Source organism: Canis lupus, chromosome 29 (genome assembly GCF_048164855.1).
Source record: "Canis lupus baileyi chromosome 29, mCanLup2.hap1, whole genome shotgun sequence".
NCBI classification, from domain to species: Eukaryota; Metazoa; Chordata; class Mammalia; order Carnivora; family Canidae; genus Canis; species Canis lupus.
In genome coordinates, this window is record NC_132866.1 from 38,800,391 (window position 1) to 38,871,805 (window position 71,415).

Consider the following 71,415-nt stretch of genomic DNA (forward strand, 5'->3'; position numbering starts at 1 on the left):
GCTGATTGTCTTTTGTGATTAATGGATGAATAGTTTAAATACTCACAAATACTGCAGACTGGCTATGAAGAGCACTAAACAATCTCTCAGTTGCCCTCAGAATGGGCTTTAAAGTCTGCAAGGAGAAAGTGCACAGATGAAAGTGGGGGGACAGGGGTCCCAACACATTGTCCAGAGCCAGGCTACTGGGGTCCTAGTCATCTGACTCACTAGCTGTGTGACCTGAGGCAGGTGCCTTAGCCTCTCTGAACCTCAGTTTCTTCATTTGTAGCTGGTGATAGGATAGCATGTGCTTCCTAGAGTAGGTGTGGGGATTATATAGTTAGAACAGAGCAGTGTTTAGAACAGCATCTCTGATATGTAAGGCAGGAAATCCAGACCCTCCTTCTGCAGGCTCAGACCCCCAGGATCTAAGAGCGACCTGAGAGGAGGTTTGGATCTTTGTGCTCCCCAGCAGCCACACACCAGATTGAGTCTGGAGCCTTTGGTTTCCTGAGTCTTCAGTTTCTGGGTAGTTGGGGCTCCGAGTACTGGTTCCTTTATCAGTTTTCCAAGTGAAAGTTCCCTGTTAGGCCTGTGAACCGTGCCCTTGCACCCCAGCGCATCTGGTTCAGCATTGACTCCATATTTGCCCAGCTCAGGGGTCTGTCTCATTCCCATCTTTGTGCAGGAGCTGTTTCTCTAATACAGATCCTTCCAGATTTGCATTGCTACCATCCCTCAGACTAAGAGCATAACCCCTGTTCAGAGGCTCCTGTGGCCCCTAGCCATCCCCACCTGGAGAAAGAAGTAAGCCAGAGCAACCTCTTGAGACAGTTCAAAGACTAAGAAAACTATGCCATTTAACTCCCCTGGACAGAGTTTTAAATACAGTGGCCCCTGGAGAATGTCAAATTCTCATTGGGCCAAAAGTGGAGAAATGATCCTGCCCACCCTACATGCATCATGCACGTGGCACATTTGAATGTGTTGAGATTCACAGTAACTTGACAGAGACCTGAGAGTTGAATGGCCCAGCAGGATGCATCCTGGTGGTCCTGGCACACGTGCCTGTCATTCCCACTGACACCACAAGGCTACTGCAACTTTTCTGAAAGATGAGCATATTCTTGTTCTGCTTTTTAAATCTTTTAATGGCTTTCGACTTTCTTTTCAACACACAATAACAAAAACCTCACTAGCAACAAAATGTAATAATTTCAATGGCTTGAAATTATTGAAACCTGCATGCCCAGTCCTGTGCTAAGAACTTTATTTATGCGGCCTTGGCTAATGTTATATGATATACATTAAGCAAGGTGGTATTTTCACTCCACTTTACAGAGGAGGGAACTGAGACCTGGGGACATAGGCACACGGCCAATAAGTGGTGGAGGCAAGATACAAACCCAATTCCTTCTCCATAACTGATTTTTCTGGATTGCCTGTTGTCATCAGCATCTCCTTGTCCCTACTGCATTGTCCTCTGCTTCTGGAGTCCCAGTATCACTGCTCCCCATCCCTTGGGTCCAGGCTAGGTCAGTCTGTGAGCACAGACGCAGGGATCTGGACTTCAGAAGTGGAGAGATAGTATGTTTCTTTGTCCTGCGGGGTGCAGTCACTGGCCTCTGGGTGCTGCAGGGGGGTGGCATCTGTGGATAGGCAGCTCTCAAGTATCCAGGCGTCCTCCTGGCAACATGTGCTTTGGCACTACAGGCCCTGTTGTCACTGGTAATGACTTCCCTTTGATTTCTGTTCTGGAAGTCCTGAGGAAGTCTTCCTGACCACCACTCCCCAGTCTCTCCCATGAGGGAAAAAGCCCCCAGTTGCCCATGTTCAATCTCTCTATACTCAGATGACCTAGCACGGTTCTGCTTCCCTACAAAACCCCGAGCAAAGCCCCTCAGTTATAGCTCACAGAGTCCGAGGCAGTACCAGCTGGAGAGACCATCCATACTCCTCCCCACACACCCTCTGCAGGAGATATCTTGCTCATACCAGTTACTCCCTGATGCCCAGCCCTTTCCACCTGCAGGCTGAGAGCTCATTTCTCCAGGAAGTTTTTCTTGACCCTAGGGTCCAGTTAGGTCTCCTCGCTTCAGGGTCGCTGCATCCTGAGCATTGAACATCCTGCTTGATGTCAAGCTCTGTGAATAAGCAATTATGTCTGTTTTGCACACCATTGTACCAGCACAGGGCCTAGATGTATATTATGCATTAATGAATCAATAAATGAAAAATGTTGAAAAGACTTTGAGATCGTGATGCCCCATATAGGGAAAGAGAATATATGCAGCTTAAAGCCCCTGAAATCTGCTAAAGAATGCATATTGGCATGGACTTTGAGCTGGGTGGGCTCCATGGGGTACAAAGGTGAGCCCACCAGGAGCCCGCATCCAGGAGGTATGAACATGTAGAGGAGTCTGGTGGTCTCTGCAGCTACATTTGTTAAAGTTTCTGGTGACTCTGCCTCCTTTGTCCCGCTAGGATCCGTATTTGTGCTTGGAGAAAGAGCAGTGCCAGGAAGGAGACCACTCCCAGATGTCAGGGCTCAGCGGATGGCTTATTTTAGTTCCAAAACTTTCAGCAAGAGCAACCAATTGATATCAGTTCCTTGAACAGTGTACTTAAAGACTGAGTTGACAGCATTAATATTTTTATGTGTTCCATCAAGGTCTTGGAAAGCAACCTTTTTTCTTTTCTTTTCTTTTCTTTTCTTTTTTTCTTTTCTATACGTGGTGTAACGGTCCCACTTGGTCGTGGCTGTGTGTGCGGAGTTGGGTAGCTAGAGTTCCACTGGACCGCCAAGCCCTATTGAAGCCATGACCAGGTTTTAGCCTGCGAAGATCTGCAAACATGCTTTAAAACCGTACACGATTTTGTATAAATGACAGTGCAGGGCGGCGGGAAAACAAGCTTGTGCGCACCAGGCAGGCATCATCTGCGGCTGGTTGGCCCCTTTGTCCAGGGCTCTTTACCTGCTACCCCCGGCGGTGTCTCTAGGGCTGCTTCTCGGCCCACCACGCAGGAAGCACAGCCGGGGGCCACGAAGCTGAAAGCTGAGAAATCACAGGAGTGGACACGAATGCGGCGACAGGCCAGGAGCCAAGAACAAGGATCAAGTGTAAGAAGCCACGGGCGCGGGGGGGGGGGAGCCCCCGGCTGACGGGAACACGCTGGACCTCTGCCGCCCCCTCGCGGACCTTCCGAGGAGGCCCTGAGGCTGGGCTCCTCGCAGACCCACCGGGGAGCTCGCGACTACGGTCCTGCGGAAGCTTTCTCATTTGTCGAGTGGAGGCGACACTAGTCCTTACCTCCTAGAAGACGTTCAGGAGGCTGGAACGGCCGGGATAGAGTAACCCGGGCTGGACCGCTCCTCCACCCGCCCCTGGAGGAAGCGCTGGCGGTGGGCGCGGGGGCGGGGGCGGCGGGGGCGGGCGCGGGGGGGCGGCGGCTGGCCGAGATGTGAGACAGCAGCTGTGAGCGCGGGGCGCCCCCGGAAGTGCAGGGATCCCCAGACTAGGCCGTGACCCCGACCGGGCCGGGAGGGGAGTGGGGACCAGGGGCCCGGGGCAAACGCCGAAGACCTGAGCAGACGGAGCGGCGAGGAGACCCCCGCGCGAGCCCAGCGCTCCCGTCGCCAGCGCGTGCACTAAAATGGGGACGACGCACAGAGAACTAGCGTGGCCCCCGCGTAAACATCTGACCCGAAATTCGTGGAGCTCCAGAGACCTCCAGAGCAAGGGCCCCGAGTACGTAGCGGAGAAGCGGGCGGCGCGTGGGCAGAAGCCGGGCCCCGGCGGCGCGTCCTCCCTCCGCGGGACCGAACCCTCGGCGAGCCCGAGCCGGGAGGTCCTAGGTGGAGTCTTGCCTCGGGGCAGGGAGCGATGACCCCCAGGGAGACACGGCTTCAGCCGCCCCTAGGAAACGTACACCGTGACCTGAGCGGGCCAAGCCGTCTCCAGGTAGCTTAACTACATCCCAGCCACCGTTGCGTCTCATTTGGGTAATTCAGGCCCTTTTCTGATTTCCCGGCTCCCATCCTCGCCTCCGCAGAACTGTCTGGAAACCAGAATATCCCTGTCACGTCAACTCTGACATCTCTCTTTTCTTTGCTCACAGCGCTGACCGGACTCCGAACACCACATCAAACAGTGCAATGGGCGTCCTGAGCTTATTCCTAATTTTGAAGAATATGAATCTAATGTTTCTCCATTAAATATTAGATTTTTATAGGATTTTGAATATATGACTTTTGCCAAGTTGAGAAAATTTTCTCCCATTCCTAGTTTGCTGTTTTTTAATCATGAAAGTTAAACTTTGTTAGATACTTTTCTACATTAATTTAAGTTGTCATGTGATTTTCTTTAGAAGTATTTTAATGTGGGGGTGCCTGGGTGGTGCAGTTGGTTAAGCGACCAGCTCTTGGCTTCGACTCAGGTTGTTATCTCAGGGCCAAGAGATGGAGCCCCATGAACAGCACCGCACGAAACTGTCAGAAAACTAGGTATAGAAGGAACTTCCTCAATCTGATAAAGGACCTCTATAAAAAATCTACTGTAAGTAGGAGTATACTGTAGCAGGAGTGTGCTTGGGATTGTCTCTCCCTATCCCTGCCCTTCCTACTTATGCTCTCTCTCTCTCTCAAATAAATAAATAAATAATAATAAAAAGAAGTCTTTTAATGTCGTGGACATTGTTTTACCAAGAGGTTTTACGATGACTTTCTGGATGATGAACCACTCTTGTAGGTTACACTCTACTTGATCATGATATATTTTTTAAAGTATTATTTCATTCAGTTAGCTAAGATTTGAGGTTTTTCTTCTACAGTAATAGATAAAATTGGAGTACTGTTTTCTTTACATTTATTGTTTTTATATGAATTTTGAATTAAAAATTACATTAGACTTATGAAACAGACCAGAAAACTTTCTCTTTTGCTATTGATAGAATCACTTATAAAAATTAGGAATTAACTATTCCTTGAAAGTTTTGTAAAACTCACCAAAAACCCACCGGGACCTGAGGCTTTAAAGATAGGAAGTCTTTTTTTTTTTTTTTTTTTTAAGATTTTGTTTATTTATTCATGAGAGACACATTGAGAGAGAGAGAGAGAGAGAGAGAGAGAGAGAGGCAGAGACACAGGCAGAGGGAGAAGCAGGCTCCGTGCAGGGAGCCCGATGTAGGACTCGATCCCAGGACTCCAGGATCACAGCCTAGGCCGAAGGCAGGCACTAAACCGCTGAGCCATCCAGGGATCCCGAAAGTCTTTAAATACCACTTCAATTTCCTTAATGATTATTGTTTTCCATAACTTCTCTCATTTCTTTATGAACTAATTTTGGACCTTATTTCTCTAAAACTTCATTCATTGCATTTGGTTTTATAAAGTTATTAGCACAAGGAGCACCTGGGGGCTCAGTGGTTGAGTGTCTGCCTTCAGATCAGGTCATGATCTGCCTATGTCTCTGCCTCTCTCTGTGTGTCTCTCATGAGTAAATAAGTAAAATCTTTTAAAAAATAGAATAAAAAGTTATTAACAAAATTAGATATATAGTGCATGTTTCAAGGAACAAAAAGGTTTAGCCTTTTCAGGCTATGCTAAGTTCACTTGCCAACCCTTGCAGAGGCCAGTTTTCTTCACAGGTGTAAACATCATTTTCTTTGATAATGTTCATACATATTTCTAGAATTATGTACAACTTATAATATCTCCAACAGATTGTGCAGCCTATGTCCTCCTTTGAAAGTCTATATTATTTTAATGGCAATTTCAAGAACGTATGGCTTGCCTGGGTTCTTTCTACAATAAAATATGGATGGACCCTTCACACCCTTCTTCCTTGCCTTGGCATTTCATGCCACCAAAGACTGTTACTATGTCTTCCATGTTCTTAAGATTTATCCCTACCCCTTCAGTGCCTAGTGCATTGCCCAAATAACTGATAACAGTTGGAAGTGTTATCTCTGCTACATTAGAGGATTAACCAGAGAGCAGTTGCCTAGAACTCCCAGTGACAGTAGTATCTCTCCAGGATACCCTCACTTTTAGAAGTAACCAGCTAAATAATAATAGCTATCAGTCACCAGATGCCTACTATCTGCTTGACATAAATTGGTGGTCTGGATATGCTAGAAGCTTTATTAAAGCCATTGAAGGAAAAAAATCTTACTAAGAAACTAAATGTTAGAAAGAAAATGTGGCTCACGTGTGACTTGCCTGAGGCCATCTAGTGAGTAAGTAACAGTAGGGACTCAAATTCAGATCCATTTGGTTCTAAACTGCTCACTGAGAACAGGAATTTTTTTCAATAAAGAAGCTTCCAAGGAATGACCCAAATCAAATGGTTTCTGCCAAATCAGGTAAACCTATAAAATTCTGAGCCCCTAGTTAATAATTTAATTCCAGGATAGCTATTAAGTTTCATGCTTATTGTAACTTTTGCCTAATAGAAGTAGCTATCCACAGTCTTGTACTGAGGAAAACTGTGCAGCTGATTTTGGGCTAAGAGAGAAAGATTGCAGAGAGTGGATTCTAATGCTGTTTGTATTAGTCAAAATTCTCTGGAGAAACAGAGCCAATGGGATGGATAGATTAAGAGAGAGAGAAAGAAGGAGAGGGAGAGAAAGGGCTGCCTGGAAGACTGGAAATTCCAGCAGGAGGTGATGCTGGGGTCTTGAGTTCCAGGGCAATTTAGAGGCAGAATTTCTTCCTCCCCAGCGGAACTCAGTCTTTTCTCTTATGCCCTTCAACTGATTGAAAGAGGCCCACCCATATTATGAAAGCTAATCTCTTTACCCAAGGTCTACAGATTTAAGTCTAAAAAATACCTTCACAACAACATCTAAACAGGTGTTTAACCAACCAACTCGATGCCATGGCCTAGCCAAGTTGACGCATAAAATTAACCATCACAGTCATAGACCAGGAAGACAATCTTCTGCACAACAGTGGATCTCAAGCTTTGGCATGTATGGGAATCCCTTGGAGGGCTTGTGAAAACACAGGTCTTGGAGTCCCATCCTCTGAGCTTCTGATTCAATAGAGTGGGGCTGTCTTTATAGCAAGTTGCCTTGATGCTGCTGATGCTGGCCCAGGGACCATGCTGAGAATCCCCATTGCATAATGTTGCTACTTTGTTTGAAGTGATGACATTGAAGTATCATGAACCATCATCACAGAAATGTAGATTTCTGATCTGTATTCTTTGTATAAATAACAATTATTTGAAGTTTTCCTAACATTAGTTTTCAGCAAGAAGGACTTTCTTAACCGCCAGAAAAATGTCCACCCAGCCCTGAGCCCCCCATACAATTATATTTTTAAAAATTACATGACTACTCACATACCTCTAATCAGTTAATCAACAATTTAATTAACTTAAATTTATTTAATTTATTCCAAAGCAGTGGAGACACATCTGTGCTGGTCAGCCTGGTCATGGCTGAAGTGCAGTGGAAGGACACCAAGACTCAGAACATTGGGTTGGTTAAGGTCATGGATCAGTTTGTAAAACTGATCCATGCCAGAGCTGTTGGTCCTTGCAGGTCTCTCCAGACCTAATTATCCTTCCACTCGGGTCTTACACATCTTCATTCAGTTCAGTACAGACACTCAGACAGTTACTGCTGTCGGAGGGGAAATGGGCGGCTCTGTAAGATAGGAGCTTCCCCATGAATGGGGAATACAAACAGGAGGATGCTTGGTGGGAACTTCATGGAGAGAATTCACAGAGAAGACTGGACATATCCTCCCCTCTCACACTGTAAAGTTCTATGAATCCCTGAATTCCAGCCCAAATTCCTGGGATGGAGTTTAAGAGAAACCCACCTTAAAGAAATACAAGAAGGTGCCATTGTTACTAGAATTATTATGGATACCCATTATAAAATATTAATCATACTCATGCACCTTATGTGCAGAAACCCAAAACCATGATGTTAAAGGGGTTTCAGAAAATAAAGTAAATAAATAAAGTAAGTAAATAAGTAAAGAAAGTAAATAAATTAAGTAAGTAAAGTAATATCTCTACACCTGCAGGAAAACTGTTTCAACTTGGATTAATCTGGAACTGAATGTAACATTTAATCCTGCCAAGGCTTGGCAGGGCCCCAGGCAAGGAATGCTTTGCATTCCATCTAGAAAAGCAGCTTGGGTGCTGAAGAACCAATAGTCTCAGTGGGGCCCCACCAGGGTGGCCAGACCACGGTGTTTGGTGTTTCTCGAAGTGGGCTCATGTAACACAAGTGAGATGAGGGTCAGCCAGTCAGAATCCCAAAGGCGGTTCCCTACCCCTGGCCTCAGCCTGGCCCTGCTCATCCCTCTGGATAATGGGTATCCATAAACATACACATTTCCCTCAGAAATGTTACCAGCTTGTGCAGCAAAACAAAACTACATTTATTCCAACCAGAAGCTGTACCATATACAGGGCTAAGGCTCAGTGCCTGTGTTCTAAGAAATAGTGGACATAGCCTCAAACTCGGAGCCAGAGGACCTGGGATGAAGACCAGGCTCCACCCTTCAAACACCTGTGATTTAGGCAAGTCCAATCACCCTCCTGAGCCTTCACTTCCTCATCAGTTAACCAGGGGTTATCAAGATGTAACCTATATTCTCACATTGTTCAATACTTACCTACAGGTCATGCAGTCCAAAGAAAGCTTCAGGTCCAGCTTGAATGGGTTTTATAGCATATGTCACAAAGATGGGAATATAGCATAAACTATTCATAACTTTTCCTCTCTGTCACCTTCAGTGGAAGCATGAGTAAAGGTGGGATCCTGAATCTTTTGTGACCTTCCGCCAGGGAACCAAGAGGATAACTGTAAAAAGGTGGGAAGTGGTAGTGAAACGGGAGCTGGCCAGAGCTTGGAGACCAGGAGAGGGAAAGTGGCCCATGACAGGGATGAGAGAGCAAGCGCTGGTGACAAGGACTGTAATGAAGCCTTATTCCTAAAGACAGCTGTGAGATCTTCTGCTGAGTGGCATGTTCCCCACAAGTTTCCAAAAGACTAAATTCAAGTCTTATGCTACTCTGCAGAGTTTTGGAATTAAAACTGCATTTCTTTTGATTCATCACAGTGCTGAAACTGCACCCTAAGGCCAGGCAGGCAGACTCAGATAGTTTTTGGTTGTGTGGACTTAAATGAAGAGTCAGTGCCAGAGTCATTTTGGGTGAAGGACATGGTTCCTAGATACACACATGTAAGTACAACGATCATAACGATGCTGACATTCCTATATATTCTATCATGTCCAAAATGTTTTCACATATTCCATACATTTTCATTCCATGTATTAGGCAAAGTAGAGACTTTATTCCCATGTAAGAGCTGAATGTTGAACACACAGGTCACTTTTCCTAAGCAGAGTGAGTCTAAGAACCTCATGTCTGATGAGAGCTGATAAGGGAGACTGAGTTGTCAGGTGACGGGAAAATGCTAAATCCTCCTGCCTATGTGAGAAAAGAATAAACTCTGATATCCGAGCTTGCATTGTGGTCATGTTTGTATGGTGACCTGCTCCCACATAGACATCAATGTGTGTTTCATCTTCATACATAGATACATACATACACATACTGCTCAGTTAAGTAAACACAGCCTCATCTGGCTAGAGAGAGTGGTTTTGTCTCTCATGAGTTCTGCTCTTCCAGCATGCAGTGAGGATCGGCAAAGGTGAATTAATGAGGATAATGGTGCTGAGAAGAATGGTGGGCTTCTCCTGTGTTCCTAGACTGTTAGATGACACCAAAAGCCTTTGTCAGATGAGCCGTGTCTTCACAATGACATGAATGGCTTGAGGGAGGGAAGGCGACCAGCATTGTCTCATTGCAGAAAACGAGAGCTTTTATCCAGCTTTAAGAGAAGGCCTGGCCCCAGCCTGGTCCTCAGCCATGTCCGGGCCTTCATAACTGGGCTCTGGCTAAATCTCCCTCCCCTCTCTCCAAGGAATGATGTTCCTGTCATTACCTGAAGGCACTGTTTTCTCTTCCAATACGCACATACTTATGGTTCACCCCCATTCCAGCCCCACATCAGCCCAATTTGTCTAGAAACTGCCCTCTGGTATCTTCATATGACTTGAGAAAACACAACAGCAGCAGCTGGTGGTTGGTTACAGTAAGGAGAGAGAGGGAAAGACTTACAGTGTGGGAGGATGGAAACCAGCAGCACCACTGCAGGGTGCAAGCCTCTAGAATGTAGAGGAACATCATGGTCCCAAGAATGGGCCAGGAAGGGGAGGATGGACTCAGTGGGCGACTGGCTGAGGCCCTGACCTGAAATGAAACCTCAGATTGCCCCTCTGGGAAAGGTGATGCCTCCCCACCAGGACGATGCCTGAAAAACACCCATTATTTGTGACCAGTCCTTGTCACTCCCTGAAAGTACGTGGATTGCGAAGCAAAAGCAAGAGAATCAACTGGGCGGATCTTCCTGCACACACTGGGCCAAACCATGTACAAAATGTGAGTATAAAATATAAACAACCACCATTGTGTCTGTGGAGATGCTGCCCAGTATGAGACGATGCTACTGGGTCAGGCAACTTCCACCTCCCCACGCCAGCAGGGTACTATTTCCTCTGCTCCCCACCATGTGCTCCACCACACCAGGGTGGCACAGGGTTCAAGGGCTTATGTCCAGCTCCGTGCACTGCAGCTCACAGTCATGTACAGAGTGGAAAGGCTTCTGTTCTGCATTGCCACCAGCAGTAAGCTTGTGACTGTGAGGGGGTCACTGCTCCTCACTCTGGAGGATCTCTAGCACTCCCGTGTGGCCAAGGGGGACTGCCGGTGGAGTGTCCCATCCCAGCAGTGGGAGTGACAATGATCTGGGTCACAGGTTGTTTCACTTCTACAATGAAAGACATATAGAAAGTTGGCATTTCCCAGGATCCTCCCAAGAGGAAGGAAAAACTAGCAATTATCTTATTAACCATAGTACTAGGCAAATCAGAGAATTCACTAAAGCCATACTGAAGCCTGAATTATCATTGGGGAGAGACCAGTATTCCATCTGACCACAGCACATCAAGCAACTGGATAATTTTCAAGTGTGTATGTGTGGGGCTGGACCAAGATCTAGAAACTACCTCAATGAAAACAAATCCATCTGAACTTGACATTTTCCACTGACTGAATGGCTGGTCTGCATTTGATCCACTGATTGATTCCTCTTTAGGAGACAAGCAGAGAATTCCATGTAACAAGGTCTCTTGTCTTTTAGAGTGGTTATAGAATTTCCAGATAGCATGCTGGAAGGCACGACAAATGGAGGCAGGCCTGGAAATGAGATAAAACAAGGGTGCTTGAAGGCCAAAATTAGATGCCACACAGCAAGGTTTGACTTAATAGCTGTGCCGGAAACAAAACAACCCCTTGTGACTGTGCTGGGTTGAGAAAACAGCCAGGTCACAGGACCCATTCCTGTAGGCCCTAGAGCAATCAACAGCTGGGAATGTGCTAGAAACCTGGGAGGGAGCAGTCTGGTGCCATTGAAAGGCCAGTGCAGAGGAGGTGGGGAAGGCCCCCCCAACCCTGCCCATGCTGCCCACCCAGCTGCAGATATGGGATGTCCAAGGTGGAGCCTGGGCACACCTGGGCTGGATGGGAAAGTCACCTTGATGCAGCAACACCTCTGTCCAGGGCAAATGACCCCTTGGCCAAGAAAGTCAAGTCCTTGACCACCCCCAGGCTCTCTGAGCCTCAGGTCCTGAATCCATATGCAGAGAGGCTGCATGGAGAACAGCACACATGACCTTGAAGCACAGAACTCTGTGCTCAGATCCCAGGGTCCCATTTTCTAGCTATGACATTGACCAAGGTCTCAATCTTTCCAAGTCGGATGTCCTCATCGGTGAGGGGGACAGTGACATCTACCTCACAGAGGACCCAGAACAACCTAGCACTCAATAGGCTCACCTACTTGCATCTTCTCCTATGGGTTGCCCTTAAATCTCCCAGCCTATCTCAGGGCCCCTGCCAGCCTGAGAACACTGAGGACAGGTCTGGGGCTCATTCCTCTGGCTCCTCTAGTCCCCAGTGTGGCTGAGGTTAAGTGTTCTTGGAGAACTTCTTCCTGTCTACACTGAGGCTTCAAATCCCCCACACAAAACCCCAGAGCCCACGCAACTCAAGATTGTTCCCCAGGAACCACCTCTCACCCTCTGCTTCAAATCTCTGACATCATTCTGGATTCTAACCACTTGTGAAATCTAATGTGGCCTCCTGCCCACCTTCCCCTCTTTCCTCCTTGTGTATGTATCTTCCTTTCTTCCTCCTTTGTCACTTCTCCACTCCCTGTCTCCCTGTCCCTCTTCCTTCCTCCCTCCCCATTGCCCCTTGCCTTGCTTCTCCATTGAGGACTGTTTGCATGGCCTTCCAAGCTTTGATTTTATTTGCCCCCCAAAGACACTGCCCATTGTCTCATCCCCTTACTCCCAAACTCTTCACTGAGGGCCCTGGGAAGTCATGCCTTCAGCAAGTTCTGCTCCCTTACCTCCTAGACACTGTCACACAGTTGGCAACTGTAGTGGACATTCTATTTCAAAAGTAAAGTGGGGGGATGCGGGTATATTCTCTCCAGTGAGACCCTCACATCTTGCCAGCTGTCCCTTCAATCCTGTGGGCAAATGAGGTCCCTTCTGTTTAGGACTGATCCCTGTTGCTTCCAATCAGAGAACTCTTACTGCATGAGCCAACAGAGGAAAAGGCACTCAGGACATCAGCTGCAGGGGAACCTTGTCTGAGCCTATTCCAGTTGCAGCAGTGAGAATGTTTACTGCCCAACCAGAGGCAAGAGCAGTGTGTGCACAGAGAAGGAGATGGATCACAGAGCTATTAAGAAGGCAAGAGTACTGGAATTAGATGTAGAGGAGGAGCCCACCACCAAGCTCTAGCTCAGGGAGTTAGGTGGAAGGTGAAGCACTTGCAAAGCTAGCAGGTAAGGGATGAGAGGTAATATGATCTGTTTCAGGCACAGAAGGACTGATCTACCTGTAGAACACTGAGGCAAGAAATCCCAGGAGCAGGGGCCTGTATGGTTCTGAAAACCACCCCAATAACAGATTATTTGCCAAGGATGTTGAGCAGATGTTGAGCCCAGATGCCTGGGCTTCCAGTGCAGAACAGGTAGTTAGTTGGTGGGGAACTTTGGTGCTGAGGCTGAACAAGGAGCCAGAGTGAGATGGCAGAAATCCCGGAGGAAAAGCCTGAAGGCCTGGCTTTGAGTCAGGATCCACCACCCTGTGGTCTCAAAGGCAAACTAATTACTGCCTCTGAACATCAGTCTGCCCATCTGTAGAATGCGGAGAAAACAGCCCTCCCATCCTCTCTCAGGGGGAATGAGGAAAGTGGGAGGGCTCTATGGGAATAGAGATGGTCCTGCAGGTTAAGTCAGGTCATGGGCAAGGACCAGCAACTTTAGATCAGGGCTCAGGCTGCAGAGAGGAAGAGGAGGAAGCTGAGGACCCTTAACATACACAGTGCTATCCTATCATTTCACTGAGCATGGCCTGCCTTGAGTAACATAGCACAGACTACTTCTTCTCTTCTCAACTAAATGCAAAAGCTCATCAGATATTTGCTCTAGCCTCCAAGTTCTTATGGAACCTCTGTTTTTCTCTCTAATTTTCAGATTTAAATGTAAGCCAAAGAAAGTCTGGTTAAAGACAGGTTTGCTCTGATCTCTGGGATTGGGAACTGGAAGAGCCCCGGACAGTAGCAAAGTCTCATTGACAGCCAGGGATGTTCCCTTCTGAGACTGGCTGCCTGAGGCTGAAAAACTTCTCTGTGTCTGGAGGACCATGCAGTTCCCCAGCCCACATGTGGCACAGGAGACTCTGTGGAAGATACTGCAACATGTGATGAAACAGAAGGCACCTGTTGATGAAGCTGCAGATGCTGTAGGTGAAAGGAAGGCATGATGGACTGCTGTCACCCTGAAACAGCGGTGTTCCTTGTGTGGCATCCACTTTTCAGAGCTATAGTAAAGCCTAGAGGAAATGGAGGCACATAATTCAGGACCAGCCTGAGCATCCCCCGCAAGGACAAGAGGGAAAGGACCTTGGTTGATCAGGGACCCGTCTTAGAGCAGCCAACACGTTCTAGAATACTGAGGCTGGAAAGACCCCAAATCATATCATTGCTTGGTCAACGATAAGTGAGACTGTCCAAACTGGAGTGAAGGCAGCATTTACAGAGCCTGTCCACATGCCAGAAACCCACGCACTTGACCTCTGACCTTAGAGAACTCGCCTCACTTTTCTGGGGCTCAGTTTACTTCTCTCCTATGGCTGGGTATTCAGAAAGCATTGGCAGAGTGCTGACACGTGGTAAGTGCTCAGTAGATGGTAGCTTTCATTTCCTGACATTACTATTCTATCTTTGTCCTTCTCTCTAGCAGCAAAAGCCCAAGGAGATGGGGTTCTCCTCCCCTTCTTTGCTGGTGACAAGCTAGACTTAACTAGTACTTTACCTCTTCAGGTTTAGCTTCTTGTCTACCAATGAGTGGTGAAAACAGATGATGTATAGGGCCCCTCTCTGCAAAAATTTACAGAACTATGAGCCCAACACTGTGTGGTTCTCTGCAATACATGCTTATGTATGTACCTGTGGAGTCTCAATGTGCCAGGAGTTCCCCTGGTACTTTCCTGGGCACATAACTGAAAGTGCTGTCTTAGCAGCTTGGCCTGATTACCTAGATATCCTGGTGATAAAGTCAGCTTCAGAGCCTAAACTGCAACAGACTCTGGGCTCAACAACTCAGTTTGAGAGACGAAGTCCTAGGCCTTCTGGGAAAACATCACTTCTGGAAAAACTAAAGCTAGAAAATAGTCTAAATAACATTAATGGATATTTTTGATGAAAGAAATCAAGAGTGTCCCTCCGTTCCTGTTATTAGTACTTTAAAATGCACAACATATTTTTAAAAATCACGAAGTGTCACCCCATTGCCATCTAGTCTTGCTTGTTGATGACATCTCCATTCCTATGAGAATATTCGTACAAGGCTTCTCCATATCATCTTCTTCAATTCACGGTTGGCAGCTTATATTGTCTATTTCTCCTCCTTGGCTCTGTGACAGACTCTGGAATTCAGCCCTCCCAAGAGCCAGTCCTGAGAAACCTGATAAATAGCATCTGGCTAATTCATGGAGATGTCTGCTTTTATCATGAGAATGTTTTTAACACAAGCATCGGTGCTTTTCACACAGCTGCACAAGGGCTCTCTCACCACTCTTCAGTCCTAACACTGGCAGGTCCCACCTTTTAAAGGACATCTTAGTATTATGTGCCCACAGAAAACAGAGAAACAGTCAGAGGAGTAACTAAGGGCCAACCTGTGGGGTTTTTCTCACGTAGCATACAACATTTCAAAACTGATTCTCAGATTCACCAACATCAGCTGGAGATCCAACATTTCAATTCAATTCTGACACTACCCAGAGCTAGTGTAGACCCCACAAGTTAAGAGATCAGTCCCACCACAGAGATCCCAGCTACAAATGGAGTCCCCAGGCAACCTGCACTTCTGCCCAGCCAACTATAAATACAGGGTTCCCACAATGCCCCTCAGGCTTGATAATTTGCTAGAATGATTCACATAACTCAGGAAAGCAACTCTAATTACAGTTACAGTTTTATTATAAAGGATACAAAGGAACAGCCAAGTGAAAGAGGTGCATAGGTAGAGTAAGGAATGTAGATGGGGTGTGCAGAACCTCCACCCCTTCTTTGGATGTGCTACTTCCCCTGCAGAAGCTCTGTTAGCCTCATTGTTCCAGAGTTTTTAATCCGAGTATTTTTTAATCAATTATTTCTTTATTTTTAAATTTATGATGGATTACATTATGGCCATTGGTGATTAAAGTCAATCTCCAGCCCCTCTCTTCTCTGGAGGTCAGGGGGTGGGGCTGAAAATTCTAATCCTCTAATCCCTCCCCACCCTGTTGGTTGCTCTGGCAACGAGCCCCCATCCTGAGGCTTTCTAGAGAACTGCCAAGATTCATCTCCTTTAGCTAAACTCAGGAAAGTTCAAAAGTAGGGACTCCTTATGAACAATAAAAGACACTCCTACCACTCAGGAAATTCCAAGTATTCTAGGAGTTCTGTGCCAGGAACCAGGGACAAAGATCAAATATCTAGTTTTTATTGTAAACCACACAGCCATAGCTGGAGGGGAATGCTAACTCTGCCTTGTATCACCTAGATTACTGGCCAACCATCAGCTTCCTGAGCTGTAAATATCCCATGAAATCCTCAAACCTACCTAACAAGTAGGCTGTGTGCATCTAGGACTGTGTAAAAGGAGCCAAACCAGTGCAGCAAACAAGTTAAAACTCTCCACAATGAGATACTATTTCACAAGCACTAGTGTTGCTAGAATCAGAATCAGCCAGAGCTGGCCTTCACATAAAAGTATAGGTTGGCACACCCACTAAGGAGACATGTTCGTTAGTTTCTATAAAGTTACACACATCTACGCTATGAATCAGCAATACCACTCATAGGTATTTACCACAAGAAATAAAAACCCATGTCTACAAAAAGAACTGCACTGCATGATAATTATAGGGTATTTACTACAAATCCAACATTATATCAGCCACTGGACCAAGGGGACTAGGGTATATTAAATATGATCTCTGCCTCCCAGGAGCTCCGAGTACAAAGGGTAGAGGGACATAGACATAAAAGCAACTCAAATTGCCCAGCTCCATGCTTTTCACCTTGCAAGGACTCACAAATACTAGTAGCCATGATGATGATGACAATGATGACATTATAGTGTGGTAAGGGCACCCATAGAGGTATGGATGAGGTTTTCTGGCAGCATAGAAAATGAATGACCAAAGTCTGTCAGGATGGTCGGGGAAGGGGTGTTCAAGGTGGTGAGGATACAGGGGACCAGAAAAAGGTCCCAGCCAACTGCAAAGGCCCTGTGAAGACTTCTAGGAGCTCAGAGTCTCTTATGGAGAACTGAAGGGATCGTCCAAGAACCCAGAATCCTGACCCAAGGATTAAGCCAGTTCACAAACGAGCTTGCGGCTGCACCACTGCTGTGAGCAGCCTTTAGGGAACACTATGTGGTTATTTTTTTCCCTCCTTGAAAGGGAATCCTTCCATTTCAGCTCCAGATCTGAAATGACGATCAGAAATGAAGGGTGACTGACAACAAGGAAAAATTCTTCTACAGTGATCTGTGCGATGCCAACTATAAATCTCACCAACCCCTTGGACTCCACATAATGAAAAACCACAGACTGATTTCTGGCATTCTGTCAGACTTTCTATCAGGGGCTTTCCGATGCCATCTGCACTTTGTTTTCCATAAGTGAAAAGGATGCATGGATTAAAGTTTGAATATTGAGTATGTGATGCCTTATAATTCAATTCCACAGATAGCTTTCTCGGTCCGGACATTCTGGGATGATCTGTCCCTTCAGGCTCTCAGACTCTGGAATATGCCTCTAGCACTTACTTCTGTCTGAATCCAAATCAGAGTATAGCTTACCAAGTGTGGACAAGCCCAGAGGAGGATAAGACCAACCAGGTAGAACTCGGTCATCAGAAACCAGGGAAGAATCCATGTACAAGCTGATAAGGCTCAACTCCCAAGCCAATAGTTCTTCATTACAGCCCCAGTCAAGGCAGAAACCAGCTGACTCACAGGCAGTTATGTGCTCGAGTTGACTTGTGTAGTCTTGTGGGAGCTAATGGTTAAATTTCCAGGTATTTAAAGAGCTCACTGTTAAAGCCACCATTTAAAATTAAACTTTGTTCAAGTAAATATATAGTGATATGTAAAAATATTCAAAACTCATCACATTCTAATTAATTTATTACATTTTACTCTCATCTCTGTTCTTGAAGTCATTAGCAGCCACTGGAGCTGCACCCAGGAGACACTGCATAACGGTGTCCTACCAGGTATCTCTTCCCAGCTCTGCATTCAATGGCATCACATTAGTAGCTTGAAACCAGCCATGGTGGGAGTATTTACACCACAGAAATTGGCAAATGCTACAAATAAGAGAGCCTTCTCTGCACGCCACCCCACCTCCATCCCACCACCAATAACTGTTGTTGAACATTAACCAGCCAGCTCGTTATAGTCCCTAAGCCTGGTGAGAACTGCGTATGTGTCATGCAGCAATTGCTGAGATTTTACTCTGGGGAATGATGTGATTCATTCTGTGTCTCTGAATGACCCCCTCTGGCTGTGGTGTTGCATCTGGAATGGCCAGAGGAGGTGCCAGAGGGACCAGAGACACTAGCAGCTGATGGCCAACACCAGAGGGTCAACAGGCAGGCCCCTGGGGCTGGCACAGCTGCAGGGATGTTAAGAAGCAAACTGGGAACCACAAGGCTTACACTGCACTGGGAAGGACTGAAGGGGAGCTGGGAGCAAAAGTTGGCACTGGATTTTTGGCTTTTTGTTTGTGTTTTAAATTACTATTGAACAGATCTCATACTCCTCAAAACCTCTCACTCAAGGGGAGGTGTGTGTATAGTCCAAAGGCCCTGGCTTTGGAGTCAGATAAGTCAGGGTTCATATTGGATTTGGCTTGTTTGTTTGTTTGTTTTAATTAGAGAGGGGAGGTAGGGTCTCCTACCTCTCTCTCAAAAGGGAGAGAGAGAGAGAATCCTAAGCTGACTTCACACCCAGGGTGGAGCTTGACACGGACCTCCATCTCATGACCCTCTGCAATCATGACCTGAGCCAAAACCAAGAGTCTGATGCTTAACCGACTAAGCCACCCAGGCACCCCAACTCTAGGGGTCTAAGCCTGAGTGATCCATAGATACTGATGTCATTGGCCAAGTTAGAAGTCTCAGAAGGAGGCTTCAACCAAGGATCAGGACTGAGAAACGATGAGTCCCTTTGAGCTGTTTTGAAGCGGAAACAATAGGTGCTGCCCTATGACCCTGACCTGAGGGTGTTGGCTAGGCAGAGATTGGAGGAAAGACTTCTGCGTCCTTGGCTAGAGATTAGTGCTGCCTCCCTTGCTCAGCAAGTTTTTGCTTCATTTTACAATCTGAGTGTGTCAGAGCTGGAAGGATGTTTGTGACCCTCAGACCCTGTCACTTCATCATACATATGAGATCATCATGGCCAGGGGTTTGAGGAAGGTAAGCAGGCCCCAAACCTGTCATTCCCAGATAGCCCCTGCAGCCCTGACATGCCCCAAACCCAGAGGAGGGACTGGGGTCTATTAGGGACTCTACCTGCCATTCAGTGGGGGGAAACCTGATTTACAGTCAACCTTGACAGGACGGCTCACTGTGCTGGAGACGGGGTGAGAACCAAGTAGCAACCGTGGCCCCAGGTTGCTCTGGGCAGGAAGAAAGCACTAGAGTGAACGAATGGGGAGAAGGCTGCTGCAAGGAGCTGAGGGCACACTGCAGAGGAGGTGAAAGCTGACCCTGCTGCGAGCATGCTGGAGCAGAGAGGGTGGGCTAGGGCAGCAAACCAGGAGGAATTCCAGCCGAGAAAATGGGGCGACCCCAGGGGGAAGCCCCGCAGCCATCAAGAGAGTGTTTGTGCTCAGAATGCAGCTCTGTGCAGGCCACTTATGCCACCTTGGAGCAGGAGAGGCCGTCACGATTATGGGGTCCCCACTCGCCCATCCAGGCAGCCTGAGATGACAGAAAACACAGGGAGCTGGAGCCAGAGGACTAGGCGCATCTTCTGTATCTGCTCCCTGCCAGCTTCACATTCAGCATCGAGGCCTTTTGTGTACCAAGTACTGTTCAGTACTGGGTGAGCAGTTCCTCATAGTCCCTGTCCGGGGGATGCACATCCCAGTGGAGGGAGAACGAACAGGAAGCAGACACACAAATGAGAATTCATGTGTGTGAGCTATGAAGAAACTACAGAGAATAATAGACCCTGAGCAAATTCCCTGGGCCCTGGGCCCTGGGTCCTATCTACTCATTTCTAAAGTGAGACTGAGGCGGCCGCTGACTTCCCCATCTGGTGAAGCGCAGATGGGACCTGCTGGTGTCTGCGGCAGGGCAGGGTGAACAAGCCGAATTCAACCACAGGTGCTTTTGTCCTCCTTTTTTCTTTTTCTTCTTCTTCTTCTTCTTTTTTCTTTTTTCTTTTCTTTTCTTTTTTTTTTTTTTTGTTAATTGTGAGAAAATAAACATGAATTTACTAGTTTAACCATTCTTAAGAGGCCTTAAGTACATTCACAATGTGATGAAACTATCACCACCATCTGCCGTCCCAGGACTTTTTCATCATCCTGAACAGAGCCTCTGCACCCATGAAACCTCAACTCCCCATTCCTCCTGCCTCCAGCCCCTGATAACCCTTGATTTACTTTCCTTCTCTATGAATGTGCCTTTTGTAGGTACCTCGCATAAATGGAAACACACAGTATGTGTCCTTTCATGTTGGACTCATTTCAATTAGCCTCACCTAGAAGTGGAATTACTGGATCATGTGATAATCTATGTTTAGCTTTTTGAGGGCCTGCCGGACTGTTTTCCAAAGTGCACTATTCTCCATCCCTGCCAGCAATGCATGAGGGTTCTCATTTCTCCACCAGATATTTTCCATTTTTCTAGTAACAGTCATCCTAACGGATGTGCTCTCTTGCTCTCTTTTACATAACGACAATGAGATATCATCTGATTGCATCCTGCATGTATGCCCATTACACATTCTCCATGGCTCTCTACATTATTTATTTATAGGACACATTTTTGTATAGGGTTGTATATCCCAATCTAGGTACTTTGTGCCCTATGGCCAATTTAAGGCATCATCAAAGGTAATCATAACAAATTTATAACCGTGTCTATGTTTCTTCCCATAGCAAGAATGGTGACGGGGACTGGCAGCCTGTCTAGAAAGCTTGTGATGGGTCCCAATCAGATCTAGGAAGTCTAGGAGTCAGTTCCAGCCCTTTTTCCTCCTTTCCTCCCCACAGCGCAAGCCGTGTACATGTCACAAACCAGTGTCTGGGAGGATGGCAGGACCAAGGGCAACATGAACAGCTTTCACACTCAGATTTATGGGCCAGTTTATGCTCAGTTTCAAAATGACCAGAACCAATGAGTGGATAAATACAAGGAAATAATAATACAAGGTCTGTAAAGTGTCCCTAGCCAGACTGACCTGGTTGCCCAAATCTGATCCTCCACGTTTCTTAACCTCTAACAGTAAATAACTCGTGTCCTGGAATGGAAGACATGGGAGTAATTTATATCTCCAAATCCAAATAAGTGGCAAACTGCGGTCAATTCTATGAATATAAATCTTGCTTTGTTCATATGCTGACTCTCCATGGTCTGAAAAAGAATAACGGGCAGGAAGGTGCTTTCCTCAGAATTCCAAATAGTCAGGTCTTGAACTGGAGCACTTTTAGGGTCTTCAGCAAGGGTCAGGCAGAGATTGGAGGAAAGATGTCTGTGTTCTTGGCTAGAGATCATCCCCCCTCCTTAACAAGTTTTCACCTCATTTTATACTCTGAGGGTGTCAGAGTTGGAAGAATGTTTGTGACCTTCAGACCCTGTCACCTCATCATACAGATGAAATCATCATGTCCAGGGTTGATGTGAGGTAAGCAGGCCCCAAGCCTGTCACTCCCAACCAGCCCTCAGGCCTGGCATGTCCCCTGAGCTCTATTAAGAGCAGTATCTGCCATGCTGTCCTAGGCTGAGAACCCGCAGAGAGAGTGTAGGGGGGCAAATAACTCTTGACTCTGGGCATGAGTTGGATTCTTTTCAGAAAGTAGCAGCAGTTCTATCTCACTCTGCAGTCTCAGAGTGGGGAAGGCCACTCCGCCAGCTGTGACTAACACCCCACAACTAAGTGATTTAAAACACAACCACTTATTATCTTATAACTCTGTGGGTTGCAGCTTGAGCTGGGCTCAAATACATGATTTTCTCTTCTGTTGTTGGGGCGGCTGGGGGCTGGCTAGTCTGAGATGGCCTCAACTAGAACAACTCATCTTAGCTCCGGTCCTCCAGCAGACTGGCCGGGGCATGCTTCAACAGCAGATGGGTGCTCTAGCCCTGGATGAATTCAGAGAAAGAGAGAACATGGAAGTATGTAAGACCCTGAGGTCCAGAGCTGGCCCACCTTCATTTCCACCATGTTCCGTTGGCCATAGCAAGACACAGGGCAGCCCAGATCTGGGAAGAAGAGAAGCTACTGCAAAGGCACATTGCAAAAAGCCTGGATATAAGGAAGGAGTCCAGGACTGTGGCCATTCTTATACTCTGCCACCAGCCCCATGACTTGGTACAGATGATTCAGAACCACTTGCCTTTGAGAAACTTGAGAGTTTGAACAAAGAGAATTTCAGTGGGGATTAGTGTGGAATGAACACCAAAGGGCTTCTTCTGAGTGTTTGGGCTATTTAAATCCCCCACCCCCTTACTCAATTCTATGGAGACAATGGTCCTCCAACTGGACAGAATGCATCATCTACTGGCTTAGTCGTTAGAAGCTGGTACAGGTTATCTACTTTGGAGAAATGTGACAAATCTTGAGTGTTATGGACTGACATCTTACCAAAAACAGCTGCAAGTGACAAAGGCCCAGAGAGATAGTAACTTGCCTAGGGTCACACAGCTAGTAAGTAGCTAAACCCTGAACTGCCTGCCAGCCTTGCTTATCAAGCATACTACATGATAACCTCAGTGCCTGTAGCTGTAGGAAAATGGTCCACTGACTGGGAAAGCTATAGAATGAACCGCTCCAGAGAGAAAGTCTCTGGGAGACTCCCAGCAACCGGTCAGGAAGAAAGGAGCACTGGGAACTGGGTGTCTAGCCCCTGCCACCTCACCTCCTTCCCCAGACAGAGACTTGGAAAGTATGTGTGGCTTCTGTGTTGTCTTATCTGCAATCCCTGAGGAGTAGCCAGTTTTTCTGTTCTATTGTCAGGTTTCTCTGTATGTTATATAGAACTGCCAGAACAGAAAAGCAGAGAAGAGAAAATGAGAAACAATTTTTGCAATCCATCAAAATATAAGTTACTAGATCTTCACCTTAAAAAAAAAAAAAGAGTTTTGACTAAAACCAATCTCAGATTATATGGGTCACCTTGGGACACCTCTCAGGTCTTGTGTGGGGCCCACCCCTTTCTTCTAATACAGATTTCCTTGCTAGACATGAGGAAGAGCCAATCTAATAAAGGACAAACAGACCTTGACTGAGTGCTGCCATGTGCCAAAGCTGGGCCAGGTGCTGCAGATCTTGAAAGTAAATGGTGAGGACCCTACCCAACAAATGGGTGGTTGGTGAGAGGCACACACACCACCAAGAGATAGCACTGCTCTCATTAGACCTGGGCTTTCATTCTGGCTGAACCCTACTGGAACCCCCTGGGGAATTCTAACACAAACAGTGCTCCAGCTGGCCTCCCCAAAGACTGGTCTAGGGCACGGAGTGTCCTGCTTTTCATTCGTTTGTTTCCCAGTTGATTTTAATGTGTGGTCAGGATTAAGAGCCACTGTGTTAGATGTGTTCTCAACATTGCCTGCATGTTACGGCTAGGGAGCTTTAAAAAAGGAATGGAGCCTGGGTCCCACCCACAGACATTCTGATTAAATTAGTTGGAGTTGTGACCTGGGCATCAGGACCTTTTGAGCCTCCCCAGGTGATTCCTATGAACTGTCAAGTTAAGATCCACTGTCTTAGGAACTGAACTTAGGGAAAGAGTGAGCCTGGATTTCTCAGAAAGGTCAAAAGACCCCATCACCTGGGTGTTTCACCACACAGGGACTCACCCACACCATTCTCTGGGGTCATAATCTCTGGTTTCACTGACTCCTCAAACATCCCGCACACAGAGAACCCATCCAGCAGCACTCCAGAGCTCAGGCTGTCCTGTGTCATGCACCAGAGCTATCTCGGAGGCTCTTCCCCTGCAGTCCTGACTTCCCACGCCCCCGTCTGAGTTGTGAGCCCCGCTGCTTTCCCAGAAGACTCTGCAGAGGCTTTCAGTTCTTCCTGGTCAATTTTCTGGGTCATGTTACCTTTGCAGGGAATTAGCAGCCTGACTTCTGAGGAAATCGAGTTCCCATTTCTCCAAGGAGGCCCCAGAGTGGCTGGGGAGCACTTGAAGCCTAAGAAGAAGAAGCCCTTAGTAGCCAAGCACAGTGCAGAGAGGGAGATTCAGCATAAGGCCATGCGATGGGCCAGCTCAGAAACCACAATGAGGCAGGGAAAGATAATTATTCTGGAACAGGGTTCCAAACCCCAGATTGCTGGGCCCCACCCCAAGAGTTTCTGATTCAGTAGGTCTAGGTGGGACCCCTAAATGTGCATCTCTAGTAAATCTCTGGTAATACTAATTCTGCTGGTCCAGAGAGCATCCTCTGCAAACAGCTGATCCAAAGGCTTGCTGGTTTCCACCTTTACCACTGTTGCAACTTTTCCTCTCACAGGATTCTCTGCAAGGCTAAATAAAATACCTCAAACAACATTGTGAGACTTGTCCCTGACAAGTTAATATTTAGGTCTTCTCTGGGCTACTCACACTCTCCAGGAAAAGTCCTCCAGCTGCCTCTTTGGGGACACAGGTCAGTCTGCTCTTGTTCTAGAGTCAAATCAGGGAAAGAGCTAAGGAACCCACATTCAGCACAAGTCTGATGTTAATGCCTGTCCTCTGTCCCCTGCTTCACCTAGCCTCCCAGAGCCTGACACATCACCATTCAGTTCATCTGGATAATAAACCTGTGATCTCCATTGAAGGGAGAAGCTGGAGACAAGCAGGGTAGAAAAGAGGATGGGAGTGGGGTAGGGAAAGGATCTGAGAGTCCAACTGCTTCAGTTTCCAGACTTTTAACTATTCCCTCATTTTTAGCCCCAAGCCTGACCCTAGCTCCTTGCTCCTTACTGTTCCTGGGTACTGAGCCTTTCAGGAAATACCTACTGTGGGCAAGTAGTTCAAACCTCACTATGTTCTGCAAAAGCAGGTGCCACTCTTCCATCCCCCTTCACTTGAATGTCCCCTGTCTGCTCTTCTCTTGGAGTAAACAGCTTTTACATTCTCACGCTCTATCTTAGTGGGGAGGAGCCAAATGCTTACCATTCTTAAAAATGCAACATTCACCTGGAAGCCCCTGTGTTTTCAAAACTAAACCTGTGTGCTTGTTTGTTTAGTTATATCAGAAAAAAAATGTTTTTGGTATGTGAACTAGCAATTGGGTGATGGTGGATGAATGAAAGGAATCAAATGAGTAAAATATGATTTTAGCACTTAGCGATAATTAAAATGACTTTGTTTGACTTCTAAACAAAATTCACCAACAGGATTTTCATTTTTCCTGACAGAGCCGTAGACTCTTTTGCCAATTAATTTAAACCAAAAAGTCAAAATGTTCAGAGACACTATCATGAAAAGCGCTGACATGGAAGGAAAAATTGTAGCTTCCCCTCCTAATTTCACCCCTGCCCTTACATTTCACAGCGGGTGTGGTTTTCTGGGAGAGCACAGCCAGGACCCTCACGAAGGAGCCTGTGTTCTTTCTCCTGAGCCCCCCCTGGGGCTCTGATTGATGAGGAAACCCCTTCCTCACAGCAACAACAGAGGGGGATCTTGTCTGCAGCAACTCGGCGCCTTTGACTAAAATATTATTTCCTCCACATGTTGGAGTTCACTCCTGGGAGCATTGGGGATTTAACCTTCTAAATGCTACAAACCTGGGTAGGTATTTAGTCTCACTGTGTCCCCTGGGAGGACTGATGTCAGAGACCAATTTCCCAAAATCTGTGGTCATCAAGAGGGCAAAGCCCGTGAAATGTTTACAATCTCCTATGGCCCCACACTGTAAATCTGTGTCTCGACAGATGATCCCAGGAGAGCCAGCTGCACTAGCAGGGCCGTCTGACCACATCCAGTGAGGCTTGCTCAGCAGAGCAGGTGGTCCCCGTGTCAGGCCCCCATCAGGTACGGCAATCCCTCACCTGTCATTCTACTCTTTCAAGACAGCTTAATTGAAATAGAGTTCAGAGTTATAAAGACCACAGCCTTAGTGACTTGGAAAGATCTGAAGGGTTCAACTGCTTCATTAGAAGCACAGAAAACCCAATCCCCAAGAAGTATGACCTGTCCTAGTTCACACTGACCATTAGAGGCAAGTTCACCCCCAGGTAACCTGGCCTGAAGACCACTGAACCATCCTCTCTGCCAGAACCAGGGTGCTAAAATAACAGTCACAAAGCCCTTCCCTGAGCTGTAGCAGGGAAGACCCAGTGGGCTCAGTAGTGCTCCCACCCATCCAAAGCAGGTGTTTCACCCTGCCCTGTACAGATCAGCACCTGGTGGAGCCTGGGCAGCTCTGCCTCCCTGTGAGCTGAAGACTGTGTGATACCCACATCACACTGGTGAATAGAGCAGCAGGGTCCCTAGCACTCTGCTTCATGTACTACTGTAATCTGAGGCTCCCTTCTTGCTCTTCGGAGTACTTCCTACACTCTATGCAGGTCCCTCACAGCCATCTGCCATCTGGATCCTTCCCTCCATTCTTTCTCAAGCCTCTTAGAAGCAGAGTTCCCCAGGCAGTCCCCCAGTTTCTCGGGAAGATGCCCCTTTCTTTTTCCTCTGGGCCCATTGGTGACTACAAAGTCAGACTTTGATGTCTGGGAACTTCACCACCTTCACAGTCAGCTTCTATTTCAGGGCCTCTGGCCCTTGGTTCCTGGAACTCTTTTCTCTGAATTCTGAGATGTCTGAGGATCTTGTCTGCCAGCCAGATTTCTCCTTTCCCCATGAAGCTCCACAAATGGCTTGATGGTAGTAAAAGGGGCAAGAAGCTCTGCCAGAGTCCTCTTAACAGTCTCTTCAAGATGACACACACTGGGGTTCCTCTACACTGTGCTTCTGCAACAAGCTATACCCTGCTCTCACCATTAGTCCAATACTCTGCTTCCGTCCATCTTAGCGGGCAGCCCTTGAGAAGCAGAAGTACCGTCGGGTGGAGCTCTTTGGTTCTAAGTCTTTCCAACCCAAGTCTGGTATGCAAGAAAGAGCTTCCTGCAGAAAGTCTTGGCAAGAACTCAGTTCAGGCATGACCCACCATGTTAGGCAAAATGCTTTGAGCTATAACCCAAACCTAGGTCAACTGGCTTAACAACAAGGAACAGGTAAGTTTAGCAACTCACTAAGGACAACGGGTGCCCAGTGTTGCTGCCATATCACTGGCCAGACTCCAGATGCTGATTGTGCCCTTAGCCTTGACCCTCTCATCTAGAGAGAGCTGCCCGTCCCTGATACAGGTGCACCCAAAGAGAGGGAGCCCACCCCGTCCTCAGGCCCCTTGTTAAAAGTGAGGGACACTTCCCCAAAAGTGCATCAGCACATGCTCCTTCCAGGCTGTTTGACCAGAACTGAGACCAATGCTCATTCCTAAAACAAAGGCATGAAGCAGGGGAGGCTATAATCAGGACTGAACTAAACAGACCTTGTAAAACAAGGCCTGGAAGGACTCTACATCTTTTGAGCAAGGAGATGTCAGATACTCAAGAAAACTAGCTGCTGTGATCAAGGAGGAAGCAAGGCATGCTGTGGGGGCTGACCAGAGCTTCCCAAAGAGTTCAAAGAGAACGGGATCCCACAGGGCATGGAGCCACAGGACTACTAACCCTGGCCTCCAGGAACAACATCTGTCTGCTTCAGTGTCTGCCACAGAGACCCAGGTACCAGCACGCGGGAGAAACGATGCATAGATGCACAGGTGCCAAGACCTGTAAAAAACTGGGAAATTTGGGGTTGCTAAACACAGTCTGCTGTTAAACACAGTCAGCTGACCCAAGAAATAAACAGGTCAAAACACACATTTTTTAACTTGATCACATGAATAAAGAGATTCTTAAACTCATTCAAGGGGGGAGATGAAAAAAATGATAGTTTTTATGGAATATTAATAAATCTTGATCAAATTAATCACATTGGGATAACTTTTTTTTTCATCATAAGTATTTAATTCCCATCTTCCATTTCCCCTATCCCTCCATCCACCTCCCTCTGGTAACCATCAGTTTGTTCTCTACTGCTAAGAGTCTGTTTTTTGGCTTGTGTCTCTCTTTTTTTTTTCTTTTGCTCATTGGTTTTGTTTCTTAAATTCCACATATGAGCAAGATCACATGGTACTCATCTTTCTCTGACTGACTTATTTCACTTAGCATAATACTCTAGTTCTATCCACATTGCTGCAAATGGCAAGACTTCACTCTTTTTATGGCTGAGTAATAATCCATTGTATATACTTACCACATCTTCTTTATCCATTCATCAGTCAATGGACACTTGGGCTGCTTCCGTATTGTAAATAATGCTGCTATAAACATAGGGGTGCTGTAGCCCTTTGAATTAGTGTTTTTGTATTTGGAGGCTAAATACCCAGTAGTGTGCTTTCTGGATGACAAGGTAGTTCTATTTTTACTTTGTTTCGAAAAGCCTCCATATTATTTTCCAGAGTACTGCACCAGTTTGCATTCCCACCAACAGTGCATCCCTCACCACATCCTCACCAACACCTATTGTTTCTTGTGTTTTTTATTTTAGCCATTCTGACAGGTGTAAGGTGATATCTCCTTGTGGTTTTGATTTGCATTTCCCTGATGATGAGTGATATTTAGCATCTTTTCATGTATCTGTTCGCCATCTGGATGTCTTCTTTGGAGATATGTCTGTTCATGCCTTCTACCCATTTTTAATTGGATTATTTGTTTTGGGGGTGTTGAGTTGTATCAGTTCTTTATATATTTTAGATACTAACACTTTATCAGACATGTCATTTGCAAATATATTATTCCATTATTTTTAGTTTTGTTGTTTGTTTCTGTCTCTGGAAACCTAGAATAATTTTAATAAAGAAAAATATCTATTCATTATATGAGGGCATATGATCCTCACAAAGCAATAAGCAAAACGGATTATGCCTGAGCTTTTCATTATTATTATTATTAGAATTTGGTTTTGGGTTTTTTTGTTTTTTGTTTTGTTTTGTTTTTTACCTAATGTGGTTGTTTTGCTGTCTATCCCATTTGAGCATAGGATAAACGATTTCAGAAAAATGCCTGAGAGGAACCCTAAAACTTGATATCCTTCAATTCCTTGTATCAATGAGTAAATTGAGAATTTAATTGAGTAAAATCCCACAATTGTCAGCTTTACAAGGCTGGGCTTCTTGGAGCAGCTCTCAGAATATACTTTGAGATCCACCAATCCAGCCAAATCCTCTCATTTATTTTCTGCAAAATTACTAAGGATCACAAATATCTTTGGCTTTCCCCAAGGTCACACAGTTAATTATTGACATAGAAAGAACCCTCCCAAAGAATCATAGTGATTTCCCACGTTACACATCAGGATGCATGTCAGGGAGAAAGGAGGGTCCGTGTGTGGCATCAGCCTGAGCTAGGTTCTCTATTGTTAAGAGTCTGTTTTTTGGCTTGTGTCACTCTTTTTTTTTTTTTCTTTTGCTCATTGGTTTTGTTTCTTAAATTCCACATATGAGCAAGATCACATGGTACTCATCTTTCTCTGACTGACTTATTTCACTAGGTATGTCTGGTCGAGTCCAAATCCAAGACTGCAGAGCTTTCTAATCCTCCTATATGCAGAAGAATAGAAGCTTAGAACTTATTTCAAAAGCTGTTTCTGCTAGTAATTTAAAGACACATCTTTTTCTCCTACACACAGACCACCACAGACCTGTCACCTCTAGACGCCAACCGTCCTAGACCTTGTGGGCCTGAAGCCCAGGTGTGACTTTCTCAAAGCTGACCTGTAAGAAAGGGCCGGATCTGGCTCCTCGACTCTCCTCCCACCCAGAAATGGTTAATTGCCAGCTCCAGGCTTCCTCCAGCCCAGCCCTAATTGGCCCGATCTCAAGCGGCTGGCCGTGCTGGAGCTGCAGCAGCTCCAAGCCAGGCTGGAGCTGCACAGAGCAGCAGGGGCATTCTTCCAAGGTAATGATTAAGCCAAGTGTCTGGCAAGGGCACAGGCAGCAAAGCCGGGAAGGTGAGCCCTATTCACACCTCAGCCAGGCTGAGGTGGCCAGGACTGGTTTGGAAGGCAGGGCCCCAGGGCACGGGGGCCCAGAGCCGACAGCCACAGCCTCCCTCTGCACACGGGCATCCAGGAGTATCTCAGGCTGAAGCCTCCACTGCCTGCCCCACTGGGACCCTGCCCTCAACCCTGGCACCATGAAGCTGCAGATGTTCTGGACTGGTCTGGAATACACCTGCCGGCTCCTGGGCATCACCACTGCTGCAGGTAAGACCCGCCTCCCAGCTGCCATCCCCTATGCCTGGGCACTGTCACCCAGGCTGCTTGAGGGGTGGGAGCCAGCCGGCTGGGACAGATGGACACCTCTGGCCACATCTGCCCTCACTTTTGTTCCCAGTGCCTCCAGAAACACTACTCTGCAGGGCAGCAGCAGGTGCAGTGGGGTGAGCCTGGGTGATGGAAGCACTCTCCACTTGGCAAGCCAGCACCCATGTGACCTTGGGAGCCTCAGTGTCCTAATCTGGAAAATGAGTTGAGAAGATCTGCACTACCTCCTTGAGGGCTCTTATGAGGTGGATATAGGAGCTGAAGGTGGAGGTATAAAAGGCCAAGACAAATGTGAGAATCAGTCACCTCACTGTATAGTTTTGAAGATGGTCAACAGAGATCATCATGTTTTATACAGACCACAGCTCCATTTTATGGAAAGAGAATTCTCAGTACTTAGGACAGGCCAAGCTCTAGCACTGGCCATGGAGATCCTGAGCTTCCCTTGGCCCACGTCCACCTCATTAACAGAAAGTCCTGTAGAAACCCAGACCCCCTCTCTGTGGCCTGACTGCAAGAACACACTGGGTTTGGAGTAGAAACGGTTCCCTCTGCTGGGCTTCTCTCCCTCATCCAGCCTGAGGCTGCTCAACTCCCAGAGATGAACCAGAGCAACCACAATCCTGAGTTATGCCTGCTTACTTCCCCAGCCCAGACCCTTACCTTTAGCCCCCCAGGACCCCACATGGCCAGGGTCTGCATGCAGGAAGTGAGAAGACAGCATTCTGAGCTCTTAGCTCTGGGCCCCATGTCCCTTGGGAACATGGAAGAGACACACATTGCTCACCAAGTCCATCCTCACCATTGGACAAAATCTAATATCAGTCTTGGCAAATGGGAAATGTCCCCCAGCTCAGACTCCAGTCAGGCTGGTTCCTGCCCCCACCCTGTCATTTGCTGATGTGTGACTTTGGGACAGCTGAGCCACCCAGACCCTCTGTGATGCCACTCTCTGATCTGGACCTGCTGACCAGGTGTTTTGGAGGATCAAGGATGCACAAACTGAGCAGAGCTCAATGGAATTAGGAGAAGCCTGTGTGACCTGGTTCAGAGCTTGGTGGGGAGGCTGGCCAGTGGGCTCTTCTAGTGTCTAGGTCCTCAGCACAAAAACTTAGCTGTTGGAGAAGATCTAATGCCACCCCTCCTGTTACAAGATGGAACACTTGGGCCCAAATACAGTCAATAACCTTGTCCAAGGTCACACTGCAGATCAGAGGGACAGCTGATCTGGAGCCCAGGTGCCTCAATTTTTTAAAGGGCCAGGACTCTGGCCAAAGAACGCCCTGCTTCCCAGACTAGGAAACCCCACCCAGTGGACACCAGGAAGGGTCTGGAATTTCTCTGCTGAGGGCTCTGAGTAAATGGGCTTGTGGGGGAGCCCATTCCAGCCTCTGCCAGAACCATCTTATCACCTACATGTAAGGGAATGCCTGCCAAGACCCACAACTTCTCATCTGAGGATAAGAAGGTAAACCTAAATAGGGTTTCTGTGTCTGGGGTTCAAGTCCTATTGTACCCCTGTTGATCTGAGCACACCCAGCTCTCCTATAGGCCTTGGCTTCCAGAGAGGTAAAATGCACCCTTTTCAGCTATCAGGTATCTTGGTAATAATTTCCCTTGCTACATTCTGCTCAGAGCTGAGGACTGCCTCCTGTCAGAAAGCTGTTTTTAAGATACATGTGTTTTTCTAATAGCCTAGCAAAAGACAGTTTAAAAGTTTGATTTATCTTCAGACACACACACACACACACACACACACACAATTCCTCTTAACCACAACTCTTATCTCTGTGCAGAGGGCTGCCGTTAATGCTGAAGATGGGCCTTCTGCTTGGTTTTGATATAGGATCCAGGCTAAAAATAGGGCATCAGTTGCCTTTTAATGGCCAGGCTTTCCAATAATCTTGTTTGAGCTTTCTAGAGTGCTGGGAGCAAGTGGGAAGCTAGAGAGAGGGGCTTTGATACTCATGGGCAAATCTCAAGTTTCTTCCAGCATCACTAAATTCCTGGACTGTTTCCAGCGGGTAAGATTTGCAAATTCCTTATTCCCTTAAGCCTCTTGTTGTTGAAATCTCTGTTGAAAATCTGGGCCTCATTTATAGTGGCATTGCTACTAGAAAGGAAGTAAGACTTGAGACAGAGGCTGTCATTTTGCAGAAACCCCAGGAGACCTAAGGTAGCCCCTGGTCCTTCTATGAGAAGAAGTATTAGATTCTCCAGAAGCTAGGAAAAGTATGTGGCCCAAGGTTACCCAGAGTGTCACATGCAGGAACCAAGCAGCTGCTAATCCAGCAGCTTCTTCTCTGGATCCCTTTCCCCTCTGTGGATGGAATCTAGGACTGTTACAGATCCCAAGGGTATCAAACCCTAGAAGACTCCACCAGGATGGCAAGGCCCAGTGGTGATGGCCTGGCTGGATGAGTTCATCTCTTCTTCTCCTCCCAGCCACTCTGGATGAAGCTTCATCAGGATGTCCAGTTGTCCCATGGGCCCTTGCTGCCCCAGCCCCATGCCCAGCCCCATACCAACAGTGGGCACAGAGCATTGCCACTGCTAAACAGAGGAAGACAGGCCACAAACAGATAGCACCCACTGAAGCACTGAAAGTGTTTCTAAAATTAGAAAATTGTCTCCCATTAGACCTTTTTTGTGACTTTGAGCCAGTTATAAGATTTCCAGGTCATGACAGAGCTTCTCCCCAACATTTGTCTTAACTTGGCTAGCTTCACTCATTTGTATTACCTCTCTGGTATGGAAGACTCTGTGTGTGTGTGTGTGTGTGTGTGTGTGTGTGTGTTAATGCACACATGTGTGACCACTAGTGTCTCTCCGGCTGAGATGTGGCTCCAGGAATCACCCAAAGAGACAAACACAACTGGGGAACTACAAACAGATTGTGAGTGCTCCACACCTCCCTGTGCCAGACTCCCACTTGTCCAACCTTCAAAGCAGGTTCTCACTGTGTCCACATAAAGGCAAGGCCATGACATCCTGAGTTAGAGACTCGGGCCTCAAAGGATGCTCAGCCCTGTGATGTATTTTCACTACAAATCAACCATCAGAGAAGGGAACCTGGGAAGTGGGTTTTAACTGAGATGGGAGCACAGAGGTATGGGGTACCCTTTCTCTGTCCCACAGGACTAGTCCCCATCCCTGTTCTTAGAAAGCAGAATTGGCTTCCCTTTGAACTTCCACAATCCTCTTAATCCCTGAGGGACAATCTCCATGAAGTAGCTCGCCACTCCTCAGCCCCAGTCCCAAGTCTGTGGGGAAGAGAATGGAAAGAACCCACTGTGTCAGCCCTTTGTTGAGACTCTTGCAACTTTCTCAGAGCCAGGGTACTCAAGACTGAGGTTCTTACTGCCAGCACTTGAGGGATTTCTTCACTCTTCCAACTCTACTCCGGGGTAATAACTGATAACGACTATTATTTGAGTATTCACTGTGAGTCAAGCTCTGACTGCATGTTTCAAATGTAGTATTTCCTTTTACCCTCATAACTACCCTTTGAATCATCATCATGCTCATTGTCACCCCCACTGTATGTGAGGGGAATCTGAGGCTTGGTAAGGTGAAACATCTTGCTCGGGGTCTCACAACAACCAGGAACAAAATGGCAAGACTAACTGATAAGGATCTATTCCTGAGATCTTACTCTTAATCAATGTGTCCTCCACCTAAATCAGGCTAAAGGATATGTCTTTCTATGTCTTGGCAACCCCAAGATACAAGATACAAAACACACAAAGGGTACCAAGGAGGCTTGTCTGAGACCATACCAAACACAGGCTCAAGCAGGTAGGGTCATGGTGAGGTTGGGCACAGTTACACTGAAGGATAGTAAGCATGATCAAATACTTCCTAAATCTAAAGACACTGATATTTGATCCATATGCTCATTTTCTCTCTCTGAATAATTGCTGTGCATACTTTGACTGGCACTACCGTAACCATCCAGCCAAATCCTCTCCTGGACCTCATCAGAGGACAGACAAATCTGTTCACATTTCCAGAGGGAACTATCACATCAGGATCTTCTATTTGTGGGTCCAGAGATGCATAACTGAGAACAACAGTAAGATAAAGTAATAATCTGGCTAAAACCCTACCAGTGTCTATGAGGGCCAAATGCTGATCTTGGTACTATTTTACAAGTGAGAAAACTAAAGATCAGAATGTTCAAGTAGCTTGACACAGGTCGCACAGCCAGTAGACAGCAGATCTGGTGTTGGAGGTCCAGTCTGCCCACTCACAGGGCAGTGATGCAGGGGCACATCCGGGGACTGTCAGCATACTGCTCCTAGAGAAGGGCACTACACAGCCAACAGGGAAATGGGCTGTGGAGACAAAGTCATTTTGAACGAGCCCCATTTGCCAGGCTAACGTGCTCTTTCTCACAAATCAACTATTTTAGAGCAACCTGGAATCACTTAGGGGTTTTGTTTTGTTCCAGGTTTTTGACCCATTAACTTCTTTTCTACATAAAGGACAGAACCACATTCCCAACAGCCCCACTCCTTGCCAACACTCAGTTTGAAATGGAGATTTGCCTTATTAATATAGCCTAAGACAAAAGAAACATTTAAAACCAGATGTTCTCATTATTTTTTAAAGAGTACAGCAAATGCATAGTTTGACCTTAGCCCTATCAAAGCCTTAAACAAAAAAAACCCTAATGCTTCTGAGGCAACCACTTTTGGCCTTCTATGCTAACTTCCATCCTTCTTAAATGTATCCCCGTGATGATCTCCTGCCATCTAAGGAAACTTCAATGTACTTCAACGTGTCCATCAGTGGATTTATTACCCAAGCAAGACCATTGTTTTCAGATCCTCCAAATGGATGTTGACTGTTTTTCTTTTCCAGTCTGATTGTCTCAATGAGTAAATGAAATATCTCTACCTCTCTTCCACTGTCTTACCACTGGTTTTGTTCAAACATTTTTTTCTTTACTTCCTTGTGCCTATGTCTTTCTTAGATTTAGAACAAGGAAACTACATTTAGGACTCATTTATTCAACAAACATTTGCTGAGTTCCCATTTTGTGTAATGTAGACACATAGATTAGGATAGTGTGACCCCTACCCTTGAGAAGCACATGATATGACCAAGAAGACAAGCTCCAAAAATACATCCCAGCACAAAGCACTGCAGTTCAGAGTTTGGAGGAGTGAATTTGTGTCCTACTAATTGTGAGATGTGTGACCTTAGGCATGTGACCTAACCAGTTTAAACATCAGTTTTTTCACCTATGAAATGGGGATAATGAGTGTGTCTACCTTCTGGGGTTGTGAGAATTCAACGAAACAATGACTCAAGCAGCAAACTGCCTGGCACATAGATTCTCAGTCAGTGCTGGTTAATTTTTAGAGGAAATATGTAGAACACAGGGACTATGTAGCATGAGTGATGAGCTCTTCCAGAAGAAAGACCAGAGGAAAGGAACAAAGCAGGCTATGACCCTTGAAGCTGCAAAGTGAGGAAGGAGTTAGAATGTGAAGTCTTTTGCTGAGTAACATTTTTCTTCACATTTCAAGGTTGGGTCATTATCAGCCCTCAGGAAATTGATTACTTCTATACTACATACAGTAACCAAATCAGAAGGAAGATGGTAGCTTCATTTTTTTATGGCCAGACAATTCTCTTAAAATTGTCCTTAGTTCTAAACAACCAAAGAGGGCTATTATCCAAAAGGAATGTCCTTAGATATAAGTGGCAGATGCTGAAGTGAGAGAGCCTTCTGTGGGCTCCACCTGAACCTTCCTAGATTGCAGATACCAGGTGAAGATCTGATGAAGACACATGGCTCATGCGGCATAGAAGGAGAGTAACTGGAGGCATAGTCATTGTTTCTGGCACCGGGAAATCTGTCATGTGGAAGAATGATCAGATGCATTATTTTTGAATGAGAAAGAATAAGAAGCAAATACCTTGGGCTAATACTCTGACCTGAAATTAAGACCTAGAAGAAATTTTCCCCGTAGGTCCTTGCCAGAAAGATGCTATTCTGTGTTACAGGCAATATCCTTAATAGTATCAGTGAACCCTGCAGGGCTGTAAAAATCTCATCATCAAAAAGTAGCATATCAGCATACTATTTATTCTACACAAACTTTCCTGAAGTCTGAAAAGGAAAGAATACTTTTCAACTCATTCTATAGGACTAACATTACTCTAATACCAAAACCAGACAAAAGCATCATAAAGAAACTACAGACATATATCCCCCAAAACACAGTAGTAAAAATCCAAACAATGTTTTAGCAAATCAAAAAATATACATATGTTAAGTGGATAGTATATCATAAACAAGTGACATTTATCCAGAAATTAAAGTTGCTTTATTTTTTAAAAATATTATTTATTTATTTATTCATGAGAGACACAGAGAGAAAGGCAGAGACATAGGCAGAGGGAGAAGTAGGCTCCATGCAGGGAGCCCAATGTGGGACTCGATCCCCAGACCCCGGGATAATGCCCTGAGCCAAAGGCAGACGCTCACCCATTGAGCCACCCGGTCATCCCATTAAAGTTGCTTTAATATTTGAAAATCAATATAACTCACCATGTTAACAAACTAAAAAAGAAAAGCTTTTTATACTTTATATATTTATTTATATTATTATCAGAATAGACACAGAGAAGGTATTTTACAAAATTCAGCATTGTTTCCTGACAAAAATCATCATCAAACTGGGAATAGAAGAAAATTTTCTCAACTTAGAAATGGCATTAAAAAAAAAAAAAAACTACAAGTACTTACAAGTAAAAGATCAAATGTTCTTCCCCTGAATTAGTAATAAGACAAGGATGTTCACTCTTGCCACTTCTAGCAAACTCTGTATTAAAGATTCTAGCCAGCAAAATAAGGCAAGAAAAAGAAATAAAATGCATACAGACCAGCAAGGAAGAAGCAAAACTTGTTATTCACAGAAAACATGATCATCTATGGAAAATCTGATGGAATCTACCAGAAAAGCTACTAGATCCAATAAAGGGTTTAGTAAGGTTGCAGAAGACAAAATCAATACACAACAGCCAATCATATTTCTATATACTAGCAACAAAAAATTAGAAAATGAAAACTTTTAAATACAATTTACAATAGAATCAAAAATATAAAGTACTTGGGGATAAATATGACCCCAAATGTGTAAATAAAGTTTCCTGTACACTGGAAACTAAAAAATCGCTGAGAGGTAGTTTTTACTAAAATAAATGGCCTAAAAAAATGGAGAAATATACCCTGCTCATGGGTCAGAAGACTCAACATTGTTAAGAGGTCAATTCCTCCCAAAACTGCTGTATGGTTTAAATGCAAACCCAATCAAAATCCCAATAGAGTCTTTTCTAGTGCTCGCTTCGGCAGCACATATACCAATAGAGTCTTTTCTAAAACTTGAAGGTCTTTCTAAAATTCACATAGAAATGCAAAGTTCCTAATACAACTAAAACAATTTTGCAATCAAAGAGCAAAGTTAAGACATTAACACTACCTGATATCACTTACTAGAAGTCTACAAAATCAAGGCAATACAGTATTGTAACAAAGAAAGACGAATAAATTAATGGAACAGAATAGAGTACAAAAATAAACCTATACATATATAAACAACAGACTTTTGACAAAAATATGGAGACAATTTAGTGTAGAAAGGATAACTTTTTCAACAAATGGTACTGAACAATATCCATTTACCAAAAAAAAGTCTATTTATACCTTATACCATACACAAAGAAAGACTAAAATGGATTCTAGACCTAAATGTGAAACCTAAAACTAGAAAATGTTTATTTTTCTAAAGCTTTTAGTTTATCTATCTATCTATCTATCTATCTATCTATCTATCTATCTATCTATTTGAGAGAGAGAGAGACAGAGGGCAGAGGGAGGAGCAGAGGGAGGGCGACAAACAGACTCTGTGATAAGCCTGGAGCCGAACTTGGGGCTCAATCCCATGGCCCCGAGAGCATGACTTGAGCCTAAATCAAGAGTTGCACATTTACCCAACTGAGCCACCCAGGAGCCCCTAAAACTACAAAATTTTAGATAATAAACCCTAAGTAATGAGTTAGGCAGCTATTTCCTATTTATAATATCAAAAGTTCAATCCACAAAACAACAAATTGATAAATTGCATGCCATCAAAATTTAAAACTTCCCGTTTTGAAATACAACGTTAAAGAGAATGAAAAAACAAGTTAACAAAGTGATATGATGGCAAATAAGCCCATGAAAAGATGTTCCACATCATTAGTCATCAAGGAAATGCAAATCAAAAGTAAAATGAGCTACGACTACATAGTACTAGAATGGCTTAAAATAAAGAAACTTACCATATCAAGTGCTGAATGTTGGCAAGGATGTGGAACTCTCATATACTACTGATGGTAATGTAAAATGGTGCACTCACTTTGGGAATGATTTTGGCAGTTTCTTAAAAAATTAGACATATACCGGGGCACCTGGGTGGCTCAGTGGTTGAGCATCTGTCTTTGGCTCAAGTCATGATCCCGGGGTCCTGGGATTGAGTCCCACATCAGGCTCCCCACAGAGAGTCTGCTTCTCTCCCTGACTATGTCTCTGCCTCTCTCCATGTGTCTCTCATGAATAAATAAAATCTAAAAAAAAAAAAATTAGACATATACCTACCATATAATCCAATCATTCCCCTCCAGCTATTTATATGATCTAATCATTCTGCTCCTAGCTATTTATACCCAAGAGAAAAGAAAGCAAAGTCCAACAAAAGTTGTACATGAAAGTTCATAGCATCTTTATTTGTAATAGCCAGAAGCTAGAGAAAATTCAAATGCCCGCCAACAGGTGAGTTATAAAATAACTAAGGCATTCCATACTACTTACAATAGAAAGGCATCGCTACTGATACATGCTACCACATGGATAAACCTCAATATAATCATACTGATTGAAAGTAGATAGGAAAAAAAAAAAAGAGTACATACTCTATGACTCCATTTTTGTAAACGTCTAGAAAATGCAAACTAATCTCTAGTGACCAAAAGCAGATGGGTGGTTGTCTGGGGGTGGATAGAAGCATGAGAAGGTATTATTATAAGGATACAAGGGCCATTCTGCTTTCTGATGTCCCTCCATGTTTGGCTCAGGTAGAGGTGCATGATAATGGCAGGTGCAGGAGAGAGCAGGCCCAGTTCATGAGCCCATTTCACATTTTTGCTTGCACGGTGCCTGATCATATCCTCTTCCCAAAGCAAGTCAACATTGCTAAGCTCAGATTCAAGGGATGGGGAAACAGGCTTCACTTTAGTGAGGGGGACTGCAAACATAACAAAGAGTGTGGACATAGAGAGAGGCATTATTACAATCTACCACAAGGCCTCCTTCAAGTCCAAACAAAATAAATCTCCTCGCTGGTCAACTTTGGTCTATAGCTCATGTTTGGAGAATCAAGTTTAGAGAATCCAAACTGGTGCACTCTCTTGCCTCCAGGAAATTCTCCCTACACAAGCTTGTGAGAGGTGCTGGGGTACTGAGTGCCACACTATACTCTAAAATATCTTCTACTTGAATACCTAGTATTTTCTACTATAAAATCATGGCATTTTCTCACAGTGCCTCTGAACCCTGGCTCATACGCATCAGCTACACCTTTCTGCCATGCTTAGACTCTGTCACAGCTTCTCCCGAGTTAAGAAGCCTACAACTACTACTTTATTATCTCAATGGGTTCTTAGCCACTGGTTCCAACATCTTCATGTTCTTAGAAATGGCGCAAACCTAGCTTTTACCTCTATAAGCAGCCTTGACTCTTTCAGAACCTAAACTATCCCCAGCCATTGTCATCAGCTGGTATATCCTTACCTGAAATGTCCTTAAAGACCCCAAGACCTGTAGAAGACACACTATACTTGAGGATGAAGAGGAGCAATGATTATAATAACAGGATGAGTTATGAGGCTGCCCTCAACAGCAGTGAATATGACATTCTCACCCTTCCCCCAGGCATCCAGAGCCAACATCACTGCCTGGTATGAAAAGCGGGAACTGTGACCTCTAGTGACCTCTGTTGCCCGCAGAGCAGTGCACTAAATGTAAGACGGACATTAAAACTCAACCTAGTGATGAAATAAGAACCAACCATGAGGCCAGTCACGGGACGAAAGCAGCAAAGGACCGGAGGCCACCAGGATAGCCTCTTGGCAGTCAGCACCATGACAGGCCACATCCTGAGCACACCAGCCTAAGCCCTTGGCATCCCTAGCAGCTTGCACAGAGGACATGACACAAGAGATGTTGAAGTGGATGGGGCTTTGGACTCTTGACATCCCAATCAGGCCTGCAGAAGGGACCTAAGACAGGAAATCAATGAACAACATCAGTGTATAAAGAAGAACCCTTTAACCATAATAAAAATGCGCATTAATGGAGGAAAGGATGAGAATAAACCCTCTCCTCCCCCTTGAGAATGCTTGCCTCTCTCAAGCAGGAACAACCTTCCTTTCCTGATAATTCTATTATCAGGAAATAATAGAATTTAGATAATAGAATAGATAATTCTCATCATCTACATTTGCACAATACTCTATCATTTACTAAGACTGAATGTTCACAGCCATTTACGCATGCTTTTATTATCCCCATTTTCTGGAAGAGGAAGCAGATGAGACAGTTATGATTTGCTTGAGGAACCAGGACTCGGCTTTCCTGATCAAGCTGTGATCTCTCTCTGCTACAGCACAGCACCCTTGAAGCTTCCACCCACATTCTGAGACCAGAGCTTCAGGATGCCCAGGAGGATGCACGGAAGGTGGTGCACCATGGGGTCTTGGTCCAGAATCTCTGCTCCCTGCTAACCTGAACTAGAACAAGCCACTCAGGAAGGTTATTCAGAAGAAAGCCCTGGCCCCTAGGAGAAGAAAATGTTGTGCCTCGACCCAGACAAGAGGGATAGAGAGTAGAGGGAAGGGGACAAAAGGAGGAGGCCAGGCTTATGCACAAATGTTTGTGGAGGAAGAGCTGGCTTTGACTGGCACCAAGTAAGAAGCCTACCAGGGGGCTGTGCAGGAGGAGTGAGACAGAAGAGCAGGGCAGATGGCACCACAGTGGGCTCATAACGTGGTTCTGGGATGAGGAATAACAGGACCCCAAGAGACAGATAATAAGGACAGATGGAAGGAGTCAATGGGCCACTTAATGGTGGTATAAAAGCAGCTACCTTGCAACTCTACCCAGGACCCCTCCCACCTGCAGTGCAATCAAACAAACAAAAACAAAAAACAAAACAAAACAAACAACAACAACAACAAAAAAAACAGGGCAGCCCGGGTGGTTCAGTTAAAAGTTTAGTGCCGCCTTCGGCCCAGGGCATGATCCTGGAGACCCAAGATCGAGTCCCACGTCGTGCTCCCTGCATGGAGCCTGCTTCTCCCTCTGCCTGTGTTTCTGCTGCTGTCTCTCAGTCTGTGTCTCTCATGAATAAATAAATAAAATCTTAAAAAAAAAAAAAACGCACATCTAGGAATCATGACTGTCCTTGGGGGCAATTTTTTCTTACCAAGAATTTATTATAATGAAGCCCTGATTCTGGGGCCATGTATAATATTTGTTTCCACTGTCAAACTCTCAACTCCTCTGTCTCCATGCCCAGCTCTGGGAAAAGGCCTTGGAGTCATTTGTCGAAGTGAATTGTTGGTACAGATTGCTCACACTGAACTAGAGTCCTAAGGAGGCAGAGTTTCAGAGATACCAGCCAGGCTGTCTTGTAAGGAGGAAGGAGGACCAGAAGTACAAGCCAAATTCCATGAGCAGCCAGAGGCTCCTGATCTCTGGGCCATGAACATCTCCAGAGGCCTCGGCTGGAAGCAACCATTCTGGTGGTCACCAAAGGGCCAATGCTGCCACTGCATGCCCTAGGAGTGAACACCTTCTTCCATGTAGGTTGAGCACCTCTTTAAATTTATGGTGTGCCCCTTCTAATTTAGAGTGAGTACCTTTTTAAATTTAGAGTGAGCACCTCTTTAAACTTTCTGCCCAGGTGCCCTGCTCACTTCACCTTAGTCCTGGCTCTGCCGGACGCAAAAACTTCTCTGTGTCTTACAGACAGCCCTGCCTCAATCTGGAAACCTGGCAGGATTTCCAGGTCCAATTCCACAAAGCAGAGACTGTACCCATTCTCATCCATGGGAACAGGAGGCCTCTGAGAGAGCAAGTGGTCTACCTGTGCAGTCCTGGGGAGACAGACACACAGGAGACAGGATAAATGTCTTCTCCCAACCCAGTCCCATTTTTCACCTAACGCTCCTCCTTCCAATTTAAGGCCACACATCATGGTCATTTTGTGGCTTCTGAAATACTCCAGTTCTGGAAACTAGTTCCCTGGAAAAACATTTAGGAAACTGCAGACCCCCAGTCAAACAGTCTTGGGGTCCTATATCTATGTCATGTGGAACTCTAGTGCCTTCCAAAGATAGTTCATTCCCAGCACAGTTCAGTGAGAACAGCAGGCTAAGAGCTTCCATGGCAACGGCCGCTGTGGTTGTCCTGGCTGAGTAGTGGATACAATTCACAAAATTCTCCTAGAGTAGGGGGTCTCAATTTTTGCTTTCCTCACTTTTTCCACTGGGAATCTTCGTAAAATGAATCTGTAGAAAGGAGCTGCTCTATATTAGGCAAAGCCTCATAGATCCTACATGAAATCCTAACGTATTATACCACCAGTCGGATTCTACAGCCCAAAAGTAGTCGCCAGGAGCCACCCTGCTCCTGGGAGACTGCATCTCTCAGGCTGTGCCTGAATCTGAGCAGGAGGAGAGGTGCTGCAGGACCTAGGAGCCCACAGGCTGGCTTTCTGACAACCAAGCTGGGGACCAGTGAGAAGAGCCAAAAGCCCAAGGGGTCCTGAGGGCATGCTCACTGCTGAGAGTCAGAATATAGACCAGACACAGGGGCTTCTAGTCCAAAAATCTCAGGTAGTTAAGAGGATAGGATAAACTGCTTTTCCAGTTACCTGTGGCTGTGTTATAAAACCACTCTGAACCTGAATGACTTACAGCTACATCAATTTTATGATGCTTGAAATGTTGTGGCTTGGGAATTCAGTCAGGGAACAGTGGAGATGGCTCATCTCAGCTAGATGAGGGCTGGGATCTCAGGCGGAGTGGCTGCAATGGGTCCTCTAGGGCCAGACATCTGAGCCAGCTGGAGCTGGCTGTGCATCTCCGCCCACCCCACCCCACCCCCATCTCTTTCTCTAGCATTCTCTCTGCATGGTTCACTTGGGCTTCCTCGCACATGGTGGTCTCACGAGCATCAGACTTCTTAGGTGAAAGGGAGAGTGGCTGCCCCCAGAACAAGTAAAGAGGGCTGGGCAGAAACTTTGTGAATTAGCAGTGTAAACTCCTGACCTACATCATTCTACTGGACAAACCAGTCACTAAGGCCAGCCAACATTCAAGGGGAGGGGAGTTAGACTCTACCTCTTGATGAGGGGAGTTGCAAAGAATTTATGGGTAGCTACCATCTAATGCATCCTACTGTATTGCTATAATTAGGGGTATCTCTGTTACCTAACAGTGGAAAGTACCTGGGGGTCGATTCTTATTTTCTGCCACAGAGCCACCAATTACCTTACTAGGTCTGGTCTCTGGAAGTGTCGGCACCCCCAGGGAGCAGCAGGAATATCTTCACAAGGAGACCATTCATGGCTCACTTACTTTAGTCATGGCAACTGGTGTGACATTCCGAAGCCCAGGAGACCTTTGAGGTTGAAAAGTGCTGGGGAGGAGAGTGAGTGCTCATGGAAGCAGGTCCAATCCCCAGGCTGATTGTCTGTACCCGGACTGTGGCATTAGAGGTTTCCCCGGCACCACCGGGCAGAGCTTTCTCCATGGACTTGGCTCCCTGAAGGCACAGCAGGAAGTTGCAAGGTGCAAGGAGACTTGAGGGTGTGGGCCCTGGAAGCCACACTGTCACTGCCCCAGGGTCGGACCAGTGATCTTACCCGGTTTCAGGAAGTGCACAGAGAAGCCCACAGAGCCACGGCTGCAGCAGCGGTTGCAGACTCTTATTCCTGCCACTCCGTGCTCCCGGCAGCACCTTGCCTTCCTTCTAGGGGAGGGGGGCGGGCTGTCTTCAGTTTACAGACAGAATGGAGCCTGCACTCAGCCTGCTCACAGGGTGTGTGGCCTCTTCCCTCCCTCCACAGCTCTTCATTTCCTGCATCCACAACAGTCTGCCCAAGCTTCAGCACGTAGCTCCTTTAACCTCCCACTCGTGCTTTACCCAGGCCTGGCACATGGGATGTGCCATAAATGAGGGTGCAGGCTGACTGCTGGGGACTTCGGACCCTGGCTTGCCAGAACAAGTCTTGGGTTGCCGGGTGGAACTGCCCTGGGCAAGGAGATCGCCTGTGGCTACTTCTGACATTCAAAAGAGAATTCTGTTCAGGCTGGGTGAGAAGCCCTGGGAGAGGGACAGGTGGGCGGTCACCACACTCACCTGCAGCTTAGCCTCTGGACAGGTCAGCAAGGCAGTGAAGTGGGAGTTTCCTGGCTCATTCTACGGCAGACATTACAGAAACCCATTCATAGCTGGGCTTGGGGGACACAGTGGTCCACTGCCCATGGCAACAAGGGTCTCATCCGTGTGACACCCCTCGCCACCCACCCCCCCGGGCCTTGGAGCCTCTGGACATCAGTCCTGGTCCGGGCTTCCCTCTGCCCTTGACCGCCAGCATGCTTTGGGCTGGGTGCTGCACTTCCAAGAGGCTTGTTGAGATTCTTCTATAAATAATATGGGGTTGATGACTCCCCCCTTGAGGGATGCAGCACAGACTAGACAAGATGCATGGGGGACTAGTGCAGAATACGGCACATGCTGGGACTTCGTTGAAAGGCAGCTGGGCTGGCATGCCCAGGGGGCTTCCAAATCCAAATGCCTTCTAGTCCCACACTTCTGCCTTCCACTACCCCCCTCCCAAAAAAAAAAAAAAAAAAACCCAGGATGCAATGGTGAGGCATGCCCTTCTCTGTGCCTGTGAAGCCTCCTTGTCGGAGCCCCCAGACAGAACCCACCCTCTCCTCCTGAGTCCCTGTGCCTACTGGCAGCCTAGCATGAAACACATGGACAAGGTCACCAGGGCAGAGCATCAGGAGCCACAACCAGAACTTTGCTTCAAACCCATGTGCTGGAGATGGGGAGGCCAGGGAGAGGCCAGGAACACCCCGGAGCACACCTTGTGTCTGCTGCTTAATCTCAGCCAAATATCGCCAAAGCCTCTTAACCTGTAGCCTGGGGTCAGGTCGCTCAGCCTCTCCACTCAAGGCCCTCCCTACCCATCCTTTTTTTTTTTTTTTTTTAATTTTTTTTTCCTCCCTGCCCATCCTGCAGAGGCTGCTATTTAAAGACTCACTCTCCCGACTACCCCACAGGGACTGCCTATTGCCCCTTTCTGTGCTAAGTACCAAGGTAAGAACACACAAAATAGAGATTCCAACTCAGCTCTCTCTTCTCCGCTGTTTCACTGACTTTTTTTTAACTGCAAACCAGTGCTGCCGCTGCAGCATTCCTAGAATGCCCCTTTGACTATAGGCCTTTTGTTTCCACCAGAAGTCATCAAAATAAGTCTCCACACAAATTCAGTAAAGGGGCTGAGTTCCCAAGACCCTCTCCTGCCACCTGCTGGCCACTCACCACAAGGCCTTGCAAATCTCCAAAGAAGGCCCGGGAATGAAGCCCCTGCCACAAGCAAGCAAGGGACTGAGCACCTGCTATGTACTTGGCATCAGTCAGCTTATTGAATCCTTATAACCATTATGTGCAAGAAAGGATAAGGAGGATTCTGAGGCTCAGAGAGGCCTGGTGACTCAGCTACTAACCGGCAGATGTAAGACTACAATGCTGGAATGACTTAGGTTTGTTTTGCCTACACTCTCGGCGCCTGTTTCCCTTCTGTAAAATGAGGATCACATCGTAGTTTCATGTAAGATTGTTGTGATGGTTTAAAGAGCTAATAAATGCGAAGTGTTGAGAACAGGACAGGATATATAGTGAAAACTAAGTAGATGGGCATCTGCCCGCAGTACGTACACACAGCCCGCACACATCACACACACCACACATATATGCATATGTCACATACACATGCACACATCACATGCCCATCACACACATCACACACATATACACACATCACATACCATGCATGTACACATCACACACCACACATGCACTTATCATATACCCATCACACACACACATGCACACACACATCACACACTACAATGCCACACATACACACCACACACACACAAACACTAGTAGTGGAAATCAGGAAACTCAAGACTCTGTATCCAGAGTCTTGAATTTGGTCTGCAGGTCCTTTACTGTCTGATGTGTCCTTGGAAGAACTACACAAGGTGACTCGATTTCCTCCTCATAAAATAGGAAGCATAGATCTCCCCATGTCTCAGGGATGCTACAGGGAGCCAGGATGAGCATGACCCCTGTGTATGAAGCATGAAGTGCTCTACAGGTCATGCTGACCCTCTGGAAGTGTGTGTGGCTGACCAGCACTCCCGGCGCTTGCCTGGTACAAGGCAGTGAAGCTCTAGCCCCTGGAGAGGGCAGAGGCACAGTGTCCTCCACCCAAACCTCCTCCAGACCAAGCCCAGTGGGGCACTGGAGCCCTCTGGGGCCCCCTGACACTAAGCATACTTAGGCACCTCCCTCTCTTCCTAGATTGAAGCATTCTGTCCCCTTCTTCCTAAAGTCCTTCCACAACCCAGTCCCCTCAAAAGTGGGGGGGGGGGTGCTGGTGGCTTAAGTGAGGAGCTCTGCACTGCTGCTCAGGAGGGAGGGAGAATTTCCACAGGGGATAAAGGGCTCAGGACACCCCGGCCAGAAGTTTACATTGTGTCTCTGCCAGGGAGGAGAGGAGTCATCAGACCCAGGGAAGCAGTCTCCCAGACAGCAGAGATGAAGGGGCCACCTACAGGCCACCAGATACCACAGCCTAGCCCCACCGTCTTGATTTTCTGGGAAGGACACATGGTGGAGCCATAATTCAGCCAATACCAGGGTGTGTCATCTGAGCCCAGAGAGAAATGTAGGATGCGTGCAGTGTAATCAGGTAGGACCGGAAAGAACTCAAGTTAGTGGGCCACGCAGCCTTGCAGGAGGGTTTCAGGACACCTCCATGCTGTCTACAGAATGTTCCCATCGGTGAGTGGATGGGGTCTGAGTCATAGCTCATTGAGTGGCACAAAGAGAGCAAGGGGATCCCTGTGAGAGGACAGCCCAGATCCAGCAAAGTCTGGAAAGGTAGATCCAGGACAAAATTCACCCCAGACAAATGGAAGGTCAGGTGCTTGAGCACAAACACCAACTGCCAAGAAAGGACAAGAGGAGAGATGAAGTTGATCAGAGCAAACCCTCAGGTGCTTAACCAGCACTGGGTCCAGAGCCAGGAGCCAGGAGCGAGTTACACAGCCACCCAACCAGCAAGTGGAAAGATGGCCACAGAAACAGCTAGAACAGTGATCTGGGCAAGGGAATGGGGGTTGGGAAGGTCCCATCCATGGCCAACCACTGACCCCAGACACACAGCACATATGCATATGGACTGCAGGACAGTGAGGGCCCTTGAAGCGGTGACATGAGGAGGACAGCTGTGGAACAGAGGGGCTGGTGGCCTGTTAGCACAAGTTGTCTCTGGGGACACCAGGGGTGGTGGCATGCCCAATGTGGGCAGAGAAGCAAAGGCATCTGTGCTCTGGGGGCTGGATTAAAAGACCTCTGGATTCTTCCTGAAACCCCTCTGGTTTCAAGAGACCAGTCCAGAAGTCTCCTGCTCTCTTACATTTTCCCAGCCACCAATCCCAGTGTCGTGTGCAGAAGAGCCTACCCTGATTCTCAGGCCTGAGGCAGAAGGCTCACTCCACAGCCGGGGAACCTTCCGCAGGGCCACATGTGGCTAGAGCACCTGAGCCCACTCTCTCTTCTCTTCCCCTCTTAGTGTTGATCGGCGTGGGCACTGAGACCTTCCTCCAGGGGCAGTTCAAAAGCCTGGCTTTTTATTTGCTGTGAGTATGTTTGCATGGGCCCCTCCTTGCCTGAGTGTTGTGCTCTGGCTCCCCCTGAGTCTGTCTTGTCAGACTAACACAGAGCAGCCCCCTACCCCTTTCCCACGCTAACTCTATCATGTCCCACAGGTGGAAGAAGCAGAGGGGGCTTCTAGGATATTGTCTTAGTTTGGGCAGGGCTTTGGTCAGATCACTACCTAAATAAAATAATTATCCTCCCATCCATCCACCTACTCACCCATCCTCCCATCCATCCATTCAACCGCCAGCCATCCATCTACCTGCCTATCCATCCACCCAGCCCAGCCAGCCAGCCATTGACTACTATCTATCCAGCCAGCCATCTGTCCATCCATCCATCTTTTCCATCATTTCTTTGTCAGCAAATATTAACTGAGCTCTTATTTTAAAGAGAGAGGAATCAGCTCAAGACTATGTATTTGAGCCCTTCTGCATGTCAAGCACAGAAAAATGTTTTATTTACATTGTGTCCTTTAACTGACAGCACTGTAGAAGTGCATACTGACCTAGTTTTTCAGATTAGGAACTTCAGAGGGAATAAGCAGCTCAGCCCATGTCAACAAACTTATGAGCAACAGGGCCCAGACTCAGGCCTGGGGCCACTGAGTTCCCTAGCCTCTATCCTTTCTTCCCTGCCAGCCGCGTCCACAAATGCCTGCCAGTGGGAAGGAGATCACTGGGCTGTGGCGGCCTGAAGAGGGAGGAAAGCTTGGGGTCCCTGCCAGCTCTGACCAACCAGCTTCTCCAGCAGCCCCCTTCTGAGAGACACAGAGTTCCTGTGCTTCTGGGCCATGGTTTGCCTATAGGGTCCCCAGGATGCCTCCTTCCCAACAACATCCACCTCCATCCCTGCCTCCCTGCTCAGGGCAGCTCTTTGATTTGCTCAGTGGATCACACCCACTATCTCCCAGCAGTCTTCCACCCTCCTAGCGCATTTCCACACTACCACAAAGTTAGCCACCTAGAAATGCAGGGCTATTCCGGACAGCCCCTGCCACGGCCTCCAGGCCATATTTTTCTGCCATTTTCCAGCCTCCACTTTATTTCTGGTCACTGAACTTACACACACCTCAGGAGCTTCTGACTCTTCTTCAAACTCACCTACATCACCTCACCTCCAAGCCGTCGCTCATCCCATCGAGCACCTGGGGTGACTTACCACCCACCTCGACATTGCCAAAGCCTGATATTCCTTCCTGGCATTCTGCCCTGGGAAGCCTGCCCCAAGCCTGGAGCCCCTGCTGCCTGAAAGTGACTTCTCTTCGCTCTGAACTCCTTCCGTGTCTTACTGAGCCTGTCCACAGCTGCCGTGCACTGTCTCCCTGGAATCCAGAAGCAAGCCTGGTCTTCCTCTTTTCTCTCATCCTCTCTTTCTACCTAGCTTCCCCACAAATGTCACTTCAGGTAAGGGGTAAGTGTGATTGTCTTACTGTAACAGGTCAGCTCCATAGCCAGTTAATGCAAACTGCATCCTGCCCAGAAGCCTGCCCCTTCCTCATTGTTCTGTCCCTGTCCCGAGGGCCCATCTGATCACCTTGTGGCCCAGGCCTGGAAGACATTATTTCTAGCCTCAGGACCCCCCAGCCCTCACTGTGCAGTAGTTTATGTACTGCTTCAGCCCCCCACGGGATGGGCAGCCACTGCCCGCCTGCCCATCCCTCCTGCACTCACACTCACTCCTCAAGGGCCATCTCAGCATCCTGCTTCCCTCTTCCCTCACCATCTCCTGCCCTTCCTTACACACATGCAGTCTCCTCTGCAGATCTCAGACTCCTGCCTCTGTGTTCCCTCACACTCAGAGTGTAGCACACTCTCAATTGTAGCACACCCCTGTAGGGCTGTCACTCCCTGCACTGTATCCCGGGGACCCAGCAGGGCCGAGGCCAAGAGCAGGCTCCAGTAGGAACTGAGCTATCACTGGTTTTGTCTTTGTTCTTCTCTACTTCTCTACACATCAGCTTCCTCTCCTGTCATTCTCCTTCCTGCGGGAATCCCTCACCCGCCTTCCTCACACTCACCCCAAACAGCAGACACACCATTGGCTGAAGAGTCTGAGTGGCTAGTGTGGTGCCCCAGGGCAGAGACCGTGGTTCGTAGGATCTTGCAACCACAGCAGGGCTCTCGGCTTGGATTCACTGCCCCACCTGAGCGACCAGACTTTCCGGGCCTCAAAAGGCACAGCCTCTATAGCACCAGACAGGACACCTGCCAAGTCACTCTACTGCCCAAGCCTCAGTTTCCTCCTGGTCCCCCATCCCAGGATGTACAAAAAGGTGATGACACTTGTTTTACAAAGTACGTGCCCTGGTGTGCTTGTGAGGAATACAGGCTCAGGAGTCTAGGTGCTGGGTTCAAATATTGCCCCTGCTTGTGATCTGCTGTGTGACCACAGCAAGGAGCCTGACCTTTCTGTGCCTCAGTGCCCATAGCTGTAGGCTGAGGGTTATTACAGTGCTTTAACAATAAAATTGTTAGAAGGACTAAATGAATTGATACTTCTAAAGTCCTTAGAACATGCTTGGCACAGAGTGCTCATTATGTAATGTCAGTTATTCAATCTAAAAGTTGAGGGATAAGGGTTAAGGAGATACTGAGAGAGAGAGTAAGAGAGAATAGGGATTAAGTACTAAATGCTCATGGAGAAAGAGAAAAAAACGATAATAACTAACATTTATCTAATGAGCACTATGTGCCACATTTGAGAGGCTTTACAAACATCTATTCATTCATTCACTCATTTATTCACTCTAGTGATGTCCATGGAGCACTTAACAATAAGCCATTCCCAGAGTGGGCCTGGGCTGTAGAGAAGAATTAGAGAGGGAACTGCCAAAATGAGTTCACAGACTGGTAGCTCAGGTCACACCAAGCAAGAGGGCACCAGACAGACAAAAGGAGGAAAGAGGAGTCCTTCCTAGAGGAACTAGCTTGTGCAAAGTCCCTGTGGCACCTGGTAGCTTCCTGAGTATTCGGAGAACTATAGAAGTTCATGTAAGGCTTTAAAGGCATGCTAAGAAATTTCAATTTTATAGGCCAGTGGGATCCTCCAATAAAGCATGTAAGTTCCATTCCTGAACATTCTGATGTATCATGACATGAGGCTAGCACAGAAATATATGATTTTACATATTTTCCAGAAGATTCTGATTGGAAGTTCCCTGTACCACACTTGGAACATGAGGAGTTTGAGGCTTTCTGGACTGGGGAGAATATCATCACATTCAGGTGTCAGAAGGAGCCCTCAGGACAGCCAGTAGGGACAGATAGAGGGGCGGGAGAGGAGAGCAGATGGCAGGGCATTAGGGAGGCAGAAAAGGAGAGATGAGTGCAGGGCTCAAGGGGGCAGTACCCAAACTCAGGTCATATAGGTGAAGTCAGAAACTGTTTGGATAGTGGGAAAAGGGGGAGAAGGAAGGAGTCTGGAACAGATCCAAACTTAAGGTTGGCACAACCAAGTAGTGAATGTTATCCTCATGACAGAAGGGAGAAAGACGTGCCTGCCTCTAGCCACACAGGGGCTGGGATCAAGGCAGCCTCCCCTGCTGGCCTGTACTCCCTCACCCATCTCTGGGCCCTGGCTCCCACCCCTCCACTGAGGCCCAACCCAGCACAGGTCCTGGCATCAAGGCAACTCCTGGAAGATGCTGGCTGGGCGGCAGCATTAGGTCAGGAAACTCCTGGTCAGTTTGTTGGCCATAGATGGCCAGGAGCCCCAAATGCTATGAGGAAACAGGCCATGGGAGAGTGAAGGGCAGATCGGATGACAGCAGACTTCCCTTATCTGTATCCACCACAGGTTTATAGGAGCTGTCATCTCCGTGTGTGAAGGGGCCTACTTTGTGTCTCAGCTGCTGGCCATCTGCTTCCAGTAAGTAGCCTCAAGAGCAGCCCTTCCATCACCTCCTAGCCCCAGACACCCCCAGACCCCTCCTTCCGTGAGGCCACATCCCCCTGTGATGTCCCGCTCCCAAAGAAGCTGCAGATGGGTTCCCTCCCTGCAGCACAGCTAGCCCCTGCCTGGACATGGGCTCAGCTCTGCAGGGTTCAGCAGTCCCCTTGCTCTGCTCCCAATCAGGGGAGTGGAGTGAAGCATTCACACAGGGCCTATCCCCACCTAGCATCCCCTGCAGAGGCCATCCCCACCTCCAGGAACAGCCCACAGCTGCATGTGCCACCCCAGGCACCCATGGAGAGGTGATGGCCCTGCAGAAGGCCGGGTGGTCTTGGAGTAAGCAGAGTTAGATTTGGGAACTGGCTCTTTTTCCTGCTAGGACCCAGGCACAAGTCAAGGGCTACAAGGATCTTGGGAAGCCACATGGCCATGGAGGCCCATACTTGCTGTCCAGCAGTGCTCAGTTCATAGAAACTGTCAGCAGGGTGGCCAAGGGCTGTCCCTGGACCACAACTCTCAGAACCCAAACAGTTGTGCCTCTCAGTAGTCAGAGAAAGAGCCAGGCCTCAAATCCAGCTGTCCTAGTACCTTGCAAGACGATCAGCTGCCTCCCAAGTTTCCCAGCCCTGAGGCAACAGGCTTCCTCCTTTCTGATGAATGTCACTGCCAAGGAATCTTAGCAACTTCTCCAGCACAGAGGAAGGAGGAACACTGAGTCCAAAGAGGCATTTCACCCAGCTCTGGACTCCCTCCTCTCTCAGCCAGGGTCTGGTCACAAAAGTGTCCACCAGAGGGCACCAATGAGCCATAGCTATGGTGCCTGGAAGGAGGACTGTGCTCTGGACCAGCCCATCATCCTCCAACCCCCACCACTGCCCCCAAACCAGCCTAGACAGACCCCTGCTCCAGACCAATTCAGAGGATGAAGGAGACAAAGCTAAAGGCAGGTCCTTTCCTCCTCTGAAGCCTGGAGGCAAAACTCCTGAGGAAACCTCCTCAACATCAGTCCTCTGCCAGGCCCAAGTGTGATCCCTCCAGGCCAGTTCACAAAGAAGCCCCTCTGGGCTGATGCCATCTTATGGCTAGGTGAGGCTCTGTGAGCAAGGTGGACCTGGGTTCCAGCCAGTTCACTCAGGTGGCCAGGCAGCTTGTGTGGTGCACCGTCCACACAACTGTCCCCAGCCAGCTGTTTCCCATACTGTGTGCCTTCTCCACTCCACTGGGGACCTCCAAATGGGCCCCTGAGTCTCCTATTCTTCTCACTGACTTTGTTGAATCATGGTATCATTTAGATCCCTTCACCATTATAGAAAGACAGGATTAGGCAGGCTTTCAGAAAAACTGTGGGCCCTCTGGAAGGACTCAGGAAACACCCCTAACTGTGGAACCCAGGATGAGGACCCTAGCCCCTGGGGAGTGTTCAGCCAGAGGCCACTAAAGATAACGTGGGCTTGGCAGATCCCAATCCCAGCCTCTAATCGCTGCACATGTTGCTGGGGCTTTTCTGGGTTGTTTCCTGTTTCCTGCTAATCCTGGACTCCCTCCCACCAGGTGTCAGCCAGAGTCCCTGGCCTACAGAGCAAGGGAGAAAGCCCACTGGTTAGGCTGCTTCCAGAAGTTCCTGGCATACGTGCTGCTGTCCGTGGCCTGCTTTCTCCACCCTGTCCTGGTCTGGCACGTGACCATCCCAGGTAGGAGCTCCAGGAATTAGTGAAGGCAGGGATCCCCCACCACAGGGGGCTCTGAGCAGGAGAGGCTGAATCCCTCCTCTCCAGGCCTCAGTGACACTGGCTCCAAGGCCCCACTGGCTCCACTGACTTCTCTGGCCTAGGTCATGGGGATGAGGAAGTATCAGATATCCTGCTGACCAAGAGGCAGGAATGTCCCTTCATGTAGGCCCCGAGGCTGCACCCACAAACGGAGACTTTTCACCCAATGCTTATGTGTGATCTGAGCCTTCAGAGAGTGTGAGCTAGTCACCTCTCTGTCCAAACCCCTCCATGGCTCCCCAGTGCCTACCCATTCAGGTCTAAAACTCCTCAGCCTGGTTTAGAAGGCATGCCATGATGGGACCCCGGGCATCCCCTCAGAGCCTCCTCATCTCCCGCTCTACCTCAGAGGTCGTGCCAGTCAGCTAGAAGCCAGGACTCAGTGCTCCCAGCCCTGGGTTTTGTCCACAACCTCTCCAGCTAGTACCCTTCTGTTCCCAGACTCCCTAGCTGTGAAAACCATGTCCCTCCCCATGACCTGCCTAAAATGCCAGGAAGCCCAGTGGGCAGAGAGGCAAAGTTGAAAGGCAGAGCCTCCTCCTCTTTCCTGCGGTTTCTTTTAATGTACCTGTCACAGCATCAAGGCCACTCTGCCCAGCCTTCAGTGGACTCCAGAGGATTCAGCATTGCTGAGATCAAAGCAAGCCACAACCTCCCACTCCTTAGAGAAGGAGAGATGCCCAGAGGCTTCCTCTGGATAGGACAGGTCTCCTGACAGGAGACCCAGAGCAGAACAATGTCAGCCTGAGACAGAGGGACCTCTGACTTGGAGACCAGGGGTCGAGGGGGTGAGGTTGTAGGGAGTACACATAAGAGAGGCACCCAGGCTAGGCCAGCCCCACCCAATAGGATTTACACTTTCCTCCATGTTTATTAGGGAAGCTGAGGAAAGAGCATCTCCCCACTTCTGGGAATGGAAGGAAGCCCAGTTCAGCAGTGGATGTCCAGTATCCAAAATAGAGTGCAGGCCCACTGCAGGCACTGCAGCCCCAACCCAACATATTATCCTAAGAGTATGGCCAAGCATGGTGATGAGAGGCCAAGCAGGCAGCACCAGGGTTGGCTGTCAACAGGCAGGGGGCCTCAGGCACAGGGTCCCCAGCTAACCATCAGGCTGAGGGCCCCAGCACAACTCTGGCCCCATTGACATCCCTTAGCCAGACATCAGGCCAGCCCCCTGAATCTGAAGTGGGTATGTGAGAACAGATTAGATGCACAGGCTGGAGCCCAGAGGGCCTGAGTGTGCCACGGTGGCCCTTTGGAATGGTGGGCTTGGACAGCCTCTGGCTCTTCTCTGACACATGTCTAGCATCCTGACCTCCCACATCCCTTCCAGGTTCCATGCTCATCATCACTGGCTTGGCCTACTTCCTGCTGAGCAAACAGAAGAAAAGCAAAGCTGACCCAGAGGTGCTGGCTCCTGCAGAGCAGTACACGGACCCTTCCAGCAGTGCCGTGAGCACCACAGGCTCGGGGGACACTGAGCAAACCTACACCTTCCACGGAGCCCTCAAAGAGGGGACCGGCTCCCTCCTCATCCACATGAAGAGCATTCTGAAGGGGACCAAGAAGCCCAATGCCCTCCAGCACCCAGACACTCTGACCGAGCTGACGCTGGAGCCAGCTGACTCATTGGTCAAGAAGAAGCAGGTACACTTTGAAGACAGTATGGTCAGAATCATCCCATCTCTCACCGAAAACCCGGATGATGGGGACAGTGAGCCTGAGGAGACCACCTCTGACACCACCCCTATCATCCCTCCCCCACAAGCCCCTATCTTCCTATCTTCTCTCACAGACACCAACCTATTCTGAGTGACTTGCTCCAGCCTCAGGGAAACTCAGCAAGGGGTCTGCATTGATTGATGGCCCTGCCTGCAGTTTCCTGGTGTCTGGGGGCCCTCCAGGGAGATTGGGGTTCTCACAAGTTAGTGCTTCAAGGGGTGACCAGATATCCCCATGGCTTCCGGGACCATCGAGTGGCATGGCAGGTCCTACAGAGGCCTCAAGGAAGGCACAAATGAAGCTAATGTTGCCTCAAGCCAATAGAGCTTCCTCCTTCCCAGACGTGGAGTCGGGGAGATCCTTGTGCTTTGCATAAGGCCCCTTCAGCCCCAGAAGCCAATGGACTTCTCTTGCTCCTGACATGGGGGCCCAGCACTCAGCAAGGACTCATCATCCATCCCATCTCTGAGGCAACAATCCAGCTCCGAAGGCCCAAGGACGTGTTGACTCCTTAAGCATCTCAAAGACAGGTGTGGAAGGTGGCCCTAGATCCCAACCCCCTGGTGAGATTGCTCCTAAGGGAAGCAAGGCTGCAAGCCCCGAAGGATGGGAGCAGCAGGAGCAGTGGGCCGCATTCTCTGCATGCCTGGGGCTGGTGCTGGGCAGCAGGAGTTACAGAGCCCTTCAGGGAACAATGCCACTCTGTTCTCACTGCAGGGAAAAGCAAGCTCATTCCAGAAGCATCACTGAGGACTCCCCACATCCCCACCACATGAACTTTCCTGAGAGATTCCATGCAGATGATGTAAACTAAAAGATCTTGGAAGGCAACAACGATTCAGCAATGAGAGCCCCAGCACAGCACAGCACAGCACAGCACACAGAGCCTGTGGTGTGGGGGGTGGGCAGGGAAACGGTGCTCCGGAGACACACAGCCCAGAGAAGTGGCTGTACCATGCCTACTGGCCTGGTGGCAGAATAGGTGATAAGTACACATTTGTTTAAAATGTAAGGGAGAGAAGGGGAGGGGAAGAGGGGAGATAGGAGGGAAGTGGGCAGGCAGGCTAACTCTCTGCCACTGGACTACAGAAGTGACCATTAACCTAGAACAAACAAAGAAATTTGAATCAGAAATTCCTTCAAAGGTTTTCAAAAAAGTGTCATTTGGCCCGTGGGATTATTGCACAGAAGACCAGACACATTATTCTTCATAGGCAATCTCAGTGAATGGGTGATCTGTAGAAACAGTGATAGTGTTTCCCAGTGTGTGTGTGAGAGAGCAAGCACCCCAGTTCCACAGAGCAACCCTTAGAGCACATAATTTAAGGACTAGGTAATAAACATGTGTTCATTCCTGACATTTTTAGACATCCCCTAGGAGTTACTTTGCAAACATGTGGGAATAACGGCCAGATGATCAGTCTGGTGCCTAAATTCAACAGGTGTCCCAAATGAGCAGCCCTCTTCCCGTTCTTCCTGTAAAACCAAGAGAGAACAAACAAATAAATATGTTCTCATGAGCCCTTGATAATGGAAGTGGCGAAACTGCTTGTCTGCCACCAGAGAAGAGCTTCAGAATCTGAGAGTCCACACAGTAATAACAGAATGTGGGTATTGGTAGACAGGAATGGCGCCCAGTTCCTAATGGGCCAGATATCCCAGGCAGGCCCCTTGGCGCAGAAGAAGCCTATGTGGGGAGGAGCCAGGGGTTCTGCACCTGTCACATGCGTTAGGGGAATTCGATAGACACAGGCACCCTCACAGAACAGGCATGGGAGGCTGCTCTGCTCTGTTCTCGGTTCTCAGAACCCCAGCCAGCAGGGTGGGGACGGATGACCAGTTCACAAGAAGCAAACCCTGAAGTGCAGTATCAGAGCTGTTTAATAAACACTTCTGTAAACCCAAGGAGCAGAGCATTGTTTGGAATGGGTCTTAGAGGGGAGGCACATGTCAAGAGTTCCAGGTGATATGATGCTCCTGCCCTCCTGAGACATCTGGACTTCCCGGTGTCCATCATCAGTAAAGCGAGAGTTTGCTGGCTATGCTTTAGGGGCTCAAACAATTATGATCTTCCCTAACTTAGCAAAATAATTCTATCAAACATGCTGTTGCTGCCAACAAAAACAACAACAGCACAGCTGGGATGAGATCATTAAACAGCCTGGAGCCCCTCACCTCTGTCAGTAGACCAGACAAGAAAGTGGCACCTCCTGATGAGCAGATGAACACCACATGTCATCATTTGATTCTCAGCCCAAGACATTCTACCAGCGCATCCCTACCCACAGCTAGCCCGTAAAGATGTTGTAATAACCCTTTTCCCTGATGAGAAACGAAGACCAGAATGGCTGATCCTATCCTGTTCTTTTCCCTTTCCCAGCAGAAAGTGGAGCAGACATTTTGTAGACATGGAACAGAGCAATTGGAAGTAGAAAGAACATTGGGCTGGGATCATTGGCTCTGCTTCTAACCTGCTGATAGACCTTGGCCAACCTTCAACTTCTCTGGTTTCAGGTTCCCCTATTATGTGGGAATAACAGCACTTCTCTCAGGATTGGTGCAGTGATTCAACCAAAAGGATGGGGAAAGTGCTGTTCAGGTTACAAAATCATCCAGGCCAGTGTGAGTGCATGTCCCAATCACTGCAAGGGCCTCATGCCATGTGTGAGTGCCCTGCAAGGAAGACACAATGTAAGGAAGCACTGAGGAAGCAAGATATGTCTCAGTGGCAAGGCCAGTGCAGGTCCAAAAATTCCTTTCTCCACTCCAGATTCCAGGGCTTGAGCCTTGGAAAAGTGTAGCCACCACCGTCCAGCTTAGACAGAGAGCCACAGCAGATCATCAATCATGAGGATATACTTGGGGGGGGGGGGTTGTGTGTGTGCAATCCAGTAGATCCAGTATATCCATTCTGTCTCCTTCCTTCCTTCCTTCCTTCCTTCCTTCCTTCCTTTCTTTCTTTCTTTCTTTCTTTCTTTCTTTCTTTCTTTCTTTCTTTCTTTCTTCTTTTTCTTTCTTTCTTTCTTTCTTTTTCTTTCTTTCTTCTTTCTTTCTTCTCTTTTTTGTTTTTAAAACATACTTACTGAGATATGTTTCACAAACCATAAAATTCACCAATTTAAAGTGCACAATTAAATTATTTTTAGTATACTCATAATCAAGTTCATCACAATCTAAGTTCACAATATTTTCATCACTCCTAAAAAAAACCTGGTACCCATTAACAATCACAACCCCAACGCCATCCAAAAGAACCATTTATCTACTTTCTCTCTTTATAGATTCTCCTATTCTTGCATTTCATATAAGTGGAATCATATAATATGTGGCCTTTTGTTATTTGCTTTGTTCACTTAACATAATATTTTCAAGGTTCATCCATGTTGTAACATGTATCCTTATGTTCCTCCTTTTTGTGGCTGAAAAATATTCCATTATAGGTATATGCCACATTGTGTTTATCTCTTCATTTGCTGATGGACATTTGGGTTGTTTAGACTTTGTGCCTATCATGAACAATGTTGCTATGAACATTCATATTTTGAGGTGGATATATATTTTCATTTCTCTTTGACATCTGCATAGGGGTGGAATCACTGGATCAAATAGTAACTCAAGGTCTAACTTCTTATAAAACTGCCAAATGTTTTCCAAAGGTGCTACATCATTTTACATTGCCACTAACAATGATTTCTCCACATCCTCACCAACATTTGTTAATGTCCTTTTCATTATTGTCATCCATTCATTGTGGTTTTTACATTCATTTCTCTAATGTCTCACAGGGTAGAGCATCTTTTCATGTCATTGTTGACCATTTGTGTATCTTCTTTGAGAAATGTCTATTCAAATTCTTTGCCTTTTTGAAACTGGGTTGTCTTTTGAGTTGTTAAAGTTTCTTATATCTTCATATACTAGGCCCTTACCAGATACTTGATTTACAAATATTTTCTTCCATCCCATGGGTTGCCTTTTCACTTTCTTGGTAGTGCCCTTTGAAATACAAAAGATTACATTTTGGTGAAGTCCAGCTTATCTATTTCTTTTCTTTTGTTGCTTATTGTTTTGTGGCCAAATCTAAGAGGCCATTGCCTAACCAAAGGTCATGAAGGTTTATTCCTATATTTTTTCTAAGAGTTTTATAGTTTGGGTTCTTAAATTTAGAAATAACAGTTGGGGGTGATTTTTGTGCATGGTGTAATGTGGAGTCTAAATTAATTATTTCACTTGTGGATATCCAGTTGGCCCAGCACCATTTATTGAATTAAATTGTTTTGCCTCCTTTGTTGAAAATTTATAGACCATAAATTTCTGCACTTGCAGCTCTATTCCATTGATCTGTGTATCTGTCCTTATGGCATTAGCACAGATAACTGTACCTTTGTAGTAAGTATATTTTGAAATTAGGAAGTATAAGCCCCCAACTTTATTCTTTTTTCAAGATGGTTTGGTTTTCAAGGTCCTTCATATTTCCATATGATAAAGGATCAGCTTGTCAATATTTGAAAAAAAAAAGCCAGCTGGAATTTTGATAGGGATTTATTTCATGGACTCTGCAGATCAGTTTTGAGAGCATTGCCATCTTCACAATGTAAATTCTTCCATCCCATCAATGTATGGTGCCTTTCTATTTATTTAGATTGTCTTCAAACTCTTTCAATGTTATGTGCAAGCTTTACCCTTCTTTGTAAAATTATTCCTAAGTATTTTGTTCTTTTTTCATGCTTCTGTAAATGGAATCATTTTCCTTTTTTCTCAGCTTTATTGAGGTATAATTGACAAATAAAATTATATATATTTAAGTGTACAATGTGAAATTTAATTTACACATTCATTGTAAAATGATTTCCACAACCAAGTTACTTAGCACATCTATCACCATTTTAGGAATTTGTCCATTTCATCCAAGTTATCTAATTTGTTGGTGTCATATTGTTCATAATACTATGCTACAGTCCCTTTCATTTCTGTAACTTGAGTCTTTTCCCTGTTCTGCCTGGTCATCCTAGCTAAAAGATTGTCAATTTTGTTGAACTTTATTTTTTTAAAGATTTTATTTATTTATTTATGATATACACAGAGAAAGAGGCAGAGACACAGAAGAGGGAAAAGCAGGCTCCATACAGGGAGCTGGATGTGGGACTCGATCCTGGGTCTCCAGACCACACCCAGGGCTGAAGGCAGCGCTAAACCGCTGAGCCACCCGGGCTGCTCTTTTGTTGAACTTTAAAAAAAAAATCCAATGTTTGGTTTCATTGATTTTTTTTATGGTGTTTATATTTTCTCTTTCATGTATTTCTCTTCTAATCTTTCACCTTTCTCTTCTTATACTTATTTTGCTTTTAGTTTGCTCTTCTTTTTGTTCAGGTAGAAGTTAGGTTGTTGATAGGAGGTATTTCTCATTTTTTAATATATAAATTTACAGCTATCCATTTCTTTCTGAGTGCAGCTCAAGCTGCATCCCATATGATTTAATACATGGAGTTTTTGTTTTTACTCATCTGAAAGTATTTTCTAGTTTTCTTTTATTTCCTCTTTGGCCCATTTAGGAATATGTTATTTATTCTAGTTAAACTCCATTGTGGTTGGAAAACACATTTGGTATGATTTCAATTTTTTCCATTTATTCCTTTGAACATATTTATGATAGTTGCCTGCAAGTCTTTGTCACCAAGTCCCGCTTCTGGACCCCCTCAAACACTGTGTCAATTGTCTGCTTTTTTGCATGTTCTTTCATTGCATATCTCAAAAATTTTGTTAGCTAAACATTTCAGATAATATATAGTAACTACCTCAGATACTCCTTCTCCCCCTTCCCTGCCTAGGTCTCTAGTTGTTTATTCATTTGTTTATCCTCTTGCCATTGTTTGGCTACTAACTTAGCTGGACTAATTCTGTGAAGTCAATCAGTTTTCCCCTCTTTATGTCCCTGTTCAGATTTTTTTCATTGTGTTTAATTTTTTATCCTGTTCCGCAGGATTCTCCCCAGGCCAGCATAAGCCATTAATTGGTCAAAAGCTGTGATTATGTGCCTTTGACCAATTAGATACTTACCCTTCACCAGCATGTGTGTGAGACTTGGAGACTTCTATCACAGTTCAGAAATTTACATTTTTTCCCCACATTTAGCCAGGGACTAGTAGCTTGGATGTTTCCTTCCTAATCACTCCTGAGAGAGAACAAATTTGGACACACAGAGCTGTGTGCCTAGCTGTGCCAGGCTATCCAGGCATATGAGTGACTATATTTTTGAGACTGGCTTTCTAGGAGTTCCTTCTAGCCCAGTATTTGGTGCTTAAGTCTCTTGTGCCAGTGAGACATCTACCATTCATTGATGGATCTGTGCTGTGAACTGAGGAATGATTTCAAGTCTGCCCTACCTCCTGCTAATCATGTCTGAGCAGGTACAGCCTAACAATTTCACCCAGCCTTCCCGATTCTCAGAATTGACTGAGATCCCAAGACGGTTCTTCTTGGCTGTCTCTTTACCCAATTCTCTAGTGAACTCCTAGCTATTCCTCTCTTTTGCTTGTTGCTGCTAATGGCATGGAGTTATGAGCATCGTTTTAATTGCTCTCTACCAAGATCACCATCGTTTTCAATAGCTGTCCCACCCGCCATGCATGGACCTCTCCACATTCTGTTCTACATAAAGTCAGTCACCTGAGGCAGAGCTGTGAGTTCTTCAGCCTCACTGTCTGCTTTCTCCCCAGGTAGAACATCTGTAGCACTACACAAGAGACAGAGATGGGGGCACATTTTTGCTTCCCCAGAGTGACATTCCATTCTATAAGTAGGTACTGAGATGGAAACAGCCCCAAAACTCAGCTTGCCTCTCCCAGCACAGAGCCCCCATCCTGGGGTGAGTGAGGTTTGGCATTTTCAGACCACTCTACCTGGACCAGATTGCTTCTGCTGTGGGAGTGAGGGCTCTATGGGAGAAAGGGGCCTTAGTCATCTTGGCCATGGCTCCTCAGAATAGAACTTCTGCAACACAGGGCTGTGAGGATGAGAAATGCCAGCATCTTGCCCCTTTGGAGGCTATAATGTAGACTGGGACCTGTAGTGAGAGGGAGGCCCTGTGCTACTGGCCGTACTTGCCCAGAGTAGAGCACCAGCATAGAGCTTCCACGAGATAGAGCTGAGGGGTGGGTAAGAGAAAGGGTCATGGTTCAAATGCCACAGACCCTCCCAGTTCTCACCAAGATTTAGTAGATTTTCTTAAATGAATGTTTCTCCATTTGCTGTATGCCTTTAAGACAATTCCCAGAGATTTTAAATAATCGATATTTATAATATTCTCCAGTTAAATAGCTGTTTCATGGGGGAGAGGGTCCCCTGAGCTCCTCAAACTGCCAGTCCAGAAGCCTAGCTCCTAATTTTTTTCTTTGCCATGATCTTGAAGAAATAGAGTGCATTGATGAGAACATTGTCCATCAAGTTCACAGGACCTAGGTTTGAACCCTAGATCTACTTTTCACCAGCTATGTGGCCAGAGTTTATATAACCCCTCTGAGCCTCCACTTCCCTATTTGTAAAGAGGGGATAATAATTGTACCTACTTCCAAGAATGGACTGGCAGCTGGCAATGACTCAGTAAACATCACCCCTCTGGTCCCCCTTGAATGCTCCTTTCCTGGAACATGGGTTGTCTACAGGGGCTCTGGTATCCTCTGTTCCCTCCTTAGTCAACTCTGCTAGGAGGTAGCTCTCTCTGTGGGCTCCTTAGCCCCATCTACTCCTTTCAGCTCAGCCTGGAGCCATCCCTTGCCAATGATTTTTATCCTAGGAACAAACTTGAGCCTCTTCCTGGGGTTCTATGCAATCCCACTCCTCATTAATCTCTCAAAGGAAACATAGTTGTTAGTCAGTCCAAATGGGAAATGGGAAAACCTCTTGCCCCATCCCCTGTCTGAACAAAATGTCAAGCTTTCTCTGTAGACTGCTCAGTCTTCCAGCCTCCTGTATCTTCTCCTCAAAGCTCTGGGCTCAGCCAGAGTCTAGACAGCTGTGGGCCATCTGACAGAGTCAGTTGTTTGACCATCCGGAGAGGGAAGAAAATGTAATGCTCTTGGGAGACACAAAGGGACTGTCTTATTGTCCCATGGGATCTGCCTGGCTGGTTATCTTACCACTGTTCTGAGATTGAGGAAGAACTGATAAGTCAAGACCTTTGCACAGAAGAGAAGGGGAATTTGGAGAAGCCAAGTTTCATTTAAGTGAAAGATTACACTTTCAATTTCACATTATGACATGGATGAAAAGAGCTTCATAGAAAGAAGCTTCCATGAGACCAAGAGTATATTCCCATGGGGCTCTGCTGAGATTTGGGGCCTGAGGGAATTAGGTCATCTCCAAAGCCAGCTCCATAAAGGAGAGACGCCCAGCTGTGCACATTAGTAAGGAGCATTTGCCCAGACCTCAGAGCATGCCCAAGGGAAATCCAATTCTGAGTCTAAAGATAGGCTGTGTGATGTTGTGTACATTGTGGGTTTCTGGAAATTTGCATAATCTCTTAGGACAGTGATCTGGGAAAGAGGAGAGCATTAGAACTGGAAAAGTATCCTGGGAATATACTGGGGCAGATGCAAGAGCCCCTCCAATGGAATGTTTAGCACTTAATGGATACTGAAAGCCTCTGCAAGCCTCATATCAAATTTCCTTTAAAGAGAAGATAACAAGCAAAGTGGGTGGGCAATGGCTGTGATGATTCATTTGTCCCCAAACAGCTGCTTCTGTGTGAGGTTTCACATGGCTCTGAGTGGGGTGAGGGTGCAACAGCTTACTATCACTTCAGTTTCCAGTTTCCAGAAAACTCACTGAGATATTCATAGCCCCGAAGTCTTGGGTTCCTCATTCCAGAGTGCAACATAGCTCCTTACTTTGAAACCAGTAGCACCAGTAGAAACTTAAGAAATAGGTCATTAGAGACAAAGGTCTATTTAACTCAACAAATGCTCATTAAACACCTACTTACTAGTGAACCAAGCACCATGCAAAGTGCTGGGCCAAAGTGAGTCAGACATGCTGTCCCATCCCATAGATGGACCGTAAGTGTAGCTGCCATGAGGCAAATATAAGCATAACAAGGAAATTGCAAACAATGTGCCATGAGAGGTGAATTCAGAAGGCAATCTATGAAGGTAGATTTGTGGTGAGCTTCAAAAATAGAGCTAGAATATTATCAGGCTTATAATCATCCATCCTGAGACAAGGGAAGCGTGGTAAGTCCATCAGAATCTGAAGCCTGCAGATGTATTTTCCATACATAACAAAGAAGATTTCTGTGCAGCAGAAAGAGTATAAGGTAAAGAATAGTATCAACAACAATGAACTGAGACTCGAGTGTGTGCCAGGCATTCAGTGCATTGTGGTTTCCATGTCCTCTGACCTTCACAGCCTTTATGTTATGATCATATATTATAGACTAGAAACCACAGCATGAAGAATTTAGTATCTCGCACACTACCATACAGCTAAAACACAATAGAGTCAGCATCCACTCCACTCTGGAGTCTGAATTCTCAGTGACATCAGGAAACCAAAGTCTGAGACTGGACATAGACCTCACAGCCTGTGGCCTTGATCATATCCCTTCTTCTGGGTCTCTCCCCACTTATCTTCTGAATGAGAAGAGTATTAACCAGATGACCCTAAGCTAAGATCTCTTCCAACTAAGTCATCTGAAACTAATTTTTCTCTGGAGTTGAAGGAGAGGAGGCAAGGGACAGGGAGGGATCAAGAAAGTCAGAGAATGGTGAGAACTGGCTCAGGTGGAACAAGGCAGAAAACCAGCTCCCTACTTTGGTTGTGCTGGGTTTATCTTGTTTTTCACACTTTCTCACATGTCCAGGTGTGGTTTCCCTTGTGAGCACTAAGCACCCTCAGTGTGTTATGTTGTGTACAGCATGGGTTTCTGGAGTTAGTCTGCTCTAAAGCTGTCTTGATAAACTATTCTGACAGTTAGAATCCCTTCAGGGGATGCCAGGTTTTATTCAGAATTTATTTACAACCTGCTTGGGCAGAGAAGCCATTACCTTCAGAACTTTGGTGACGGTTACTGTGTTGTGACCTCGAGTTCACTGTTAAAAGTGTCACCCAAGCAAAGTCATGGAGCTAATTTGGTTATTAAGATGATTGTTGGTACATCCTATACAATATATCTAAATCGAATTATAGTACCAGACATGACTATAGGTAAGAATGAATCATGTATTATCCATTGTCATGTGTCACTAAAAATCAATTTCATATTCTTGAAAAAAAAAGGAAAGGAAAGAAAGGAAAGGAAAGGAAAGGAAAGGAAAGGAAAGGAAAGGAAAGGAAAGGAAAGGAAAGGAAAGGAAAGGAAAGGAAAGAGAGTGCTAGATGGGCTCTTCTGCCTCCCACCCCCCACACACCTCAACCTGATCTGCCTTGGATTGCTCACAGAGGGGAAGGGAGGATGCTTCTGGATTTCTCTGGGTAGCTGATGGGCCAGAGCAGAGCTAGGGCCAGCAGAGCCTGGGAGCTGTGTCCAGCCCTCCTGCTTGGCCTGCTCACGGTCTAGGACAAAAATCCCAGCCTCAGCAGCATCTCCTCCACCCCATGGAAGAAGGAATAGCTAAGTAAATGTCACTTTGCCCCTTAGGAATACAGCTTAAACACTCAGGTTAGTCATCCAGTTTCTTTCCTGGGGCCCAGGTCTCCTGCTGCTCCTGCTTGCTGCACCCCAGGCCCTGGGGGCTGTAAAGGAGATTAACAGATAGAGACCAGCCAGCACAGCCTCCCCAGGCCTCTTGCTCCCTTGAGCCAGGAGGTTGCCTGCCAAGGCTCTCCTAGCAACTGGGTGAGGGAAAGGGGGAACTTTCTGGCTGCAGGTACCCTGGGCACTCTTCATTTCTCTTGGGACATTTTCAGTCCCCATCTTTGGGCTTGGGTGGCTCCCTTTCTCTAGCCAGGGTTCCCTCATAGTTAACCAGAACCTCTACTGTCCCCCATCTCCCACCTTCCCATTACGTTGCACTTCACAGAGGAAACCACCCTCCTGAACTTCTCTCCAGACTGTTTTCCTTCTTCTCTGCTTTCAAACCCTGCTCATTATCACAAGGCAGCAACTTTGCCCACCTCCAGCTCTCCTCTTATGATAGGCCTAGGATTTATAGCAGGCATTGCTGGCTTCTTCTGAGACTTAGCAGTTAGAGCAAGCATGGCTTCTTCCCAGGGAAACCATTGATTGCTTGCTTGCTGGTAGAGCCTGAATTTTCATGGTTAATCAATCTACCTTCATCCCCTTGGCCATGCGTTTCTCCCAGCCAGTTACAGAGCGTCCACCCTCTGCAGCATGCTCACAGCCTCATTCTGGCTAATGAGAACCAAGGGAGATGGCCCAGTATCTTCTGGGAAAGACTTCCTTGCTCCTAAAATGAGCTGCACTAAAGCATACCCTTTCTCTTCTTCCACTGAATGTGGTCATGTCTCCCAGGAAATACGGAAACACCCTGCAAATACCAGGGGAAACGAGACCAATATGCTGAAGATGACAGAGTACAGAAGTGGAAAGAACCTTGGTCCTTGAAGATGCCTTTGAGACCTTGACTTAACCCTGAAACTACCTATTCCTGGGACTTTTTTTATTCCATGAGATGATAAAACTGATTTTGAGTCTTTCATTCCTCACAGCTAAAAGCATCCCAACCCAGAATATAGTTTCTGGGTTTGGCAGGTTTGGCAGGGGGAAATGGTGTGATATCACCCCAAACTCTATCTTTACCCAGGGGCCAAATCAGGAGACCCTCTGCCTGCTTTTGTAAATGAAGTTTTATTGGAACACAGCCACGCCATTCATTTCAGGTTACCTATGGCTTGAGTTGTGGCAAGGGAAATGGTACGTCTAACAAATATGAAAATAGTTACTATCTGACCCTTTACTGAAAATGTTCCAATTGAGAAGCAAAAGTTCCTCAAAAACTTCCCACAGATTATATAGGTATGTTAAAGCATGAAACCCCTGGGGAAGAAAGCACTGTTACATCCTGAAGAGTCTTGGAATGCCGAGTATCTGCCACAGACACTAGGTCACAGTCTGTTCTGAGAAGGACAAGATGAGGTATAGCTGTTGCCCAAACTCACTGGTTGTAATAGTTATTTTTATGTGTCCATTTGGCTAAGCCATGGTCATCCATTACATGGTCAAATACCAGTCTAAATGTTTTTTAGATGTGATTAACATTTAAATCAGTAGTAAATCAGCATAAAACACATAATCTTCCTCCATAATGAAAGCTCACCCAGTCAGTTGGAGGCCTTACAGAAAAGTCAGAGGTTTTCCAAAGAAGAAGCAATTCTGCTTCAAGACTGTGACAGAGAACCCCTGCCTAGTGGTTCCAGTGTGCTGGTCTGCACATTTTAGACTTAAGACTGCAATATCAAGTCTTACCTGAGTCTCCAGCTTACTGGCCTGCCCATAAGATTTTGGACCTATCAACTCTCATAGTCAAATGAGCCACTTCCCTAAAATAAATCTCAGTCCCTCTCTCTCTCTCTCTCTCTCTCTCTCTATATATATATATATATATATATATATATATGTATCTCTCTCTCTCTATATATATATATATATATATATGTATCTTTATCTCTCATATCTATCATCTGTCTATTTCTCTGGAGAACTGTGACTAATACACAGATCATTCATATTCTATCCCCACTGTAAGGTCACCATCTTATTTATTATGCTGAGATGGAGTTTCCAAAGTGAAAAGCCAGAGATGATTCTCAAATGGACACAAATTTGAAGACATTTATTATTATAGGGCACAATCCTGCCTTAAAGACAGATCTAGAGTTCATAGTCACAAAGGTTGGGAAGGAAACTCGGGAAAGCCAGCCCCTAGCACACCAAGAATGAAACAGAGGTGGCTCTGAAGGCAGGTTCAGAGGTGAGGTCAACCCAGCTGAAACATCTTTTAAACACAAGGTTAATGGGTCAAGTCTGGCCAGCCTGCCACTTCCCTGCTGAGGATGTTTTACATTCCTTGGGAAACTGCATGCTTTGAAGAAGAGGTAGAGGGGCTGTTCCTCCCTCCAGGACACACAGCTATTCTCTAGCTGGTGAGTCTCCTCAGAGTGCCCCGAGAGTGATCTGCCTTGAAATACAAAGCCCAGGAACTGGACAAATGGCCCTTGTTTGTGCAAACGCTCTGTGCTCATTCTCTCTCAAGGTTTCTTTCTTTTCCATCTGCAAAGTCTCCATTTCCTTTGGCTGTTTAATATCTGGCTGGAGGGAAGGTCCTAATCGTTTATTATTTTGCCGCTTTGAATCGCAGTCAGTATCTGGCTATTCTTAGGAATTCTAGCTCCCAAGCAACACCAGACTCTGTAGAGGGAAATCCTTTCTTAAAACGTTAAACTTTGGGATCCCTGGGTGGTGCAGCGGTTTAGCGCCTGCCTTTGGCCCAGGGCATGATCCTGGAGACCCGGGATCGAATCCCACGTTGGGCTCCCAGTGCATGGAGCCTGCTTCTCTCTCTGCCTCTCTCTCTCTCTCTCTCTCTGTGTGTGTGACTATCATAAATAAATAAAACTTAAAAAAAAAAAAAAGTTAAACTTTGAGAAACTGTCCTTCCCTAAATCTTCCTGCCCTTGTACTATTTCATGCCATGTCCAGCCGACAGCCTTGCCATTTGTTAAATGAATCAAAATATCAAAGTACATAGTCATTTTCTATTATTAAAATTATAGTTACATTGAAAATGCAATTTATTCAGACATCTTGCATTGCCATAGTTATTTTCACCTTATTTCTGATATGTTAGCAACTCATGGTCGTTATGACCTCCATTCATACTAATCGAGTTTCTGGCAGCCCCACATTGTCTTCATCCTCCAGGAGCAGAGCCCAAGTAGAAGGTGGCAAGACGTATGAAGGGTGGGTGGGTGGAGAGGTGACATAGATTGTGAGATCGCAGAGGCTTGAGAAGGCAGGGAAAGTATAAGGAAGTGGATATATGTCCCTTCTTTAGCTTTCTGATTTGTATTATTGGATGAACCAAACACATTTTTGTATCTATATGTATCCAATGTCAGGAAACTGGGGAAGAGAAGGTGAGGGGAAAGACCTTTGACTCATTACAAACCAGACCTCTTTATTGTTCCTGCCTATAGGTTTCTGCCTATCCTTGCCCTCACATGTCTTTGGAGCAGACTTAGGGACAGTGACATCCTTTTCTCAAGACCAAGTAGAGAAAGGGCTTGAGCTAAGCAAATATTTTTCCACAAAAGGAAGTTTCATCAGCAATTTTTAGCTATCTCACCTTTTAAAGCAAGCTCTCTCCCTCCTAGGAAACCCCGGGCCTAGGCATTTATTAGTTCTGCGATGTGGAATACAAACACTTTCCAAAGTATAAACATAAAGAACAAAAAATATGTAATATGGAAAGGGCGTGTTCATGTGTACAAGCACACACGTGTGGATATGTATATGTGTGGGTATGTATGTGTCTGTTTAACAAGAAGGTGGTTATGTGGCATACATTATGCAAATTTATGTCCATTTAGAGAATTTTCATTTTTAGCCTGCATCTAGCGTGGATTGTAGAGTTCTATATATTAACCTGAAGTAATTATTTATATGCTAACAAATGGAGTTAATGAAAACCATTTCACATAGGAAAGAAGGGTAGATGGTAGGCAGATTACTTGAGAAATCATCTGAAAATTGATGGCAAATCCTTCTTGTGTTAAGATCATGCAATGGGATGACCTCACCACCCAAGGATTCCATCAAAGCAAGTGGCATTCTCTAAGTGGTCTCTTCCTGCTGGTGGGTTTAATAAAACAGAGCCAATAATAATAATAATAATAATAATAATAATAAAACAGAGCCTATTAAAGGCAAAGAAAAGCTTCTTGGTTTAAACTGGATCTTACAGACCTCAATCCAGTGCAATCATCCAATTGTTTTCTAAAAAATATACGTTTGAAATCATGAAGACTTTGAAAACCTGCTTTAGAAACCACTTGTTCTAAATCTTCTGTCAGAGACAGCAAAGGGAATAAAATCATGCAAAGTCATCCAGGCAGTTAACTAGCAATTTTATTTATTTTATTTTAAAGATTTTATTTATTTGACACAGAGAAAGTGAGAGAGCACAAGCAGGGGGAGCAGCAGAGAGAGAAGCAGGCTTCCCACTGAGAAGGGAGACTGACCCTGTGCTCCATCCCAGGACCCTGGGATCATGACCCCAGCTGAGGGCAGAGGCTTAACCAACTGAGCCACCCAGTTGCCCACCCCCTCCCAGGAATTTTATTTTATTTATTTTATTTTATTATTTTATTTTATTTTATCTTTTTATTTTTTTATTGGTGTTCAATTTGCCAACATAATAGAATAACACCCAGTGCTCATCCCATCAAGTGCCCCCCTCAGTGCCTGTCACCCAGTCACCCCCACCCCCCGCCCACCTCCCCTTCCACCACTCCTAGTTTGTTTCCCAGAGTTAGGAGTCTCTCATATTCTGTCTCCCTTTCTGATATTTTCACTCATTTTATCTCCTTTCCCTTTATTCCCTTTCACTAATTTTTATATTTCCCAAATGAATGAGACCATATAATGTTTGTCCTTCTCTGATTGACTTATTTCACTCAGCATTAATACCCTCCAGTCT

At 46.4% G+C, this 71,415-nt stretch overlaps 1 protein-coding gene and 1 long non-coding RNA gene across 5 annotated transcripts; both read left to right on the plus strand.

Moving 5' to 3' along the window:
• The first annotated feature begins 3,406 nt into the window (after positions 1-3,406).
• On the plus strand, positions 3,407-4,655 carry LOC140621212 (uncharacterized). Of its 2 annotated transcripts, none has more exons than XR_012020956.1 (2): positions 3,407-3,985; positions 4,102-4,655. It is a non-coding gene; the product is annotated as an uncharacterized lncRNA (long non-coding RNA). The 2 variants fall into 2 exon arrangements; XR_012020957.1 differs by having other exon boundaries at positions 3,407-3,944.
• Positions 4,656-29,889: 25,234 nt separating this feature from the next.
• TMEM72 (transmembrane protein 72) lies at positions 29,890-60,575 on the plus strand. Of its 3 annotated transcripts, none has more exons than XM_072806259.1 (5): positions 29,890-30,235; positions 48,292-48,358; positions 52,176-52,247; positions 53,823-53,962; positions 55,377-60,575. In XM_072806259.1, the coding sequence occupies exons 1-5, from the start codon at positions 30,166-30,168 to the stop codon at positions 55,853-55,855; spliced, it is 828 nt and encodes a 275-aa protein (XP_072662360.1). In that variant the 5' UTR covers positions 29,890-30,165; the 3' UTR covers positions 55,856-60,575. The 3 variants fall into 3 exon arrangements, with proteins under 3 accessions (XP_072662360.1, XP_072662362.1, XP_072662361.1); XM_072806261.1 differs by lacking the exon at positions 29,890-30,235 and adding an exon at positions 45,703-45,743; XM_072806260.1 differs by lacking the exons at positions 29,890-30,235; positions 48,292-48,358 and adding an exon at positions 50,362-50,652.
• The last annotated feature ends 10,840 nt before the right edge of the window (positions 60,576-71,415 follow it).

Excerpts from the sequence above, each read along its gene's own strand:
- TMEM72 (XM_072806259.1), top strand. The coding sequence starts at position 30,166 with ATGAAGCTGCAGATGTTCTGGACTGGTCTGGAATACACCTGCCGGCTC. Across the intron at positions 48,359-52,175 it reads AGCCTGGCTTTTTATTTGCT|GTTTATAGGAGCTGTCATCT; the intron begins GTGAGTATGTTT and ends TATCCACCACAG. Across the intron at positions 53,963-55,376 it reads CTGGCACGTGACCATCCCAG|GTTCCATGCTCATCATCACT; the intron begins GTAGGAGCTCCA and ends CATCCCTTCCAG.